This window comes from Nelumbo nucifera, chromosome 1 (genome assembly GCF_055504915.1).
Source record: "Nelumbo nucifera cultivar China Antique chromosome 1, China Antique-T2T, whole genome shotgun sequence".
Lineage (NCBI taxonomy): Eukaryota > Viridiplantae > Streptophyta > Magnoliopsida > Proteales > Nelumbonaceae > Nelumbo > Nelumbo nucifera.
In genome coordinates, this window is record NC_142649.1 from 124,041,198 (window position 1) to 124,102,145 (window position 60,948).

The 60,948-nt window shown below is 38.1% G+C and overlaps 2 non-coding genes across 2 annotated transcripts; both read right to left on the bottom strand.

The window, feature by feature from the left end:
- Positions 1-38,308: 38,308 nt before the first annotated feature.
- On the bottom strand, positions 38,309-38,380 carry TRNAP-UGG (transfer RNA proline (anticodon UGG)). The gene has a single exon. It is a non-coding gene; the product is annotated as a tRNA-Pro (tRNA).
- A 491-nt stretch (positions 38,381-38,871) lies between these two features.
- Positions 38,872-38,943, bottom strand: TRNAP-AGG (transfer RNA proline (anticodon AGG)). Its single transcript has one exon. It is a non-coding gene; the product is annotated as a tRNA-Pro (tRNA).
- Positions 38,944-60,948: the final 22,005 nt, after the last annotated feature.

Consider the following 60,948-nt stretch of genomic DNA (forward strand, 5'->3'; position numbering starts at 1 on the left):
AGGTAGTATCGTCTCAAGTTAATGACGTTCCACTCTCGGGGTACTTGTTTGCCCTCTAAGGTTTTGAGCTTGTATACTCCCCCGAGCGCTCTCTTTACTCGGTAGGGCCCTTCCCAATTTGGTCCAAGTTTGCCCACACCGGGCTCGGGTGCCATGATCTTACAGAGAACCAGGTCACCGATGCAGAAGTTCCATTTTTTTACTCTGGCATTGTAGTACCGAGCTACTCTTTGCTGGTAAGCTGCGGTCCGGATGTATGCGAGGTCTCTTACCTCGTCGAGTAGATCGAGGTTGGTACCTAGCTCATTTCCGTTTGTTTGATCGTCATATGCTTCTAGTCGTAGTGTAGGTACTTCGATCTCTGCCGGGATTACCGCTTCAGTGCCGTAGGTGAGGTTAAAGGGGGTCTCTCCCGTGGCAGTTTTTTTCGTAGTTCAGTGAGCCCATAGAACACTTGGTAGCTCATCCGCCCACAACACTTTAGCTCAGTCTAGTCGCGCTTTCAGCCCAAGGAGGATAGCTCTGTTCATAACTTCTGCTTGACCGTTTGCCTACGGGTGCGCAACCGATGTGATGTTCTGCTGAATCCCCATACCTTGGCACCATTCCCGAAATTTGATGTCCTCGAACTGCTTGCTATTGTCAGAGATCAATACCCGAGGTAACCCGAAGTTGAAGGGGATGAGAGATCCATCCTATGGACGCCCAAAGATTGCGGAATAAGGGGCGAATTTCAAAAATTTTATCTCTCCCTTCAACTGGGAATCATATTCCCTATTTAGAAAATCATATTTTCAAGGATCAATATTGAACCATAAACTGAACCAGATCTGAACCAAAAGGAGTGAGAGAGGATTATACCTGATACGGAGAAATACTATCTCCCAATGGAGGTGTTCACGCCCAAGGAAGGATCCAAAATCTGCTCCCACTGAAGATGGCGCAGTGAAGGATGGAGAAGAATCAACAATGTTCTTCAAAAGAACTTGACCCTTCGCAAGAATCAACTGGACGGCTTGTGAGTATAGCTCCAACCAATCTTTTCTCAAAAGATTGAGATCAAGATTAAATCTTGATTGCTCCCAAGAACTGGAGGTCGAACTGAAGGAATGGCAATGGTAGGAAGGTGGCGGCAGGAGAGAATTCGCAGTATGCAGGAAATCTCTCAATCTCTCTTTCTTTAAGAGAAGAATGCTGTTGATTATGTAAAAGGTTGCCGCTCCCTTCCCCTTTTATAATCTCAAAGGGATCAACTCCTAATCAGATTAGGAGTTGCTAATCCAAATCATATTTGGGTTAGAAGTCCCTTAGTGATAAGGGATAATCCTTATCTTATCTACAGATCAGATCAGCTATCTCCTAATCTAATTAGGAGGTTTCTAGATCTAAATCTCATTTAGATCTTGGACTCTTTGAGTGGATAGGGTCTAAGCCCAATCCATTTAGATGACCCACTTCAGAATTCGCCCCTTTTAAATGACTGATCAAATCAGCCCAGTTCGAAATGGGCTTAAGGCCCATTTAAGGTTATGTACTCAAAAAGCCTTCCAAACTGCTGCCCAGTTGGGCTTCCTTGTATGGCGTGGGACCCAAGCATTGATCTACACATCAGCCACATGGGTTCAGCCCAGCCTTTGTTACAAGGCCTGGCCGAATGCACTGCTGAAGACAATGTACCCCCTAAAAACCCATCAAATGGGCTCTATGGGCCCAACACTTACACTAAGTGGTCCCTGGGCCAAGCCACCTTGTAACACCCAGGGACTGTGGGCAGATGCAAGATTAGCCCATCAGGTGTTATCCTCAATGGTCTTACACTTAACCTTTCAGCCCATAATGATCATACACTGCCCGACAAGAGAGGACCTCTCCCTCGACTGCAAGGAACAGTGTTGCACTCTCCACTCATATGGATCCCGGGAATTAAAATCTTCTTGCAAACATTTTAGAAACCATATATATACTTTTATATCATATATAAAATATATTTTGCAAAACAAATCTCAACGGTTGAAATCGGCTGCCGGCAGTCTTGGTTTCCATCAGTGAGAGTGCATCCCCGATCATTACCTTTGTCCGACAAAGGGGCTGATCCTGTCACTATGATCACCCACTCAGATGAATTCTCGGACTGTCCCAACATACCCAGGTTTTGACCCTCGCTAAGGATTTCACTGATTGGTACATCAAAGATACCCCAATCTGACACCTAGTGCAGTATCATAATCGAGTCTAGAGGTCGGGTGCAACTTTCCAGTTTTGCCCATCAATCTCCAAGGTCCAGGGCAATACTGGAAATCTGGTCCAATTCAAAGATTCAATTAATCCTACACTGTATGTGCCTAGGGTCTCACCCTGGCAGCTGAGACGGGCCACCCCAACCGACTTGGTGTCACCACAGTGTCAGCCTTGTCAGGATAGGTCTCCCCAGACCGACCCACTGGCTGTGAACATTCTAAACTAATACGAGTCTCATTAAGTGTCCAGTTTAAAGGTATTACACAGAAACATACCAAGGGAACATGAGTCAAATACGTATCTTTATTCATTTACAATAAACTCATAAAGTACATCATTCTGATTGAAGCTAAGGGCATACAAAACTATCTAACAGAAGTGGCATACTATGTTCTTCCAAAAGAAGTTCTGTATGCTTCGAGCTGTGACTGTTGCGAGAGGTTCAGCTTCTACCCACTTTGTGAAGTAATCTACCGCCACCACTAGGAACTTCCTCCCACCTGTTGCTGGCGGGAATGGCCCCAGGAGGTTGATGCCCCATTGCGCAAAGGGCCATGGATTAGTGAGATACTTGAGGTCGGCGGCGGGCTGATGGTCGATATTGGCATGCTTCTGACCCTTGTCACATTTTCTGACGAGCTCGATGGCCTCTACCTTCATCGTTGGCCAGTAGTACCCTTGTCGAAGTGTCTTCTGAGCGAGGGCCCTACCCCTCAAGTGTCCGTCGCACAAACCTTCATGAGTGTCGCGGAGTACGAGCTCGGCTTCGACAGGTCACAAGCAACGCAGGTAGGGGAGCATGTGGGATCGTCGGTACAGCCATTTGTCTATTATGACATATTTGGCTACCTGGCGCTGCACCCTTCTGGCTACATTGCTATCTACAGGGAGGGTCCCGCCTAGCAAGAAGCTCGTGAGTGGGTCGATCCAGCTCCGCTCTCCTTCAAGGTTTTATGCTAGGCCGAGGTAAGTCCTCTATGTACATGGTTCTCATGGCGTTGTGACTAGTGCTGGCTAACCGGGACAGGGCGTCGGCCTCAGTGTTCTCTGACCTCGGGATTTGCTTGATGAAGTGTGACTGGAAGTTGAGCAGAGCCTCCTTTACCTTTGCCAAGTAGGCGATCATGGTTGACTCGCGAGCTTCATATTCGCCGGTGACCTAGTTGACAACGAGCTGAGAATCACTGTAGACGACTATGTGCTTCGCTCTTACTTCTTGTGCTAGGGCTAGCCCGGCTATCAATGCTTCGTATTTCGTCTCATTGTTGGATGCCGCGAACTCAAAGCGTAGTGCGTACTCCTGTTTCATGCCACTCGGGCCGCGAAGAACTACACCGGCTCCGCTGCCTTGCTGATTTGAAGAGCCATCTACGTGAAGGATCCAGGGCTCCTCATCCCAGTTCGCGCTTGGCCTAACCAGGAGAGATACCGACCTAGGTGCGACCTCACGGTGCTCAGACTCAACCTGCTTGGGAGCACTGAGCTCAGCCGAACTGGGAGCCTCGTGCTTGACCGGGCTAGGGACCTCGGAGCTGAATGTGCATTCTGCAACAAAGTCTGCCAAGGCTTGCACTTTGATGGCAGTTCGGGGCTTGTACTGGAGGTCGTATTCACTGAGTTCGATGGCCCACTTCGTCAACCGACTGGAGAACTCAGGCTTGAGTAAGACTTGCCTCAGAGGTTTGTCGGTCAAGACGATGACAGTGTGAGTCTGGAAATATGGGCGGAGTTTCCGAGCTGCAATTATCAGTGCGTATGTCAACTTTTCTATCTGCGGGTATCTCGTCTCTACTCCCTACAAAATTTTACTAACATAATAGATGGGTTGTTGGACCCGATCTACTTCTTTTATTAGTACCGAACTGACCACCTCGTCGTTTGCTGAGAGGTACAGTTCTAAGACATCGCCCTTCTCGGGCCTGGTTAAGACCGGCACACTAGCGAAATATTTCTTGAGTTCGTCGAACGTGAGCTGGCAGTCTGAGGTCCATTCGAACCCTTTGCCTTTAATTGCCTTAAAGAAAGGCAGGCAGCGGTTTGCCGACTTGGACATAAAGCGGCCCAGGGCGGCTATGCGGCCATTTAACCTTTGGACCTCCAACTTCCGGGGCGGTCTCATGTCTATGATTGCCTTAATCTTGTCCGGGTTGGCCTCAATGCCGCGCCGGTTAACGATGTGCCCTAGGAACTTGCCCGAGGTGACACCGAAGATACATTTGTTCGGATTTAGTCTCATGTTGAATTGTCTTAGGATTTGAAACACAGAACACAAATCGTGTATTAATTTGTGCGAGAACTGTGTCTTGACGACCATGTCGTCTACATAGCACTCTATCTTTGTGCCAATTAAGGGTTGAAATAGCTTATTCACAAGCCTTTGAAAGGTTGCCCTAACATTTTTTAATCTGAATGGCATAACCTTGTAACGGTATAGGCCGAACTCTGTGATGAATGAGGTCTTTTCCTCGTCGGCCGAATCCGTTCTGATTTGGTTGTACCTCGAATAGGCATCTAAGAAGCTCAGCAACTCGTGCCCCGAGGTCGCATCTACCAAGCGGTCGATTCTTGGCAGTGGGAAGCAGTCTTTTGGGCAGGCCCAGTTCAGGTCGGTGAAGTCAACGCACATGCCCCACTTGCCATTGGCCATCTTTACCAGAACGGGGTTGGCTACCCAGCTCGGGTAATGGACTTCTCTCGCGAAGTCGGCTGCGAGAAGCTTCGCGACCTCCTCGTCGACTGCTTTCCATCACTTTGGGGCTAGGTTGCGTTTCTTTTGTCTAACGGACCTAACTTCAGGATCGGTATTACGTTTGTGAGTTATAAGGCTGGGGTCAATACCGGGCATATCAGCTGCGGACCATGTAAAAATATCTAAATTTTGAAGTAAGAAATTTACCAGTTCGGATCATAGAGGTTCCTGGATGGAAGCACCGATTTGTAGCGTCTGAGCTGGGTCCGTAGACCACAGCTGAAGTTGGGATCGCGACCGTTTCTTCTGTGGGCACAGCTCGAGCCGGTCGCCCAACAACTTCGCCTTGCTCCGTAGGCCGCTCCAGTTCGAGGTCGTCGGCCACCTTGGTTTTTCCCTTTAGGGCGGGAACATAGCACTTGCGGGACTTGAGCCGGTCGCCCCGCGCTACTCCCACACCGAAGTTTGTAGGAAACTTCATTGCCAAGTAGTAGGTTGAGACCACTGCCCGTAGGACATGAGTGATCGGCCGCCCTATTACGGCATTGTATGGGGAGGGGGTCGCGGCCACCAGGAAATCATGGTTGAGTCTGACCGCACAGGGCCATGTGCCGACTTCCATAGGTACTGTCACTTTCCCGAGGGGCTTGACTTCCTCTCTGCTGAAGCCCACCAGAGGAGTGTTTGCGGGCTTCAACTCGCTTCCTCGCAACTGAAGCTGGTCAAATGCCGACTTGAAGAGAATGTCTGCCGAGCTGCCTGAATCAACAACCATGCGCTTGACTTTGAAGTCGTTGATCCTTAGTTTTATGACAAGCGCATCATCGTGGGGGTAGTGGACCCCTCGCACATCATCTTTCGTGAAGAAGATCGGTTCCTCTGTCTTCGGCCTCTTCGGAGGGTTCTGCTCTTCTCGGGCAGCTTTGTGAACTGACGCCCGGGCTGCTGCTGAAGTACAACCCGCTACTAGCGAACCTCCCACTATCACGTGGATGATTCCCCGAACTGGCCTCTCCTCCGGACGCTGTCTTTGCGACTATTCGACCAGCCTGTTGCTGGACTCGGAAGCATCCTTACCATGCTCCCCTTGCTGACCTGTCTTACTATTATTATTATTATTATTATTATTATTATTATTATTATTATTATTATTATTATTATTATTATGCTGTACAAACTTTCTTAAGTACCCACGACGGATGAGTTCCTCTATCTCGTCACGGAGATTATTACAATGTTCGGTACTATGACCGTGATCTCTATGGAAACTGTAGTACAAGTTTTTGTTCCTCTCATTTGGGTTCCCTTTTAGGCGAGGTGGCCACTTCACGTATGGGGCATCTTTGATTGTCATCAAGATCTCAGCCTGCTTCGTGTTCAAGGGCGTGTAGTCTGTCCGACCTGCCATGGGAGCTCGGAACGGTTGGCTTGGTTTCGGCGCTCGAGCTGGATTCTTCTGGCTGTCTCCTTGATTGGGGAGTTCTTCACTCTTTCTTTTTTCAAACCCGCCCCCAGTTCTTTGGTTGATCTCCTCCTCCATTCGCATGAACTTGTCCGCGAGCTTAAGGAACTCAGCAATGGTCGTAGGCTGGTTGGCCACTATGTGCCACTTGAACTCCTTGTGTGTCACCCCCATCTTGGCCGCCGCGAGCTGAACTGCGGGGTCTAGGCGTGGGATGTAGGCATGCATCGTTAAACCGCTTGATGTAGCTGCAGATGGACTCCCCTTCCTTCTGGATCATGCCGAGGAGGCTCTCCTCGGTTCGGGGGCACCGCTTGCTGGTGACGAAGTGCGCGGTGAAGACCTGCACGAACTAGGCCCAGCTCCTTATTGACCCAGGGGCCAGGTTTCTGTACCAGGTGCGAACCACTCCTCTGAAGGTGGTAGTGAAGGCTACGCACATACAGGACTCGCTGGCCCTAGCCAGGTGCATCTGGGACTAGAAGGCATCAACATGGTCGTTGGGGTCAAAGGACCCATCATACTTGTCGAGTGGGGGGAGCTTGAAGTCTCTGGGCATAGGAACTGCAAGGAGTTCTGATGACAGGGGGGAATGGACTGAGAGGATAAGGGCAGCCTTTACCTCCTCCGAGCTCGCTTCTTTTTTACCTCGGAGCTCGAGCAGGACGCAGGTTACAGTTCGGCGGCTTCACCGATGGCGCCTCTACTGCTTGGAAGGCCCGGCGTTGGCACCGCTTGCCTCGGTGTTCCCGAGCTCGATGGGCTTGGACTGCTGGAGATAGTCTGCGACTAAGGTGCTGAACCGGTTTTCGGTGTGCAGAGGCCCGTCCTGAGAGCGCCAAGGTGACGCTGACTTGACGGATCGGGTTCCTGGTCCGCCAGCGCGTGGTGAGGCGGGGGTAGCCGCTCTCTCTCTCTTGCCGGGGGATGAAGCCTAGCTTCTAGGGGGGCTCCGAGCTTGGGAAGCCTCTTGGTGGGGGCGCCCACCTTGAGAGGAGGGTTGTCCCCTCGACCGAAAGGGGGATGGCGAACTGTCTGATGCACACCACGGGAACTTGAAGTTGTTCCCCAGTGGCGTTCATCTCCATGCTACGTCCGGCATTGCTGGAAGAAGCCATGGGTGTTGGGGTTTCTTCAAAAAAAGGTGCTATGAATGTTTTAGAGGGAGGCTTTTAGAAGTGTTCCCACAGACGACGCCAATTGATGGAGTGCAATCCGGCCGGTCCTAGCTGTCAACGATCTTGCCTCTGACTGGAGCAAAAGGTGCCTGAAACGGGAAAGAAAGTGAGTAGCCTCCGGGGAGGGACCCGGTGAGAGTGCTTCGAAGCTCAAGTTAGTATTTTCTCAAAGGCAAGATAAAAAACCAGATGCACAAAGTTATCACGTACCTCCCTTCTTGGTGGGAAGAGGACCTTTTATAACCACTTCGGTCGCACTCACTCCCAAGCTCCTGTCAGGTCAAGTATCATTACCTCTGCACTTCTGCCAATTTGGGTGTCATCACCTCTGCACTTTTGCCAGTTCAGGTGTCATCACCTCTGCTAGGGCAGACAACCGCCACTGCTCTCTTTGTCGGAGCCATCTCTGTAACTGAAGGTGGCGGTGGTAGGTGGCCGTTGAAGTGTGGCTGTCAAGCGTCAGATCCTAAGTCAGTCAGGTGCACCGCCTCAGGATATAGATTCCTTTGGTGTCAGGTACGGTTGTTCAGTTTGGCAGCCTGGAGGCGAAGTGCCGGAGTGGTGTGCGAGGTGAAGTCTTGAGTTCGGATAGAAGTGTAGCCCGAACTGCCCTGGAGTGGGCTAGTTCGGGTGGCTGCCCTTTGCGTTCCTCGTAAGGCTCGGGGTCAAAGGGAGAGTTCGGGCTCTTTTTGGAGAGCTCAGACCGTGGGTTCCTCTTCTCGAAGCTCATGCCTTGAGTGCACAACCGTGCCGAGCTGTTGCTCCTGCCAGGCCACCCTCGATTGCTTCCACGTGTTGGGTGGCCAAGAGATCAGGCCAAATCTTCCTCCATCAAGTATATCCCCTGAAACTTGGGGGTGGGGTAAAGTTAGTACTCGGACTTTTTCAAAATTATCAATTTGGTACCTCTTGTTAATACTCCTTATGCTTGTGAGATCATATCTCCGCCCCACAACGTTCCACAACATATTTCCATCATGTATTGGGAATATTTCTAGGTGATGGTACTAAAATTGATGATGTCATCATCGGAAGATGTTTCTAATACATGATAGGGATGTGTTGTGAGACGTTGTGGGGCGGCCTCTTGTGGGTGGAGATGTGAACTCCATGATGGAGAGTATCACCTCCCCTCCACCACACTGTTGGGAACACACCAAAAATATTCTGACAACAGATAATGCTAAGATGACACCAAAAATAAATAGGCAAGGGAACAGACAATTTTTAACGTGAAAAACCTCCTCAATGTGAGGAGTAAAAACCACGAGACCCATTCCAGTAAAATCTCCACTATAAAGATATAATAAGTACAGCAAAGTGTTTCCAAACAAAGGATTCACCACAAGCCCCTACTCACAATGAACTAGTGGAAATCACCAAAAACAGTCCAAATAACCCACAATAGGGTACAAACAGCCCAACCAAAAGAGACGAAGAAACAAAAATCTGATCGTACATATTAAAGCCCACGATGTCAAGAACAATATACTGAAAAATCATCAAAAATGGAGCACAAATGATTACCCGTTTTGGTGAAGACTGAGCAGAAATCTTCTCTCGTTGAAGGTTGAAGACGCGGCTGGCGTTGTTGGCTACTGCCTGTGGCGGCCGGCGGTGACTGTTACTGGAGCGGTGGAGATGGAGGCAGCAATCAGTAGTGGCTGAAGTTTGAAGTTCGAACAATGGAGAAGCCGAGAGGTTCCCTGTTCCGTTCTCTTAAAATTATCATAGCTTTTAAAAACATCCAGCCCCCGATCATTGAGTTTTATTGTCTTAAACTTACCTTCGTTAAGATTTCCGTTAGATGAACTGTTAGTGACCATTAATAAAAGTTGTCCATGTAAGCATTTACCTATTTTAATGACTAAGCTACCCCTAAAATGGTCAATCAACCTTATTAAATTTTTTATGACAAAATAACCCCTGAAATAGCCAGTCAACCTTATTAAATACATCAAGCCTAGGCCAGGCTTGAAGTATGAGGCCCAAGCTTGATTCTAAAATTTTTGGACCTAGGCCCAAGTGTAGGGTAATTTTGTCATTTTCTTGATAAATCCAAAAGAGGATACATTAGAGAGGGGGTAGCACATCCCCACATATCACAAAAACAAATAAAGGACAGAGACCAAGGTAGGTCAACAAGATTATAGAATACAAACCCGTTCAAAGATGTCGAAGCTTCATGGGCCAGCCAGTCAACAACTTGATTTGCCTCCCAAAATACATGCTTATACTTCAAACCCCTCTCTAATTGCTCCTTCTTCTCCCAACAGTCTTGGATGATGTTCCTTAGCTTCCATGGCACATGGCGGGTCAAGGGTTGTGTTACAGACAAGATAACACCAGCTTTAATCGCCCTTGATAATAATGGGATGGTCCTTAAAGTTTAGAGCCAAGTTGTGGGTTTCCCAAGCAGCCAAAGCTTAAACCAAATTGATGGTTGTATAACCTAGATAATAAGCTTTGAGGTCCAAAACTTCTCCAAGATGAATTCTTGCAATTTAAGCCACTGATCAAAACATTCTCTCAGTACACGAGGCATCAAAATTTATCTTTATCGATCCATATTCAGGAGGATTCCATGCAATAAGATTCTAGGACTTTGATGTGTTGGCTAACCCCTTTTTAAAACCAATTGAGGGGGATTTGAATCGTTGTTGAAGGTCTTCCTGTTTCTATTCTTCCATATATGCCATAGAATAAAAACACGTTTTTTCCTTTAAGTTTTCCTCTCTCAGGTTAACATTACTACAAAATTTGGACCACCGCTCTGTCAAAGCGGTATCCATATCATTTGATCCATAATAGACGGACTCATAATCTACCATATTTGTCAAGCTATAAAACATTTCTTGAAAATATGATCTAAATCTTCAATCCTCACAACACAAGGTAGATGACCATCGATATCAAAATTCAAACCCTCTATTTCCAAGCAAGTTTTTCGAAGGGAGTCTATTACTTTGGTATTCCAATTAAAACCATTCCACACAAACCTTCAACTACGTTTTAAGTTACAAGCAAATTTAATTGTAAATTTGCCCTTGTGGTTAAATCTTCAAATTAATTTATCTTATTTGTTATAAAAATATTTAATAAGTTTGAATGGCCATTCAAGGGTTGTTTGGTCATATAAAACAGTTAAATATTTAAATGGACAACTTTTATTAATGGTCACTGATGAAGGGTGATTTGGCCCGATCTCATAAACAGGCGACACGTGTACGTGACTCGACATGAATGACAACTCGACATGAGAAGATTGGCATGTGGACGTGACTCAACGCAGATGACAGCTTGGCAAGTATTAGTTCGCCACAGAATGAGCTCGAGTACAACAATGTCCCGAGCTGAAGGTACTTCGGGTTGGGTCCACCGTAGTTTGTGAACTAAAATGACCAAGTACACGGTAGCCTAGACTCAAGCGAATGAGCCACCTCGGATACGACTTACCTCGGGTAGAATCACCTCGGCATGCCACCAACAACTCGACACAAGTAGCTCGCCACAAGGTGGCTCGCTACAGGGTTCGTTATCAAATAGCCCTGAGTCCCGCAAGAAGCTTCCTATCTGACAACCGTACTCGTCAACCTTGAAAGTTGCACCCACATCCTCTTTCTGGCGGTGCAGTGCCTGCCAATTCTGAGGACTGCACTCATTGTTTCTCACCTGGCAGCGCCGTGCCTGCCAGCCACGGAGGTTGTCTCTTGCCTAGCGGGACTGTACCCTACAACGGCCACATGAGCCCACCTACTCCCAGTTCTGACGAGGATAACTAATCATTCCGAGTTGTTATCTGACAACAGATCGCCACGGCAAAGATTTGGGAGCATCCCCTCCGAATCGACCAGAACGTTAGTATATAAAGACTTTAACCCCCCCCCCCCAGGGGCCAAGGTATTGCATATTCACCACTCTCTAGCTTTCTCATCTTCTTGCAAAACTTATTTCCTTCCAGCTCGCCGTTGAGTACTAACTTAAGCATCGAAGTGTTCCCGTCGAGTGAGCAACCCCAAGTTCCTTCATCTCTCTTCACGCAGGCATCCCTTTCCCGACGCTAGCTAGAAGCTCAGTCACTTTCAACTAGGAATGGCCGGATTGTGCATCATCAATTGGTGCCGTCTGTGGGAATTCGTCTCAAAAAGCTTTCTCTACCAAACCTTCACCAACATTAATGGCGTCTTCTAGCAACGCGGGTAGAACAACGGAACTTACACTTCTGGGGGGAATCTTCAAACCCCCGCCATGCGTATCGGCCAGTTTATTGTACCCCTCAGCATCTTCGGAGTCCCCACGCTGGACCTACCCTAGGTAACCGAGGCGGTGAACACCCCGTTCCCTCCTGTGGTGAACACCACCTTCACTGAACCCTCCACAGTTCCTCCCGCCGTGGGGCAAAACCAGTTGGTTGACCTAGTGTAGTGCGTGCGGGCCATCCAGGCCCAAATGCAGCAAGTCCAGCAGCTTCAACACTATCAAGAGCAAGTCCTATGACGTTTCTATCAGCAGTAGTTCCCAACGCTACAGCAAAGCCGACAAGCAGCCCAACCGCGGTGTCCAATAACGCCGCAGAACCAATAGTTGCTCAACCGCCGCCAAAACAACCGTCCTCACCAAAGAAAAACCTCCCAACCCTCATCCCGTAGTAGGAGGGAGCCAGTAGCTCTCACCACCTCGCGGCTACAAGGTGGATTAGGAAGTTCTCGCCCCACCAAGGTCGGTTCCGTCACAGCGCGTGCAACCGGAAGCCTCATTAGCAGGTAACTGATTCGAAGTCCTGGCCGCGAACTCTGAACAAGACCCTTCAGTCCACAGAAGTCAGTACCAGCCTGATTCGCACCAGGCTAAGACCCGGCCAGATAGCGCCAAAGCAAGCAGCACCAATGCAAATTCCACCAGGAAGCAGCGAAGGCAGTGTCCCAAGGCTCGCCGCATGATAATCCTTGAACAGCTCGTGGAGCCTAGTCGACCCGAGCAACCCAAAGGTAAGGCGGGAGCGAGCCTGGGAGTCACGAGGACCACCTCTCTTCTCTCGGTGTCATCTCCCCTCTCTCTTGATCTCCTGGCAGCACCCATGTCAAAAGACTTCAAGGTACCCCCTCTAGACAAGTACGACGGGTCGTTTGACCCGAGTGACCATGTGGACTCCTTCTAGTCTCAGATGCACCTCACCGGGGCCAGTGAAGCCTGCATGTGCATTGCCTTCTCCACGACCTTTAGAGGAGTGGTGCACACGTGGTATATAAACCTCCCATCCGGGGTGATCCAAAGCTGGGCGTAGTTCGTACGAGCATTCACCTCGCACTTTGTTACTAGCAAAAAGTGCCCAAGGTCGTAGGAAAGCCTTATCGGCATAGTCCAGAAAGAGGGAGAGTCCATGTGGAACTACATCAAGCGCTTCAATGACACATGCCTTTTGATCCCAAACTTGGACCCCACAGTAAGACTCGCCGCAGCAAAGAGAGGAGTCGTTCACCGGGAATTCAAGTGCCACATAGCGATGAACAAGCCCAAGGACATCACCACTTTCCTCAAGCTCGCTGACCAATTCATCGAGACTAAGGAGGAAATGAACCAAAGGGTCGGGGCCCCGACAGAAAAGAGGAGGAGAGATGATGACAAGACGCACCACGGAAGCGGTAAGAGGAAGAAGAGAAAGTCCCTGAGCAGGGGAGATAGCAGGTCGGGGTGGCACCCCCGAGCTCCTCCAAATGAAAGGATGAGCTACACCCCCCTCAATGCGAGGCGGGGGGAGATTTTGATGACGATTAAAGACGCTCTGTTTGCAAGGTGGCCACCCCGGATGAAGGGGGACCCCGCCACTAGGAATAAGAATTTGTATTATCATTTTCATAAAGATCACGGTCATAGTATCGAGAGCTGCAAAAGCCTTCGCGACGAGATTGAGGAGCTTATCCGTCACGGATATTTAAAAAACTTTGTACAAAAAAGTAATAAAAGCCTCCTGAGTCCAGTAACGGGCAGAATGAGCAGAGACCACCACCTGAAGAGAAGCCTGTCTGCGGAGTAATTAACACGATCACCGGCGGATCCATTGTCGCAGGCTGCACCTCGGCAGCTGGTAAGACCTCGGTCCGCGAATTGGAGCATGAAGAGCAGAATCCACCAAAGCGCCCACGACCCGCGGACCCCATATCTTTCACCGATGATGATGCACGACGAGTTCAATATCCCCATGATGACGTGCTGGTCATTAGGATGAAGAACAACAACTTTGAAGTCAGACGCGTCTTGGTGGATTTAGGAAGCTCAGTCGACATTCTGTTCAGGAAAACCTTCAACAAGGTACAACTCAGGGAAAGCGACCTCCAGCCCACTAGTACCCCCCTAGTGGGCTTCATTGGAGAAGAAGTAAGGCCCCTCGGCCAGATCTCATTACCTGTGGAAATCAGAACGTGGCTCAGCATTGCGAGGTTTGAGCATGCCTTCCTAGTGGTTGTGATGCCTTCCCCATACAATGCCATCATAGGACGACCCATCACCCACGCACTTCACGCGGTGATATCAACCTACTACCTGACGATGAAGTTCCCCACGGACTTCAGAATCGGGGTAGCCCAGGGCGACCAGCTCGAGTCTCGGAAGTGTTACGTCATAGCCCTCAAGGGGAAGGCCAAGCTAGCGGAAAGCGTTGAGCTCGAACGGCCTGTAGAGTATCCTGAAGAGCGAGCTTCACCGACCGAGGAAACGACTCTCATCCTGACTTCAGGAGATGACCCAACTAGGACGCTTCAGATCAGAGGAGCAGTCAGAGAACCTCTTTGAACTCAACTGGTAAGTTTCCTACTCAAAAATTTAGACGTATTTGCATGGTCCACGGCAGAAATGCCCGGCATAGACTCAAGAATAATAACTCACAAGTAAAACACTGATCCCCTAGTCAGGCCCATTAAACAAAAGAAACGCAACCTCGCCCCAGAATGCTGGAAGATAGTCGACGAGGAGGTCGGGAAACTTCTTGCGGTTGACTTCATCAGGGAGGTCAATTACTCGAGTTGGGTGCCTAACCCCATTTTGGTAAAGAGGCCAATGGTAAATGGCGCATGTGCATCGATTATACTGACCTGAATCGGGCCTACCCAAAGGACTATTTTCCGCTCCCCAAGATTGACCGTCTAGTGGACGCGACCTCAGGGCATGAGTTGCTGAGTTTCCTGGATGCATACTCGGGCTACAACCAAATCAGGATGGACCCCGCCGATGAAGAAAAAACAACTTTCATTACCGAACTAGGCCTGTATTGCTATAAGGTCATGCCCTTCGGATTTTTGAGCCATTGATCGGCTCAAAGTTGAATGTTATGTAGACGACATGGTCATCAAAACCCAATTTTCAGATTGTTTAATAAGTGACTTGCAGTGTGTATTTGAAATCCTACGCAAGTATAATATGAAACTAAATCCTAACAAATGTGTCTTTGGTGTCACCTCGGGAAAATTCTTGGGTTACATAGTTAGCCGATGTGGCATCGAAGTTAACCCTAAAAAGATAAAGGCTATCTTGGACATGAAGCCCCCTCGCAAGTTGAAAGAAATTCAGAGGTTTAATGGCCATATGGCGGCCTTGAGCTGCTTCATGTCCAAGTCAGCAGATCATTGCCTACCCTTTTTCAAGGCAATTAAGAAAAGAAAATACTTTGAATGGACCGAAGAATGCCAATTCGCCTTCGACGAACTGAAGAAGTACCTGACCAGCATTCCGGTTTTAACCCGATCCGAAGAGGGTGATGTTTTAAAGTTGTACCTCTCCGCGAGCGACGGGGTGGTCAGTTCGGTACTAATAAAGGAAGTAGATCGAATCCAACGACCCATCTACTACATGAGCAAAGTTTTGTAGGGACCCGAAACTAGGTACCAGAAATCGAGAAGTTGGCATATGTGTTGATCACGGCATCTCAAAAGCTTCGGCCATACTTTTAAACCCACACAGTCATCGTTCTTACCAACCAACCCCTGAGGCAGGTCTTGCTCAAGCCTGAGGTATTCAAAAGGTTGACGATGTGGGCTATAGAACTCAGCAAGTACGGCATCAGGTACAAGCCCTGAACAGCAATCAAGGCCCAAGCCTTCGTCGACTTCGTGGCGGAATGCACCTTCAGCACTACAACCTCTAAATCGATGATCGAGTATGTGGGACGAAGAGCCATGGATCCTTTACATAGATGGTTCGTCGAACCAACAAGGAAGCGGAGTCGGAGTAATCCTATACGGGTCGGGCAAAGAAAAGCTAGAGTACACACTCTGGTTCAAGTTTGCAACATCCAATAACGAGGCGGAGTATGAAGCACTAATAGCTGGGCTCATGCTAGCAAGTGAAGTACAAGTGAAGCACCTCGTCATCTACAGTGACTCGCAGCTCATGGTTAACCAGGTAACCGACGATTACGAAGCTCGCGACCCCACCATGGCCGCCTATCTAGCCAAGGCTAAGGAAGCTCTACGCGGCTTCCAATCATACTTCATCAAACAGATTCCCAAGATCTGAGAATGTTGAGGCTGGCACATTATCCTGGTTAGCCAGCACAAGCAGAAACTCCATGAGGACCATGTTTATAGAGAACCTGCCTCAGCCTAGCATTCTTGGGGGGCAGAGGAGGTAGCTCCTGTCGCGCAAGCAGACCCGAGCTGGATTGACCCGCTCGCGAGCTACCTACTGCACGGGACCCTCCCTATAGATTGCAATGCAGCTAGAAGGGTAGAGCAACAGGCAGCCAAGTATGTCATAATAGACGGACGACTATACCAAAAATCCTACACACTCCCCTATTTGCACTACTTGCGACCCTCAGAGGCCGAGCTCGTTCTCCAAAACACTCATGAAGGGCTATGGGGCGGACACTTGGGGAGCAGGGCCCTCGCCCAGAAAGCATTACAGCAAGGATATTACTGGCCCACAATGAAAGCAGATGCACTCGAGCTTGTCAAGAAATGTGGTAAATGGCAGAGGCACACCAACATCCATCATCAACCCGCTGCCGACCTATAGTACCTCACCCGCCCATGGCCCTTCGCACAATGGGGAACAGACATTCTTGGACCATTCCCACCAGCGACAGGACAGAGGAGGTTTCTAGTAGTAGCAGTGGATTACTTTACCAAATGGGTAGAGGTAGAACCCCTAGTGACAATCACAACTAGAACGGTGCAAAATTTTTTCTAGAAGAACGTAGTATGCTGCTTCGGACTACTCCGAGTTCTCATCTCCGACAATGGCAAGCAGTTCGAAGATATCAAGTTTCAAGAATGGTGCGCCGAGATGGGGATACAACAAAACTTTACTTCAGTGGCACACCCCCAAGCAAACATGCAAGCGGAAGTCACAAACAGAGCCATACTCTGCGGACTGAAAGGCCGCTTGGCCCGAGCTAAAGGACTATGTGTAGACGAGCTGCCTAGCGTACTATGGGCCTATCGAACTACCATCAAAACCGCCACAAGTGAAACCCCCTTTAACCTTACCTATGGCATAGAGGCAGCGATCCCAGCCAAAATCGAGGTACCTACGCTGTGCTTGGAAACATATGACAAAGAAGCGAACGACGGTGAGTTTCGTACCAACCTCAACCTGATAGAAGAGGTACGGGACCTCGCGTACATCCGGACCGCAGCTTACCATCAAAGAGTAGCTTGGTAGTATAACAACCGGCTCAGGAAGCGACACTTCCGTATTTGTAACCTAGTCCTTCGGAAAATAATAGTGCTTGAGCCCGGCGTAGGTAAGTTTGGATCAAACTAGGAAGGTCCCTACCGAGTAAAACGAGTGCTCTGGGAAGGTACACACAAGCTCGAAATGTCAAAAGGGCAGCAAGTACCTCGGGCTTGGAATATCAGTAATCTAAGGCAATACTACCTATGCTCGACGGATTGAGAGTCACTCCCATAAAGCCTAGGAGTGGATGAGCTGCTCCCAAAGTCCAAGGATTGACGAACTTGTCACCATACAAGTCCCAGTCGCCTCTTCGGCATGGGCACCCAAGTCCTAGTCGCCTCTACGGCATGGGCACCTAAGTCCCAGTCGCCTCTTCGGCATGGGCACCTAAGTCCTTGTCACCTTTTCGGCATGAGCACCTAAGCCCCAGTCGCCTCTACAGCATGGGCAAAACTTAGGAATGGACCCCAAGTCACTCACAGAAGCCTAAGGGCCAAGGTGCCAAACTAATAAAGACCTCGGCACCATATAAACCCCAGTCGCCCCTACCGCACGGCCAAAGATGAGTTGACTCCGAGTCGCTCCCCGAGCCAAGGGCTACAACACTGAACTAATGGAGACCCCAATACATAAGACCTTGCTTCCTCGCTACTAGAATCGAAAGTGTAGACAGCTCGGGCATGAACCCTACGATATCTACACCACCTCGACAACGATCGTAGTCCGGATCCGTTGAGGGACCAGCGCTCAAATAAATGGCTTGTATGCGGATAGTTCGAGGTAAGAAACTTGAAGAAATTTCGCTAAGGTTACCCTTACTCGTTACCAAACTCGGTAGCCTAATAATTCAGGGTAACCCGCGCGATTTGGGACAGCGATCCCCACTCCGGTTACCCTTACTTGTTGCCAGCTCGGTAGCTTGACAGCTCGGGTAACCTATACTTGTGCCAGATAAAAAAAACAATCACTCTGAGCAAAAACAACTTTTCATTAAAAGATCTTCTTTTACCAGAAAACCGGGCTCAACAGCCCGGGACAATATATACATAGTTCAGAAAGAGAAAGAAACCAAGGAGCCATCATTTAGAAGGGTCCACCGCCTCGACCTCTGTATCGCCATCCTCCCCCGAAGAGTCAGGCTCTACATTTGCAGCCTTGGCCACCTTGGGGTCCAAGCCCGTCATCGTGATCCCACCAAGGTCAAGGTCAGGGAACTTCTGACGAACCAAGTAATGACACAGCTTGAACCCTGCGCGGTAGGAGTCCGATCCGTATTCAACCTGTAGGGCCTCGAATTCCGCAGACCCCTTGAAACTCTCAATGGCCTTGGCCCTCTCCTACAGGATAGATGCCTCGAGGTCCACGAACTCCCGCTCGAGATGCACCTTCTCCTCGTTCAATGAGGAAATCTGCCCCTCCTGGGTCAGGATGAGCTCCTTCTGGGCCTCAACCCTCTTCTTAGCCTTGAGCGCCTCGCCCCGAGCCTGATTCTGGTCATGATGGAGCTTCTACACCTACGTCCTGGCGTCGATGGCTTCCTTTGTATGGATCGCCGCTTGGCAAGTCAATGCACGACCAACAGAGTTAGCCTACCAACAAGAAAGCCGAGATCATCAAAAGAAAAAAAGAAAGAGAGGCAGAAGGCTCACCACCATACAATGGGTGGCGACTAGTCCCAAAAGAGTGCCCAGCTCGGCCCACTTTGAGACTTCATCTTCAAAGACAGCGTCCCAACTCTTGCGCATAGCTTTGTTATGATCCATAATGCTATCCTTCACAGTTGGAAGATAGTCTTCCGGTCCATCCACAGGTATGGACGAACTCCCTCACACTGGACCTCAGCTGAAGTTGTCTCAGGAGCAGCAGGATGGGCCTCCTCCCGAGGTGTAGATGAAGACGACTCCACAATTAAAGACCTCGGGTGAATGATCGACCTCCGAATGTGGTCTCTTCGCGGCCTTCTTTCTCTCCTTCTGGAAGGTCCTCAAAAGATTGTCAGCATTGACTGGAATGATGGCTGCAAAAATAAAAGGTAAGATTAGTCACGAACTAACAAAGATCCTAAGAAAGTAAAAGCCCAAGACGACCTACCAGGACTTAAGCCGGCCTACGTGAGCTTATCTTCAGTAAGGTAGTCTGAGCAGAGGAAGTCGAGCTCCGCCCAAGACTTAAGCGTTTCTCTCGTCTTCAGACCCAGCCTAACACCGGGAACTTGGACTGCCGGCCTCCATTGGGTCGGGAAGGGCCACCCCTCGGGGTTACAAACTATGAAGTAACCTCGTTTCCAGGCCAGGATCTTGTTAGAGAGTGCGTGCAATAGCTCGTACCTCGGGCGAGGGGACAGGTAGTAGGTTCTCCTATGCTCGGGGAGGACGCAAGAGGAGTTTTTCTTGATGGACAGAATAGTGGAAAAGGTATCGAGGTCAAGGGGAAGACAATACTCGTAAAAGAGCAATATGGTCTCTACCACATTACGAATAGAGTTCGGGTGTAACTGATCTATGGTAATGTTAAAAGACTTTAGGACCTCGGTAATCAAAGGGTGCAACGGAAGGTGAAGACCAGCCACGAGCTGCTCTTCAAAAATCACGATCTCGTTGTGATCATGTTCCCAGTGGAAGTCACCGAAAGGAAGGCTGTAGGAGAACTCTCGGAAGATAGTACTGGTGAACTTGGGCCTGAAGTCGGTCCAAGGTCATGGTCGAAGGACCGAAGTTGTCTGGCACCCGACCTTGGTGGGAAGTGGATGCCTGACCACCCGAGGCCTCTCGGCCCTCCCAAATTGTCTGTGCTTCGAAGGGCCACGAGCTGCCTCCGAACCCACAGTAGCCCCATCCCGGCTACCAACCCGGGCCGAGGCACCCACCTCGGCTTCATCAAGAAGGCCATCAAAACTAGAAGACAACATGGAGACAAAACTAAAAAAAGAAGCGAAGGAAGACTCACCGAGATTAGACGACCTGATTAGGATGAAATGACGAACTGAAAAAAATCGAGCTGAAGAAGCAAGTGCGACCTCAAGACGAGAACTGATAAACTTGTGGCAAAGGAAAATGGGTTCTGGATGCCACTATTTATAGCCACTATGCCAAGAAAGTAACAGTCAAGATTGAAGTGATCCGATGGCTCCTAAGAAAACTGGATGCACGACCCTCGAGACCAAAATCAATTTAGCACGTTTTTTTGCGTCTACGGGGTCTATAAGATTGCCTGACGTCCGCGCGTGAATCACACGCGACCCATCCCACGTCAGCCTGAACTCCGAGCCAAATCCACTTGTCGCATCAGGAACTCCCCGCACCAGGTCAGGACCCCTAGCTCGGGGAGTAGGGGCAATTGATGAAGGGTGATTTGGACCGACCTCATAAACGGGTGACACGTGTATGTGACTCGACATGAATGACACCTCGACATGAGCAGATCGGCATGTGGACGTGACTCAATGCAGATGACAGCATAGCATGTATCAGTTCGCCTCAGAATGAGCTCGGGTACAACAATGTCCTAAGTTGATGGTACTTCGGGTTGGGTTCATTGCAATTCATGAACTAAAACGACCAAGTACACGGTAGCCTAGACTCAAGCGAATGAGCCACCTCAGATACGACTTACCTCGGGCAGAATCACCTTGGCATGCCACCAGCAGCTTGACACAAGTAGCTCGCCACAAGGTGGCTCCCTACAGGGTTCGTTATCAAGTAGCCCTGAGTCCTGCGAGAAGCTTCCTATCTAACAACCGTACTTGTCAACCCTGAAAGTTGCACCCACGTCCTCTGTCTGGCGGCGCAATGCCTGCCAATTCTGAGGATTGCACTCATTGTCTCTCACCTGGCGGCGTCGTGCCTACCAGCCCCGGAGGTTGACTCCTACCTGGCGGGACCGTACCCTACAACGGTCACATGAGCCCACCTATTCCCCAGTTCTGACGAGGATAGCCAATCATTTCGAGCCATTATCTGACAGCAGATCGCCACGGCAGAGATTTGGGAGCAGCCCCTCCGAACCTACCAGAACGTTAGTATATAAAGACTTTAACTCCCCCCCCCCCCCCCCAGGGGCCAAGGTATTGCATATTCACCACTCTCTAGCTTTCTCATCTTCTTGCAAAACTTATTTCCTTCCAACTCGCCGTTGAGTACTAACTTAAGCATCGGAGTGTTCCCGCCGGGTGAGCAACCCCGGGTTCCTTCATCTCTCTTCACGCAGGTATCCCTTGCCCGACGCCATCTAGAAGCTCAGTCACTTCCAGATAGGAGTGGCCGGATTGTGCATCATCAATCACTAATGATCGTCTAACGAATATCTTAGCAAGGTGAATTTTAGACAATAAAACTCAATGAATGGGTGCTGTGCAGATATTTTGAAAAGTGATGATGAATTTTAGATAATATCCATTAATAAAACAGTGATATTCTTTTCCATAAGTCTCAAAATTAAGTCAAAATAGAAGCAATAACTTAAAAAACAACAATTATAAATAGCAAGTTGGACGTAACACCATCCTATACTGTTCTATCCTGATTATCTCCCCTGTCCTGTACTGTTTTTGTTAAAAACTCGAAAGTTCTATCTGATCAGACAACGCCATTGACGCTGTTCCTGAAAATTTTCAGTGAAAATGAGAAGTTGTCAGCAGAAGTTACGGTTCCAAATCACCATCCCATACCATATAAAGGTTTCATTTATGGTTGGTATGGGGCGTTATTGTTGGTTTCACAGAATCCGCCCTGACTGAATTAATGGCTGTGGCCTGTGCGTGCGACCAATAATAACAACCCACGCTATTCATAAATGTGAAGTGAGAGTTTGAGTTGTTCTAGGCGGCTTATGACTGGCATGGCATGGGCCATGGGGCGTATCGAATTCTCAGCCAACCCACCCTCCTTTTCTTGCAGTTATGCTCGAGTTATCTACTTCTCTCTTCTCTGGATGGGTCTTACTTATTAGATGTTGATGGTGTTGCTTTCAGCTACGCTTTGATCGTGTCCATTGATACCAATGATGTTACCTGTAGTTTATCTTAAGGTTCTTTTCTTTTCTTTAATTTGTTTTAGATATGCAATCCTCACAGGTCACAGCTTATATAATATCAAAGAAAAAGCTTACGTAAATAAACTTAGGGTTTGTTTGTTTTGCTAAGAAATGAATGAAAATTTTGAAATGTTCCAATATTATTCTTTTTTGTTGTGCTACAATTGTTCCAATATTATTTTCCGTTTTTTGTTTCTCTTTATAAGATGTAGAATAACCATTAAGCCCACTTTGTTGGACGTACAATTTTCATTTGTATTGCTGTAAGATGTATGGAAATTCAAATAGGCAATGCAATTTTGGTTTATTTTTGCTTCATATTTCATTATTTTATTTATTTTTTAAAGTCAAATAAAAAGAAAAATAAAACTTAAAATAAGGAAGGAAATTGATGTAATCCCAGTAAGGTCAACGATGCAATCCAGATTGCCATGGCTCGCTTTGAACACAGATTCGTAACAAGGGAAACTTAAAATACGACAATCCAATATCTGCCATTAACTAGCTGTTAATCAGTCATTAAGTGACATTTTAGAAAGACACAAATGCCCTTCGAGTGTCATCTAATTTTCTTTATCAATCATCTAAACATTGACAAAAAATTGATAGTCTCAAATGCTTGTTTCTTCTATTCAAAAAAGTTGGGGTCATCAGAATGCCCATTCAAACATAACCCCAACTTTCTTGAATGAAAGAAACAAGGATTTGGGGCTGTTAATTTTTTGTCAATATTTAGATGGTTGATAAAGAAAATTAAACGACACTTGAAGAGCATTTATGTTCTTTTCAAATGTCACTTAATGACAAGTTAACTTTTGATTAATGACAAGTACCAGATTGTCACGTTTTGAAAATTTGGATACTAAATTGTCATATTTTAAAGTTCGGGGGCTAAAGTAACACTAGGCACAAAGTACATGGCACTAATCGAGAATTTTCCCTATTGATTATCCACACCAATCCACTTGAGACGCCGAGAAGAACTCTCTTTTCGACCCCTTTTCTTCAAGTCTCTCCAATTGTAGAACTGAAAGTTTTGGTGATTTCGGGGATGATGATTACTCAGAATATTCAAGAAAGCAGAAAGGAATATGCAGCTTTGGCGGTGATTTAATTTGAATGAAAAAGAAACAGGTCCCTCTTTCGTATGAGAGATAGAGAATCACCACCGTTGGTTCAGTGGTGACAAAGGGACACAGGTCCTAGAATATTCGAGAAAGCATAATGGAATATGCAGCTGCGGTGGTGATTTAGTTTGAACGAGAAAAAACAGGTCCCGCTCCCGAATGAGAGAATCACCACCGTTGGAGTGGTGGCAGAGGGACACATGTCCCGCTGCCAGTTCTGCTTCCAATCTCTGTGCCTAAGTAATCTATGAAAAAGGTACTTTAGAGATTTTTGATAAAGTATCAATCACTTGATGTCACATGTGAACGTTTATGATAAAGAATTAATGTACGAAAGGTTTTAGACAATTATCAAAAACAATAGGACACTTTAAGACTATGTAAACAGTAAACAGTAAGAGTGAGCTAGTCAGTTAGTTAAACCATTAGGTTAATTTAAGAAATTTGCCCTAATCTATTACCAATCTAGCTTTCTGGCTGACCAAGTGATTTATACCCTTTTTTCCCAAAAGAATTTCTTTTAAGTCAAATTAAAAGAAAACCAAATTAGATATAAGGTTCAAATAGCAACCATTTTCTTCCATGCTTATGAGCTATTGTAGAAAAGCTTGTGATTGTGGTTGAGGTAGACGGTAGACCAAGAATGGGATGCAGAAAATGGAGGGAGAGAATATGCAGAAAACCTCCCCTATAGTTACATTTTAACAAATACCTCCCCTGAACTTTTCAAAAACCTCCCTTTCGTCACTGTTCCAAACAAAAAACGTTAGATTGATGCACCAGTTTTTTCCAAATACCCATTCTACTCTTTTATAAATTATTTTACATACAAAATTACTGAAATAATCCCATTTTAACTCAACAAAAAAAACATATTTCAGTAATTTTGTATGTAAAATTATTGAAATGATCGTTAAAAGAGGTTTTTGTTGAGTGAAAATGGGGTTATTTCATTATTTTTGTTTGTAGAATAATTTATAAAAGGGTAGAATGGGTATTTAGGAAAAATTGGTGCATCAATCTAATGTTTTCCATCTGGAACAATGACGGAAGGGAGGTTTTTGTCGAGTTTCCGAAAAATTCAGGGGAGGTATTTGTTAAAATGAAACTATAGGGGAAGTTTTATGATTGTCAGAAACTTTAGGGGAGGTTTTCGTATTTTACCCTTTTTTTTTTGGTATTTAGTTAATACAAGTCAGGGCCCATGCATCGCGCAGGTTTTGTTAAAAAGAAGCTGAAATAAAAGTAGCCATATAAAATTCTCAATTGGGTCAAAGTTGTCCAAGTCTCGGAATGTCAATGGGTTGGGTTTGAGATAGGGAGTAGGGACTATACACCCCATCCTTAAACCTAGTTTCTAAGAATCTGTTTGGCATCGTTGTCGTTTCCTGGAGCAACGGCGCCACATCAGCGCCATGCAGGAAAAAACGGTGCTCCAAGAAACAACCATTTGTTTGGAACTGTTTTTCCATAGAAAATGGTGCTCCAAACCACACCTTGGAAATCAGGAAGGCATGGCTTGGAGCAATGCCAAATTTGGCGTTTCTTGGAGTTGTAGCTTATTGTTGCCAACAGGGCAGTAATGTGGCACCGATGCATGAAACGCCAAATTATCGATGAATCATTTCCCCCAACGGTTGACTGATGTGTATCCTATGTGGTGCTTACCTGTCAGCACATACATGAAAAACGGTGATGAAAATCACCTTACCAAACAACATAGTGTTGCTCACTGCCTACATGGCAGAAGCATTTTTTTGTTAAAAACGGGTCTTGAAAGCATGGACATTTTTTCTTGAAAATCGGTCCCAAAAAACGCCCACACTTCCAAACACCATGTTAATATGTTACAATCAAGGTCGGGTCAGGTCAGTGATTTCACTCCCCATCCCTATCCTTATCTTTGATAGGGTATATGAATTAATCCCCGTCCCCACAAAGCAGTCCCCATACCCGACCCAATCAAGTTGAGGAGATCGAATATCCAATAATGTGGATGGGGAAAATTTCCACCCCTATCCAAGTCCAAGCATTATTTTGTAGGTTAAGTCTGTCTGTCTGATCCATTTTTTATTCATTTATGTAGTATTTTAAGTTAATTAAAATCAATTGAAGTTAACTATAATTAATTAATATTACATTACTTATTAATATGATTTAATAATCTATTTAGTTAAGAATAGATTATTACGTTATGATTAAATTCATGGACATTTCTATTATTTTATGATATTTTTTTGTAATTATTAGTAATTTATGATAATTTGGAGTAATTTATGATATTTTTGGTAATTTATTGTACTACCACTATTAACATAAACATAATGGTAATTTTGTGGTAATAGAGGCAAATGTCCAGAAATCATAAACATATTTTCTAGTAATTTTGTGCAAATAGTGGTAATTTCCGGACATTTCTACTATTTTATGTTTTTTGGCAATTACTGGTCATTTATGTTAATCTGTGCTAAATGATGTAACTTATTTTGGTTATATTCATTGATAAATTCAGGTATTTCCTACTAATTTATTTTAATTTATTGGTATTTATTGGTGATTTTGTGCTAATTTCTAGTAATTTTTGGGCATCTCTAATATTTTATGTTAACTTGTGGTAATTTATCACGACTTTTGTTTATTTATTATATGGAAATTACTGATAATTTTATGCTAATATCTACTAATTTATGATAATCTATTAACTCCACTAATAAATTCTTTAATTTATTTTTATGGAAATATTGGTAAATATTTTTTTTATTATTTTGTTTGGTAGTTTTTAGTAAATTATACTAATTTATGATATTTTCTAGTAACTATGTGATAATTTGTAGTAATTTATCATGATTTTTTGCTAATTTATTAGTTTCACTAATTACTGATAATTATGTGCTAATTTCTACTAATTATTGGTAATTTATGGTAAATTGTGGTAATTTACGATGATTTTTGGTAATTTACCATGTTTTATGTTATTACCACTATTAACATAAACATAGTGGTAAAATTTGGTAATTTTGTTCTTATAGTGGTAAGTGTATATTTTTCTAGAACTTTTTTGCTAATAGTGGTAATTTATGGACATTTCTACTATTTTATGTTTTTCCCGGTGATTATTGGTAATTTATGTTAATTTGTGCTAAATGATTGTAATTTATTTTGGTTATATTCTTTGATAGATTCAGGTAATTTCTACTAATTTATTGGTAATTTTGTGCTAATTTGTGGTAAGTTTTGGACATTTCTAATATTTTGTGATAATTTTTGGTAATTTATCATGATTTCTGATTATTTATTGTATGGAAATTATTGATAATTTTATGCTAATTTCCACTAATTTATGGTATTATATTAACTTCACTAATAGATTCTTTAATTTATACAGATTATTATTATTTTTATTGTTGTTGTTGTTGTTGGTAAATAATATTTATTATTTTCTTCTATAGATTTTAGTAAATTATACCAATTTATGATAATTTTGTGATAATTTGGGGTTAGACCTGTTCATGGGTCGGGCCAGGCTTTGTTTTTGTATTAACAGAATATACTGAGGCCCGAGCCCAAGCCCAGCCTGACCATCCAGCATAGGTCTTGAGCCTGAGCCCGACCCTTGTATAAACCTAAAGCCTAGGCCTAAGCCCAAGCCCGACTAGAAATCTAGAAAAATATTCTTTTATTATTCAATAAAAACTATTTTATTTATATTAAAAGGCCTCAAAACCTAAACACTAGTGAAAGATTTCATTATTACTTGAAAAGAAGAAAAGAATAATAAAGAAAAAATATTATATATATTATATAAAATATATTTTTATTATATAATACATTGTCAAGTCTGGCTTGGACTCGAGCTAGGCTTTTTTGAAAACGCCCAAGCCTGGCCTGAAAAAAGGTTGGGTCCAATGTTTTAGGCCTGAGCCTAAAACCGTGAGCCTAAAATCCTAACCAAGCCTAACTTACATCGGGTTGGGTTGGGCTAGCCTATCGGGCTACCTGGCCCATGAATAAGTCTATTTGTGGTAATTTATCATGATTTTTGGGATGTGTTTTATGATGAGTTTTGGTAATTTATAGTATTTTGTGGAAATAATGATATTTTATGATAATTTTGGTAGTTACTAGTAATTTTAACAAAGTAATAAACAGTAATATATAGATAAATTAACAATAATAATAATTATTATTTTCTGATGATTTTGAGAAATTATTACCAATTATTACAGTTAATTAATAATATTACTTAATAATTATTTAGATAATTATTAATAAACTAACAGAAATATTCATATAAATTAATAATATGATTTAATAATTATTTAACAATTAATTATAAATAATTAATTTAATGGTAATAACAATAATTTGTAAGAGTAATAACAATAATTTCTTAATAGTAATATTTTTAGTAATTAATAATTATTATAGCATTCCAATTTTTACTATAATGTTCAAATTATCCAAATAAATTATTAATTACTTAAACAATAATATTCAAATAAATTATTAAATAATTATTAATTAATAGTAATTATTAATCATTTAATGAATTTAATAGTTATTATTATTTGGCACTAATTATTCATTTTTAATTTTGTAACAATAACAACATTATTTTGTTAACATTTTATTAATTATAATTATTATAACAATTAATAATTATTAATAACTGTAACTATTAACAATTTAATAATTGTTATAAAAATTATTGAAGTAAATTAAATATTAAACCGGCTGGTGTAACCGAATGGCCTGAATCGGTTCGTGTAATAGCAGTTGGTCTAACCACGCTTAAAAGTAAAAGGTTTTGAGGGTCGGACCTGGATCGGATATCTATAATCTGATCCATTAACCCCATCTTCTTAACCCGACACACGCTACAGTGTCATTTGACGGAATGACCCAACAACGAGTCTAGGGTGAGGAACTTAGGCATTTTTTTATCCCAATCCATGTCGAAGACTTCGCTTGCGATTATAAGACTCTCCTCTGTTGTATATTTAGGTATGTGATTCAAAAGTTTAAAGGGTTAGTCTTATCATTTTCACTTATTGTCTTTTGTTTTTATTTGCACACATCCACAAGTGTCACATGCTCACATAAGTCTTTTGATTTTTGCCAAATTTCAAATTTTTGTTACCCTCTACTCTTGAGCCTAACTTTTTATCTCTTAGTTTGGTTGAATTCCACATTGAAAAATTATAAGGAAAGTATTGAACTTATTACTAGGAGATGGCATTTCCCTTATGGGGACCCAAATGGGGTGCATATACATATGGTCTCTCATGGTTTGGTGGGTGGTTAAAGATTTCCTTTCACATGTGCATGCCGAGCCGGGCTGGCCCTAAGAGTGCATGTGGGTGTGGGTTACCCGTCTACTTTTTTATCATTGTAATTTTTGAATTTGAACAATTGTGATTTTTCATTTTAAATTTGTTTTATTTTCAAATTCAAACAAGTGACTGTTATTGAGCCTTAAGGCTATTAAATCCTGGAGGAGAACACCGGACACAAAGTTTACTCTCTGTTAGACATTCATGGCATTGCCTATGTACTTGATGACTCTTCATTAGAGGACCTATATGAACCTACAAAATCTGTATTAATTTAAACCTGGACCTTCATTGATAAGATTTGTTGGCATGCACTACTGAATGCTATGACAAACCAACTGTTTGATGTTTATCGACTGTACCCCACTTGCTAAAATTTTGAATGCTCTTAAAACTAAATATATTATTGAGGATGTTGGGGACAAAAAATGTCATTAACAATTTCCTATCCTTTACCATGACTAAGGAGAGAAGTCTATCTCATAAAAAATTCATGACTACCATATGATTATAAGTGACCTTCAAAATGAAGGAATCACACTCAAAGAACAATTAATTACTAGGACTCTCATTGAGAAGCTCCTTGTATCTTGAAAGCACTACAAAAATAATCTAAAATAGAAGCAGAAGGAAATGACACTACAAGAGTTGGTAGTTCACATCAAAATTGAAGAAAAGAGCAGAGAAAAGGAATAGGTTGATGCACTTAGTGAGATGTCCTTGAAGGTAAACTTGATTGAAGACAAAGCAAGTAAAAAGCATGAAATGACTGAAGGGAAAAATGGAAGATAGCATCACCAAAACAAAAAATTCAAGAAAATCTTCAACCCCAACTTCAAGAAGAAAGGTGCTTGTGACAAATGCAGAAAACAGGGACATTGGAATTTAATAAGAAAAACTCAAGCAATAGCAACAACAAAAAAAATTCAGTCAATTTGACCAAATCAAATGTCATTGTTGTAGTTGTTGTTTTTGAGGCTAATATGGTAGAGGATTCTAAAGAATGGATCTTGGATACTTGAGCCATAAGACACATTTGCAGCAATAGAAGCTATTTCCAATCCTATACTTACATTAGGGAAGGTGAGCAAGTGTTCTTGGGTGATTCTATGCCCGCTCCCATTATTGGCAAATGAAAGGTTCTCTTAAAACTAACTTCTGGGAGAATTCTATCCCTTTCTAATGTCATTCATGTTCCCAACTTCTATAAAAATCTGATTTCAGCCTCCTTACTCAACAAAGTAGGGATAAAACTCTCATTTGAGTCCGATAAACTTATACTCAATAGAAATTGGGGGTTTGTCAGGAAGGGTTATTGCAGTAATGGTTTATTTGTTCTGAATATACTTGAAATTATGAATGAAAATGATTTTACTTTTGTTTATATTGTTGACTCTATTGACATTTGGCATGGAAGGATTATTGCAGTATTTGCAGTAATTTTACTTTTGTTGACTCTGTTGACATTGGCAAATGTTATATATGTATAGAATCAACATTCACTAAGAAAAGTCACAAACTAGCACAAAGAGAAAATGAGTTAATTGGATTGATACATAGTGATTTAGGAGATATGAAAAGTGTTTGGCTTAGGGATGAGCTGGCCCCAGGTGCCACATGGTGCCTCTACAGCCATCCTATCTCTTCGGCTACGTTGGCACCACGTAAGATGGATAAACGCGACCAAGAAGAAGAGCCCCGCATGGATAAGGAGGACAACTTCATCGGGGATTAAGACTTATCTCGAAGGCCTCGACGAACAACCTCATCCCAACAACCTTGAAAGCCTCATCCGAATAGGACACGAATCTTCAATTATAAATAGGTAACCCTTCCTCAAGGTAAGGGACTTTTGACCCTTCAACCTTCATACTGTTACTCCGCCTCTACTCGGACCAGCACATTTCCCTTAACTGCTCAGTCCAGTCACCCATCTTCCATAATGGACTTGAGCGTCAGAGTGCCTACCCAGGGAACAACTCCTCAGACCTCTGATCACTTTATTGTTTCAGATCTTGTTGTGTGGGTTTTCCCTTCCACCTTGGCTTCACGAGTTGGTAGGATTATCTAACTGCGATCTTGGTTTGAGACGCCTCAGATCGGACAACATCAAAAAGCACTATGTCTAAAGGATGGAAATCATATTACATAATCTTTATTGATGATTTTTCTAGATTTACCAAAATAAATCTTCTTGGAAATAAAGATGAAGTAGAAGAAATATTCTACAAGTACAAAAATGAAGTTGAATTGAAATTAGGAAAGAAATTAAAAGAATCAGAACTGAATGGGAAGGAGAATATGATTCTTTATCCCTCAAGAAATTTTGTGAAAATACAGGAATAATATATCAAAACACCACTCCCTATTTCTCTTGAATCAAATGGAGTTGCAGAAAGAAAAAACAAAACTTTTAATGAAATGACCACTACTAATAAGTTATGGTCTACCTCAAAATATGTGGGGGAAAGCCATAATAACTCTGCAAAGCAGAATTCCACATAAGAAAATAGGAAAAACACCCTTTGAACTTTGGAAGGGTTATAAACCAAATTTGAAATTCCTAAAAGTGTGGGGGTGCCTAGCAAATGTTGGAATCCATGAACCTAAAAAGAGGAAAATTGGACCAAGAATAGTAAATTGTGTTTTTATTGGATATGCACAAAATAGTGCTAAAGCAATATTATAGAGCTTGATACTATCTTAGAGTCTTAAGATGCAAAATTCTTTGAAACCATCTTTCCCCGTAAAAAGGATGAAACCCAATGAGGGATAATTTGGTCCTCCAAATAACATCAGAACACGTAGCATTTCTAAACAGTTGGATGACATCTCAGCACCGAGTAAGCAGATCACCTTGGCAGAGCGATTAGCAGCACCTCGTCTAGGGCTGACTTGTAGTACCTCGGCCTTACCGGTTTAAGGGACCTCAATGTGAGGACCAACTTGCAAGACATGCTCACTAACCTATTCCTTAACCCGGTTATTGAGACCGACTTCTCCTGGGTAACAACGCTCAACCATTAAGCTCACCTACCCGCATTGTCTACATTAGAGTTGATCGAACGAACCTTATCCCTCTATGTGGATCGCGTAACTGATTGAGAGATCCTCTCTAAACTTAGCGGGAACGGTTCCTCAAGAATCTCGAACCTGTTACTAGAAGCCTTTGGTTCCTTACACCTATATAAAGGCATTGCTTCCCTGTGAAAAGGTACACGCGATTAAGCTCTCGCATACTCTGGTTATCTAGAATTCTAGTTCTCTAAAACCTCCAGTTTGCTTACTTAAGCATCAGAGTGCCCACCCCAGGTAAAGCAACCCGAGAACTCTAACACTATCTCTCTATAGATTGCCCCGTTGAACTATCTAGTTTAGCATCCAAGTCACCTTACAGCAAAGGATTATCTAGTCCGACATCCAATTCACCTACTAGAAGGGAGCTGCCAAATCGCACTCCATCAAAACCAATACAAAAAATAGAATTGGCAGACTAACTGAAAATCCTAACACCCATAACACCCAAGTACCTGATAATAATTCTGAATCAATACTTGATCTTAGAAGAAGCAAAAGAGCAAGAAAAGAAACTAAATTGGGTGATGATATGTTCGCACACTTGGTTGATGAAGATCCTAAAACCTATAAGGAAGCTTTAACTTCTTCTAATGCAGCATTTTGGAAAGAGGCAATTAATAGCGAATTAGAATCTATATTATCTAATCATACTTGGGAATTAGTGGATCTACCAAAAATGAGCTAAACCAATTGGATGCAAATGCATCTTCAAGAAAAAGCTTAAGACTAATGGAACCATTGGTAAAATCAAAGAGAGGTTGGTTGCTAAAGGATACAAACAAAGAGAAGGTGAAGACTATTTTGATACTTTTTCGCCTATAACAAGAATTTCCACTATTAGAATACTTCTAACCATAGCTTCTTGTCAACACCCAATTTTTGCCCGGTCCTTTCACCATACCTCTTTGTACCCTACTCTTAGCTGTCAACGATCTTGCCTCTGAACTGAGTGGCAGGGACCTGAAACGGAAGGAGAAGAGAAGCTCCGGGGAGAACCCGGCGTAAGGGCTCCGAAGCTCAAGTTAGAGTCTTTCAAAGGCAAGATAGACCAGATAGCGCAAAAGTTAGCATACCTCGTTCCTGGGGGGTAGGAGCCTTTTATAACCACCTCACGCACTCACTTCCAGGCTTCCGTCAGATCGGGCATGATTACTTCTGAACTCTTGTTAGTTCGGATGTCATTTCCTCTGGCTGGACAGAACCGCCACTGCTCCTTTTGTCGGAGCCGTCTCTGCGGCTAGTAATGACGGTGGCAGGTGGCGGTAGCAGGAGGCCGTTTGAAGTGCGGCTGTCAGGCGTCAGATCCCAAATCAGTCAGGTGCGTCACCCTTGGATACGGACATCCTTGGCGTCAGGTACGTTTGGTCAGCCTGGTGTTTCGGAAGCGAAGTGTTGGAGTGAGCGAGATGTCTTGAGTTCGGTTTTGGGAGTGTTCCGAGCTGCCATGGGCCAGCTCGGGTCACAGCTTCGCGAGGCTTTGGGGCCCAATATAGTTCGTGCTCCTTGCAGGGAGCTCGGGTTCTCAATAGGGAGCTCGGACTCTTAATAGGGAGCTCGGACTCCCAGTAGGGAGCTCGGGTTCTTAATAGGGAGCTCGGACTCTTAATAGGGAGCTTGGACTCTTAATAGGGAGCTCAGACTCTTAATAGGGAGCTCGGACTCCCAGTAGGGAGCTCGGACTCCTAGTAGGGAGCTCGGACTCCTAGTAGGGAGCTCAGACTCTTGGTAGGGAGCTCGGGCTCTTGGTAGGGAGCTTGGGCTCCTAGTAGAGTGGTCTGGAGTTCGGGCTCAGTAGTGAGCTTGGACTTGCTTTCGGTGTTCGCTTCGGACGCTCTACTATCCCGAGTTGCTTGTTTTTGCCACGTGTCGGGTGATTGAGAGGTCGGGCCAAATTCCCCTTCATCAATTGCCCCCCACTCCCTGTGACAAGGGTCCTGTCTTGGCGCGGGGAGTTCGTAAGGTAGCAGAAGGGTTTTGGTTCGTGCTGAGGGCGCTCGCTTTAATTTGATTTTCAAAAAAGGGCGCGCGTTTGGGAGACGTGACGACAGTCGTTCGAGAGTTGAGCTGCAGATGCTTTTACTGCGAGGAGACGTGCGCCGACTCCCCGTCAGTTTCGAGAAGGTGCGTACTGACACCCGTCCTCTGACAGGACGTGCGCAACGCCTCGACAGTTTCGGAAAGACGTGCGCTGATTGGCCGGAAGACGTGCGGTTTAGCGCGGCTGTGGGCCATTGGATTGGCTTCGATCTGGGCCGTCGCTTTTCCCGCCGCTGTGGATATAAATAGCGCGCGGGGGGGGGGCGTCCTTGCTACTGTTGTACCTCTTGAGCTCGCGCCTAAGTTTCAGTTCGCGTCCAGGCTCTTCAGCTCGCGTTCCAGGTTCCTTGCTTGTTCGAGCTTTGGTGGTCTACTTCAGTCTTCTTCCCGGGTGAGTGCTTTTGGAATCCCGTTCCATTCTCTGATGTCTAGTTCGGAGGGTTCAGATTGTTCAAGCGGGTCTGATGTAGGTTCTATGAACCAATTTGCATCCCCCGGTAGTTCAAGTGAGCCCGATGTAGGTCCCGAGGAAGGGGTTGAGCCTACAGCCCGAGGTGCTTCGGGTAGGTCGGCGTCCACCTCCCGTCGTGGCCGGGTTGTAGATCAGTTCGGCCCTTATAGTCGCCTGAGGGACTTCAATCCCTCATAGACTACTACGAATTGCCCGGGGAGCATGCCTACTTCATCCCTACGGGTAGCTTCCCTTGGGAACACGGTCCTGATGAGATCGTGATTTTCCGGGAACAGCTTGCTGCGGGGCTGCGACTGCCCTTGCATCCTCTTCTCGTCGAGGTTCTAAACCACTTCGGTGTGACGGTCGACCAGCTTCACCCGAACTCCATTAGGAATTTAGTGGGGACGATCTCCTTATTTTGTGACAAGAACTTTCCTTTGGATCTGGAGATTTTCTCCTCTATTTTAATGCTGAAAAAGCAAGCGGGTCCCCTTCCTAGGCGTAGGCGGGCATACTACCTGTCTCCTCGCCCAGGCTTCAAGCTCTTACACGGACTCCCTAATAAGGTCCCGGCGTGGAAGCGCGACTATTTCGGGGTGCGAAGTGCGCTGGGGTGGCCGTTTCAGACCGGTTGGGGGATGGCCACTCCCGACTCCGGCGTTTCACTCGATAAGGAGACGGCGAAGGGCCTCCGGCAATGGGCGCGGCTTGGGGACGATCTCCTTATTTTGTGACAAGAACTTTCCTTTGGATCTGGAGATTTTCTCCTCTATTTTAATGCTGAAAAAGCAAGCGGGTCCCCTTCCTAGGCGTAGGCGGGCATACTACCTGTCTCCTCGCCCAGGCTTCAAGCTCTTACACGGACTCCCTAATAAGGTCCCGGCGTGGAAGCGCGACTATTTCGGGGTGCGAAGTGCGCTGGGGTGGCCGTTTCAGACCGGTTGGGGGATGGCCACTCCCGACTCCGGCGTTTCACTCGATAAGGAGACGGCGAAGGGCCTCCGGCAATGGGCGCGGCTTGGGCTGGAGTGTCAACGGTATCTGACGGAGGCCAAGCTTATTGCTGCGGGCCTGAGTTCGGGTAGGTTCTTTCCCTAGCGATCCTGTCTTGCTCTTCTTTTACGTGTCTTACTGATGTCGAACTCCTTTTCGCAGGTACGATGGACTCTCGAGGGACCCGAGGTGGGCACTTGTTCCAGGGCATGAAGAGGAGAAAATGGGTGGCTAAGCGAGCTCGCGCCGAACCATCTCAGGGTGCGGAGCCCGAGGTGCCGGACTATCCGGCGAAGGAGCCCGAGATGGTTCCTCCTATGCAGGAGCCAGCGGGGGCTCCTTATGCTGAAACCACACACACAGGGGCTCCCGCTTACTCTGAGTTTGCCCATACGCGAGCTAGGCCGTCGGGCTCGGAGGCCCCGGGGGGCTTCAGGAGCGTGCTGTCGCCTGTTCATGCTCTTTAACGGAGTAAGGAGGCGATGTTTCCCGAGGAAGTTGCGGCGATGTTTGGGATAATGATTCATATGAATAGAAAATTTGAAAAATAAAAATTCTTATCAAATGTAATTGTATGGATATTTTAGACATTTTCATGTCTCCTTTCAAAAGATTCTACGAGAGGGGGTCTACAGTCAACTATGCAGGGAAGTTTTAGCAACAACTAAAAACTTAAGAAGAGGTTTCAGCAATTTAACCTAAAATAATATAATTACATCTATACTATCTAATGATATCTTAAGGGGGCATTCTCGCACCCTAAGCGAGAATCATACCACTAGACCAAATGCCCATGTACGCCTTTAGAAAAAGGTGTTGTTATTATACATTTGAAGTTATAAAGCAGAATGTGAAGTGAGAATTGAGTTGTTGTGAATTTATGGCTGGCGTGGGGCATAACTAGTCCCATAGGTAAGTAAACAGCCATCAAATTCAACCAATCTGCCCTCCTTACAGTTATGGCCAGGCTCTCTGTTCGGTGAGCCCTATTTATTGATCGTGCCTATTGAGACCAATGATGTTCGATGTAGTCTATCGTAAATAACACAAGGAATTTTCACAGCTTCTTTTCCTCTTTTCTTCAATCTTCAGTTCATCGCAGCTTATATAATATCAAAGAAAAAGCTTACGTTAAATCCATTAAACCCCATGCAGCATTGGTTCTTTTGTCCTAGAATGTAGATGGTATCTATTTTTAGAATTCGATTCGGTTAATGGTGACACCAATTTGATCCATTTATAGTTGGATCTAATATTATGAAAAAGAGGTTACTAAGGAGTAAGGAAAAAGCAAATCCATTGTTGAAAAAATCAAGATGATTTGATCTTTACTTTATATGAGAGAAGAAAAGAAAATTGAGGAAGAAGGAAGGTGGTCAACTGGTGCAAATTTTGCATCAGTTTATGAGATGCAAACTTTGCATTTTTAATGAGTGTAAATGAGACATAAAGTTGATAGAAGTGCAAACCATAATTATAAACAAATAGATGCAAAATTTGCATTCGATTCAGATTTACACTACAAACAAATAAACCCTTATTTTTTTTAATTAATGAATGCCAACCAGATTTGCACTGTATTATTGAATTCTCTCTCTCTCTCATCATCATCATACAGAGTCTAGTCTGGATCTGCTCTTCATAGAACACTCCTTATACTAACCTCACAACGTGTTCTAGTCGCACATCAAGAACATATCCCGTATTTTGTATGTTATTATTCATAAGAGATATACCTCGAACTGGCCTTAAACTGCCCCTACCTTCCAAATTCTTGAAACCAACCTTAGTGGAACCTACTTTGGAACCGAAATTGCCTTCAAATAAACCCCAACATACTTTTGGGGATGTGAAGATTTGAACCCAAGCACTCATGGTTACAAAGGTCATGGTCTCACTTAACCATTGAGTTACTTAAGTTATTTAATCATTTAATTTGTTTTCATTTTAATATTTGAATGTGTACATATTTTAATTATGTTTTGAAACATGTAATGACAATCTACATATTAAGTTACTCAATTTAATCAATAAAGATAGTATAAGTTTTAAACTATATATTATATTTATTAAAAATAAAGTTTTTAAAGAATGTGCTTCTTTTTTTTAAAAAAAAAAAAAGGGGAGGGGGGACTAAAGAAAGAACGGATTCCACGGTTAAACCCTGGAATCGATCCCAAAACCACCCAGGCCAAAAGGCCCAGAATCAACCCTAGTCCCTAGAGCCGACCTTCACAAGGTAGGTTATGGTTCCAAAAACCTGGAGCCTACTTCCATCACCCAAGCTTTATCCCAACTATATGGGGTCAACAACATGTCATCATTCTATTTAACCATATATTGTTAAATCATGAGCAATGCCTATCTTTACTACACAGAATGACCTCCCAAAACATTTCGAAACTGATCTCATTTAAATACAAAACAATAACAATCCATCGCCAATTTAGCTTTCTTGTTGAACAACTGATTTTCACCCTCTTCCCAAAATAATTTCTTTTAAACCAAAAGAAAACCAAATTAGATATGAGATTCAAATACCAACCATTTTCTTATATGCTCATGAACTATTGGAGAAAAGCATGTGATTGTGGTTGAGGACCTTGAGGTAGACCAAGAAATTAAGAAGAGATGAGAATGGGAGTGGAAGAACATGTTTGAAATTTCAGGACTTAAAAATAAAAGATGAGAAAGGTTTTGGGGAGCGAGAGAGGGTAAGGGGGGTGGGGGAGGGAACGTTAGTTGTGTTATGCTTTTTTTATTAATTTTATTCTAATTAATATGACATTTGAGTTCACACAACTACACAAGAGAATTGTGAAGTGTGTGAGAAGAGAAGTTTCCATCCCGCTCCCCTTAGGCCCTAGTCAAGTCAAAAGTTAGTGACAATGACAATAAATGGTCCACAACTCCACGTGTGCCATTTTTATGACAAAATTAACTTTGACCAACTAATTAGTTTATTTTCATAACTTCTACCAGAAGCATGATTATTTTATCGAAACGTTTTGAATGTGGGGCATTCCGAGAATCGAACTCGGAACCTCTCGCCCCCAAAGCGAGAATCATACCACTAGACCAAATGCCCAAGAATTGGTATATTTGTCTTACCTTTAATCAAATATAATTGGATTTTTTTGTGCAATTAAATCCTAGAAAGAGTCATGCTGCTTAGGTTACGTATTTGTTTTTTATAAGTTCTTTCATATTAATGTGAATATTTGGCACTTTGGCTTCATATTACAATTTGAAGTGAATAGGAAGCAATCAAAACAAGGAAAAGGATTAATAAAAAGTTGAACCTACTTGGGGATATTAATCTATAAGATGTTCGGTTCTCTTCTCAAACAAGTAAGAGGAATAGTATAGATTGACTTTGTTGGTTGGTAAGTTGATTTTGGACTGGATGTTCTATTCAATTAATAGGATAGAAACTACATGAAAGTGGCTTCATACAGGTGTAGTCTGTTGCTCGGTCTTATAGTCAACTCTTTTGTTTCAGTAAAGCCAATTTAAATGGCAAGGAATCTTGTGAAAAAAGAAATTTTATACTTGTAATTTTGAATTACGGCAATAATGGGGGCATTCCGAGAATTGAACTCGGGACCTCTCGCACCCTAAGCGAGAATCATACCACTAGACCAAATGCCCATATACCACATATTATATTTTATGGTTTTATATGTTGAAATAATCAAGTACTTGATTTAGCATCTATGCCTACCTATATCTATTTATATTTTATTATAAAACGATTGAGTCCATGTAAGCACCCCTCTCTTCTCTCTTCTCTCTTCTCTCTTCTCTCTTCTCTCTCTCTCTTCTCTCTCTCATGTTTTTAATTACTTAACAAATTCCTCCTCTCTTCTCTCTCTCTCTCTACCCTCTCCTCTTTACTCTCTCTCATGTTTTTAATTACTTAACAAATTCTTCCTAAAATTTCTTCCATACCATCTCTTCCACCTAAAATTCCTCGTAACTCCTAACTAGACTTTGGATCTCCTGCCCAACGTTATAAATATCGATATAGGCCAATACGCAGGTATCGTTGTTTTTTTTTATGTTTTATTTATTTACTTTTTCAAAACTGGTTTAGAGGGGTCGGTTTAAGTCTCGGCTACCCTTTGAACCATGGTCTAACCCAATATATCCCCTGTAGGGGCATATCGGAAAGGTCCCGATACGATACGTTCGACCGATACGGGTCGATATGTAACGATATTTTGAACTTTGCTCCTACCCACAAGAACTCTACCCACAACACACTACCCCTGTGCATTGGGAACATCTCCTATGCATAATACTATATAGGAGGATGAGATGTTCTCCATGTGTGGCTACTAGGGGTGGCAACTAGCCGAGCTTTTCACGAGTTGCTCGAGCTCGGCTTGGCTCGATTTCAACCGAGCTCGAGCTTGAGCCCAATTCACTGGCTTGATTATTAAACGAACTAAGCTCAAGCCTACTAGAGCTCGGCTCATGAGGCTCGCGAGCCAAATCAAATATATATATATATATATATATATATATATAATAAAATTATACACAATAATATACATAATAAAAATATTATAATTCTTAATTTTTTAAATACCAAAAAAAAATTATTTTATTTTTATAAAATATTTTTCTAAAAATCAAGGAGATCTGGACTCCTTAGTCTATCCTACATACCCAATAGACTTGTTCATGGGCCAGGTAGCCCGACGGGCCGGCCTGGCCCGTCTCGATATTTTTCGGGCTTGGACAAAATTTTAGGCCCATGGGCTCGAGTTCGGGCTTTAAATACTAGGACCGACTATTTTTTTGGGTTAGGTTTGAGCTTTCTCAAATAAGTATTTATTTATAAATTTATTATCAAATATTAATTTACTATTTAGGAAATATGAATTAATTTATAATTTATCAATTTATTACCAAATTAATATAATATTAGTTTATTATATTACACCACAAATAGGACATTTTATGTGCAGATCGAGCTTTGGGCCTTATATAAGGGCCGGGATCGGGCTCAAGATCTAGGCCCAAAGGTCAGATCAGGCCAAGCTCAGGCTCGGGCTTGGACATTTTCTATTGATGAAGAGGCAAAGCCCGGCCCAACCTGTGAACAGGTCTAATACCTAATCTAGTCATGTGGCACCACTATCCCCTATTTTCTCCTAAATTATCTCTAATTCCTATTTATCCTCTCCCTCACATTTCATCTACGTATATTTGAAGAAAGTTTGAATTAAAATTTTAAATAATTATTTAGATATTATAATAAAATAATGTAATAACTTTAAAATATTTACTAAAAACAAAAAATAATTATAATAGATTTAATAACGTTTATATTATTAACAATATAAATTATAATTTCATGGATTAAAAATTTTTGTAGCAAAATCGTTCAAATTTTATTTAAATAATAAAAATTTAAATTATTTAAAATATTATTTAAATATTTAAATAACAAAATATTAAGATTAGAAAATTAATTATATAACAAAATATGTAATATTATGTAAAAACTAAATAATATTTTAAATAATTTAGTAACAAAATTATTTAAATTTCTTTTAAATAATAACATTTTACAAATTAAAATATTTTTTAAATATTTCAATAACTAAATATTTTAAATAAAAATTTAAAAAAATTCTAAATAATTATATAACAAAATATTTAATATTATGTAATAACTTTCAAATAAATAAAATCTAAATAATGAAAAATTTTAACTATTTTATTGTATTTTTATCTATTATATTTCTATTATAAATTTATTTTCAAAAACTATGTATTTTCACTATAAATTATCAATAGTTATTGTGAGATTAAGGTATTGTTATTTTTTAGAGATTTAACTATAAATTTAGTTGAAATTATGAATGTTCACGGGTCAGTTCAGTTGTAAATTGTTTGGCCAACCAAATTGACTTGGTCGGGTTGGGGAGTTAGTCACCTAAAACCAACTAACCATTAGTGAAAACTCGCCAATTTGGGTCGATTTTCGATTTGATTGGTTGGTTCGAAATATTTAAACTTAAAAATTTAAATTTAAAAAACTACAATAGTACTATAGAAAAAATAAATTAAAAATTTTAAATTTATAATATAAAATATTTTAGACTCAAAAATATGGGAATTTCCCACTTTCCCATATTATAAAAAATTATACTTAAAATATAAAATATTAATATATATTTGTGATTGGGTCTGTTTGACTTTAATCAATCTACAAATGGTCAAACCAAAATTGACCAAACCTAATCAAGTTGGAAAATTTCTGAACCAAAGTCGATTGGAAATATTAGAAAACTGACCAACTCAGGTTGAGTTGGGTTGGTTTGGTCGGTTTCATCAGTTTGATGAACAACCCTAGATGAAATTAATTATTATTATTATTCCAAAAAAATATTAAAATTACTATGTAAAATATAAATAATTATTAATTATTTTAAAAAACTACAATATAAAACAATTATCTACTCTTATGTGTTAATATTGTTTAATTTTTGCTTAACAAAGCCCATGCATCACATGAGTCCCCGCTAATACTATATTATAAAGCGATTAGGTCTCATGTCAGCAACCCTCGCCTCCCATTCTCCCTTCTCTCCTTTCTCCTCCCACTCCAATTAAGCCATGCCACCATTCCCAACCCAACTACCTAAAAATATTCCTATAATCTCTCTCCTAAGGTATACTCTAAGCCATCAGGAGCTTATCATGTTACCCCACTCCCCAATCAATTCCTAAAATCTCTCCCCCCAATCTATGTCCATTATCTCTCATTTAAAATATTCATATTAATTAATAAATAGTAATACAATTAATATTAAATTAGCCCATATTCAACGAGTGCTAAATAATGTTATTACCAAAAGTTAATAAACACAGTTAGTAAATTATCAAAAATTAATAAATGTTATTATTAACTAACTCATTATGTCTTTTTAAAGTATTTTGGGTAAATATTGTTATATTCGTCTTAATTAACAACATTTTATAGAAATTGAAAACTCTTTAACTAATTTCTATTAAATTGAGAATTATATTTAACAATTATCAAAAAGTATAAAATTTTAGTTATTGCTATTATAATAGTTGAAAACTGAATGCAGATGGGGAATAAAATATTATAATGTTGGAAAATGAAATTATTATTTAATTTATATTGGAAAATAAAAAATAAATTAGTGTAATTTTGTTAGTAAACTACCTAATAAAAATAAATATTTAGTAACAATTTAAAATAATTTTCAATAAATCTCCATAATGACACAAATGTATTGAATTTTTCAAAAATTTTAATAAAACTGTATTTTTGTAAAATAACATTTTGGAAATTAAAAGATATAAAATTTTTAAAGTTTATTTAAAATGTATTAAATAATTATTGAAAATTATTGGAATATTTTGGAAATTTTAGAAAAATTTATTATATTTGATAGATTTTGTAAAACTATTAAAAAGTTATGTAATTTTCATTGTAGATTATTGAAAACTATTAAGATAAATGAGTATGGGAAAGGGAAAACTGTAATTTGAACCAATAATTACAAAAAATATTAAGATAAATTAATATAATAATGGAAAAAGGAAATTATTGATTAGTTTATATTAGTAAGTATTAGATAAATTAGTGTAATTTTGTAAGTAAATCATTTAAAAAGAAAATAAATTATTTAATAACAATTTAAAAAAAATTGAATAAATTTTCAAAGTTACACAAATGTAATTAATTTTCCAAAATTTTCATAAAATTACATTTTTGAAAAATAAAGACAATTTAGTGTAGTTTTAGAAATTTGCCATGTGGTTGATACTCAATATATCATTTTGATCATTTTTTCATGAAATTGAATATTAGATTGACGGGAGTGGGTGCCTTGCCCTGAACCCGCCTGACACTAGGGACAGGGTGGGGAAAATTTGAGGATTCCCCATCCTTGATGAGGAGTGGATGCCTTGCCCTGAACTCGACCGACACTAAGGATGAGGCGGGACTCGCTTGCCATGAACTCGCTTACAGTGAGTGTGTGCCTTGCCATGAACTCGCTTGACACTGGGGACAAGGTGGGGATGGGGTAAAGTGTCTTAACTACGGGGCAGGGACAAGAATGGGGTGCCCCGCCCCATTACCATTCCTATATAGTTGTTAATTATTAGTGAAATTAATAAAATTGTTAGCTTTTGCAATAAATGTTCTAAAAACCAGACTGAACCGTCTGGTGGAACTGTGACCTGACCCCTTGCCAGTTTGGATATACCTCCAAAACCAGTATGTAAAAAACCACAAATAATCAATCACCCGACCGGTTCAACCGGCAAACCGTAGAACCGGTCCCAGTTTTGTATAACCGGCCTTTTTTTCATTTTCACATTTGGTGCAAAAAGACAAAAAAAATGTCAAATTGAGCCAAACAAGCCTTTAAGTCCAATCGAATCCCAAGTCCCAACTAGACCTGTTCATGGGCCGGGTCGGGCCGGGCTCGGGTCGGGATTTGATTCTTTATTAACAGAAAAATGTTAGGCTCAAGCCCGAGCCCGGCCCGACCAACGGGCCTACAACTTGGGCCCGAGCCTGGCCCTGATAAAAAGCCCGAAGCCCGAAGCCCGACCTAATAAAAGAAATTCGAAATCTTCCCTATTCAAATGGACATTTTCTATTTTAATTTAGATGTTTTTTCCCCTATTTAAATGAACAACGGGCCTACAAGTGAATCAACAACATTCTCAAATCAAAATATTTATTCAAATGGACATCACATAGGGATTTTACTTAGGTTTAACTATAGGTCGGGCTGGGTTTACTTAGGTTTAACTATAGGTCGGGCCGGGCTATTTTGGCAAAGCCCGAGCCCGGCTCGAATTTTATGCGGGCCGGGCTTTTTGGCCTGAGGTTAAGCCAGCGGGCCAAAAAGCCTGTTCAAGCCCGTCTGGGGGTCGGGCCAGCCCATCGGGCCACCCGGCCCATGAATAGGTTTATTCCCAACCCTGCCAAAGAAAACCATTTATCTCTCCTCTTCCCCTCTATTCGTGATTCGCTCAAACCTAACCTAACACCACCATCAACACCTCCAGCTCTGCCGCCAATCAATATTGCTGACGCCATTATTGCCACTGCCTATAGGTACTCTCTCTCCTCTTCTTTCTTCTTCTTCTTCCCACCAGTGGACTCTTTTCACCGCGTGCATCCCTCTCCCTCTAAATCTGCTGGCTGGTTTCCTCCTCCTTCTCTTCTTCTTCTTCTTCTTTTTCTTCTTCTTCTTCTTCTTCTTCTTCTTCTTCTTCCCGCCAGTGGACTCTTTTCACTGCGTGCATCCCTCTCCCTCTAAATCCGCCAGCTGATTTCCTCCTCCTCCTCCTCCTCCTCCTCCTCCTCTTCTTCTTCTTCTTCTTCTTCTTCTTCTTCTTCTTCTTCTTCCCGCCAATGGACTCTGTTCACCATGTGTATCCCTTTCCTTCTAAATCCATCGTCCAGTTTCCTCTCCTCTTCTTCCCATCAATGGACTCTATTCACTGCAACCCTCTCCCTCCAACTTCTTCAGCCAGTTCCTCTCCTCCTCCTCCTCCCACTGATTTTTTTTTTTAATTTTATTATATATATATATATTTATTACATCAACATGGTTTGACCTCTAGTACAACCTCGGTCAGACCTTTGACCTGTGAACCTCAACCTTTACCGGATCAATGCCCGGTCCGATTCTCTAAACATTGTTTGTACTTATTTTTATTTATTTAAAGTCAATCAAGATTTCATTTAAAAATAATAACAGTTATTAAAATTAATACAAATGATTAATAAAATTAAATTTATTAAAAAATTGTTCATATATAAATTAACAGTAATGATTTTTTTGTAAATCAACATTAAATGAAAAACACAATTATTAAAATTTTAAATATTAACAATAACTTTCAATACTTTTAGTTAATTAACAACAAATTTTGATTATTAATTTATCAATTAATTAATAGTAAATAAAATTATTCAATCATTCAGATTTCCCTATTCATTGCATGGGTCCCTGCTAGCTATATTATAAAGTGATTAGGTCCCATGTCAGCATCCCTCTCCTTCTCCCATTCCCCCTTCCTTGCTTTCTCCTTTAACCATTCCCAGCCCTCATTAATCCTCATGTTTCTTTCGAAAACTCTCTCTCTCTCTCTCTCTACAATCAAATTATTCCACTTAGGAGAGAAAGAGGATAAAAAAGGGAAATTTTCTAAAACTCACCATGACTTTTCAGCATTTCTCTTAAACTCACCACAACTTTTCAAAATGTCTAAAACTCATCATGTCAGTGAGTTTTTATTTTCCAAAACTCACATTCTGTTAGTGCATTGTTAATGTTTCTTAATAGAGGTGTCCATGTCAGCATAAATAACAACTTTTATGACCAAATCACACTTGAATGGCAAGTTAGAGGAAAAGGGTCTTTTTCACTTTTCAATTTTCTTTTTTTTTTACATTTTTAGTGTTTTGTTATAATTTCTAATGTTTTTTATAATTTCTGTTTTTTTTACATATTTCTATTTTCTACTTTCTATAAAATTTCCTGAATTTGTTTGTTATTTATTTGCAATTTCTGTGTTTTTCTATAATATTTGGTGTTTTTTCTACGATTTTTATTTTCTGATTTTGTTTTTCAATTTCTATAGTTTCTATAATTTGAAAATAATTTTTTATTTTGTGTGCAATTTCTATATTTTTTATATTTTTTGTAATTTCTGTGTTTTTATATGTATTTTATATTTGAAAATATTTTTTTGAACATTTTCCTTTTTTCATGTCTAAATATTAAAATATATGTATATATTTTATATTTTTCTATGACGGTTAAAATGATAATATATTAACAACTGTTAGTCTCTTTAACGTCAAGTTAGTGGCATGGTGAGTTTTAGACATTTTGAAAAGCTGTGGTGAGTTTAAGAGAAATGTTGAAAAATCATTGTGAGCTTTTGACAATTTCCAATAAAAAAATGATAGGTCACATTGATTAGCCATGAAAAGAAATTGGTTGGGGTTAATTTCAAATTATTGGAGTCCAAGTATGATACCCAAAACAAATTGCTATAGAACTTAATATCAATCAATCGATACCATATAATTATAAAAAAAAAATAATCAATTGGTATTATACAAGTGATATTTAGATTGATAAAAAATCTTTTCTCATGCATATCTTACCTTTTTGGCATCAAGTTTACATATCATACGGCCAGGTGGGGTGGGGAAAGGACAAGGTCCTGCCTATGTATAATATCTAAGGTCCATTAACTTGCCAAGTACCATATCAGCATGAAAGATAAAAATGATATAAAAGTAGGCTTATTTCTGAAATAAAAATCCAAGTGATAGAGCTGTCAATTGCTCTGGTTAAAAAAAGTAGGCTTATTTTTGAATTCTTTGCTTTTTTATTCCATATCATTTTTGAAATAACTAATGAGATGCACTTTCCCAATAACCTAAATAATTTCTTCTCCTAAAATTTATCATAAACTACCTCCCCCACTTTCTCCAGAATTATCTCTAATTCCTGTTTATCTTCTAAATGATCTCTAATTCCTATTTATCTCCACAATTATATCTAATTTAGTAGATGTTTCTCTCCTAAATTATTTATAATTCCTATTTATCCTCACCCCTAATTTTTATCTATATCTATCTAAAGAAAGTTTGGAACTATTTAAATATTCTAACAAAATTATATAATAATTTTAAAATATTTATTAAAAGCACAAAAAATAATTTTAGATTTTTACGAAATATATCACAAAATTATGTACTAACAGTTTAAATTATGTTTTCCGGATTATCAATTTAAATGCTTTTCAAATAATTAATAATGTGTAATAGCTTTAAATAAATAAAATTCAAATAACAAAAAAATAAATACTTAATAAATTATTTAATATTTAAATAACTAAATACTTATCATAATTATATTTTAAATAGTTAAAATAACTAAATTATCTAATAAATAATTTTATATTTTACAAAATATATCATGAAATTATGTACTAACAATTTAAATTATGTTTTCTTGGATCATCAATTTAAATGTTTTTCAAACATTTAATAATATGTAATAGCTATATATAAAAAAAATTCAAATAACAAAAAATCTTAAATATTTTATAGATTATTTAAATATTTAAATAACTAGATATTTATCATAACTAGATTTTAAATAGTTAAAATAACGAAATTATGTAATAAATTTAAAAAAAAATTCTTTAAAGCAAAAAATTAATTATAACATAATACTAAAATTAATAATAATTTAATATATTACAAAATTAATAATGAAATTATATAATAATAGTATAAATAATGATTTTATGGTTAATTAAATTCCATAACTAATATTCTAAAATTTAAACATTTTACATATTACTTAAGTATTTAAATAAATGGGTATTTTAAATAACAAAATATTTAACATAGCTGGATTTTAAATAGTTAAAATAAATAAATTATGTAATAAATTTTAAAATATATATATATATATAAAGTAGAAAAATAATTATAATATAATGTTGAAATTAATAATAATTTAATATTTTTACATAATATTATAAATAAATAATTTCACTTATATCAAGTAATATTTCGAGAAAATAACTTTCAAAAAAATTAATATTTATTAATAATAATTTTAAATTCTTAATCTGTATTTATTATATAATTATATATACTAAAATTAATTTTTATTATATTTCAGTAATTATTTATTGTTTTTTTCATAATTGTATTTTCAATGATTATGTATAAATTTATTTTTTTTTGTTATTTAATAGAAAACTTTCTATAATTATTGGAGATTAAACTACTATTAGTAAAATTTTTAAAACTACTATTTTTGTTATAACTTATTGATTATTATTTATTAGAGATTAAACTATTACTTGAGATTATACCATTTATAGACTAAGTTAATATAGTTTTAGTACTTATTGTATTTTTGTAATTGTTGTATTTTTTTAATTATCAATATATTTTCAATAATTATTGGAGATTAAACTATTGTTAAATATTAGAGATGAGGCTATTAATTTAACTAAATTTATGAGTGTTCATGAGTTGTTTCGGTTCATTGGTAGGCTATTAGGCCAACCAAATTGACTTGGTTAGGTTGGGGAGTTGGTCAGCTGAAACCGACTAACCTTTTGTGAAAATCGACCCACTCAAGTTGTATCGGTTTGGATCGATTTTTTTGGTTTGGTTAGTCATTTCAAAAGATTTAAACTTAAAAATTTAATTTAATTTTAAAAATTATAGTGTAATTATTAAAAATAAATTTAAAATTTAGATTTATGATATAAAACATTTTAGACTAAGAAATATGGGAAATTTCCTGCATTTCCATATTAAAAATTATATTTAAAATATAAAATATTAATATATATCCATAGTTAGGTCGTTCGATTTTGGTTGGTTTACAAATGGCCAAAGTGGAAATAATCCAATTTGGTCGAATTGGGAAATTTTTTAACCAATGCAGACCTAAAATACTAGAAAACCGACCAACTCAGGTTGAGCTGATCGGGTTGGTCGGTTTCATCAGTTTGATGAATTAACCTAACTGAAATGAATTATTGCTATTTTTGTATTATAAAAAATTTATTAAAAGTAGTATATAAAATATGAATAATTATTAATTATTTAAAAAGTTGAAAATATAAAACAATTGTATACTCTTATGTGATTCTTTTATGGTCATTTACTAGAACACATCTTATAATTTTACATATTTACTTAAACTTGTCTTATAGTTTTCATTTTATTAAAATATCCCATATATTTTACAACTTATTTACTTAATCAACCTTTCATTAAGGAGTGTTTGTTTTGCATTAGGCCATGATTTTTTATTCCAAAAATACCCTTAACATTTTTTTGTACAGAAAACAAAATTAACCAAATATAGCCAATAAAGTGGTTGTCTGTGTCTTATAAAGGGCAAAAGTGGTATTTTTATTTTTATTTTCTTTTGATTAAATTTATTTAAATGAACATTAGGGTTAACACTGTCATTTGCCACTGTCATCTAATGGAAGATTGATTAAATCCATTACAAATTATAAGTGGTGTTTTAGTAAAATTTTAACTATAGGGTAGATATTTGTAAATCCATAAAATTATAAAGGATATTTTAGTAAATGGCCCTTTCTATTCTTTAGCTTTCGTTTTAATAAATCTCGTGCGTGGCACAGGTCCCCGCTAGTCTATATATATAAATATTAAAGCAAAAGGGGTGCTTTCCCCTTTCGTAAAATGGAATCTTCATGTAGCATTATAAATGCAAATTTGGTCAAAATGTACAAATGTAAACTTGGTTTGGTTTTGCATTGATAAATTTAGTTGTGAGGATGCTAATAAAAATTAAGACTCAAATCTACCTATTTTATATTGACCAACTTTGAATGTCCCATGATTGCAACTTTGAATGTCCCATTTAAATGCAATCATGTCAAAATTAAAAAAAAAAAGAACAAATTTATTTTCATTTTTAGTGGAAGGTATGTTCTTACCAAACACATACAAAACTGAAACAGGAGTACAAATTCACCTTAATGCTGCATTTACATTCTTGTCATATAATTGCTTTTATTTTCTTTGCCTATTGGAATTCCCTTTTACTTGAAACACCATCACACTTCAGTCCCAAACATTGGGGCTAAACTTCACTTAAAAAGGACAAATAAAAAAAAAAATCCACAATTAGCACCTACAAATACTGTAGGAAGGTTCCAGCCAACTCTTCAAGGTTGCTGATTGCAGTGGAGACTAAATCAAATCCCAGCTTCATTAGGGTTAGGGGTTATGGGTAGCCCTGATGTCTACCTCCATGGAATAAAAATAAATAAAAAAAAAACTATATATTATAGGGATAGTATCCCCCTCCAATTAGGAAGGAGATATGGAATCAAGGAACTTGGATCTCTTGCCCACAAGGATCTTACTCACACCCGCCCAAGGACACTGTGCTCTATTTGGGAACATCTTCCTTATTTACATGTTACTATTTATGGCGAGATGTTCTTAATGTACAACTGTAGTGTCATGTGGGTAGGTGTGGGTAGGAGATCCGGATTGGAAATTAAGCCCATGGATAGGAATGAGCATTATTCGGTTAAAACTGAAAAACTGAATTGAATTTTTCTATTTTGTTTTCAGTTTCCAAATTTGGAAATTCAGTAATCCGAAATATCAAATTGACCAAACTTCATTATACAGATAATAATATGATATTAGTGAAATTTGATTTTAACCGAAAATTGACCTGAAATTTTCGGTTTCATTTCTTTCTTTTGTTATTTTGATTTTCAAGAATTTAATTTATTCAACTTGGTTTTTAATCGAATAAATTGAATTCTCACCTCTATGTGCAAAATTGTAGGCTATCCATAGTATCATCGTCAAATCTTCACTAAATTCATTTATTCGATCATTGAGAGTAAATTCAAATGCAAAATAAATCTTAATGGGGTCTTAGAAGATTAATCAACTAAAATTATGATGGCATTCTCTTTGCCGCTCCCATGGATTTCTCAGCTGTTTATATCGAAGGTGATGCGTTCTCTATACTTACCCTCTTGTAGGTGGTGAATTCTGTTCCACCATGGCGACTACATCATGTCAGGGGTGCAATTTGGGCGGACCTAACTCAGTCCAAACTGATTCAGGGGTGCAATCTGTTCGTGTCACCATACCTCTCCTTGTTTCAAATCCCCTTCCTAATTTTCTATTTGTTTTTTTAATTTTTTTAGTTTTTTAATTCAACATAATTACCCATTAAACCAATAAGAAAATCACATATGCTTAACTATTTCTAAAAACCATAAAGAAAGAGGGATTTTCTTTTCTAATGTCTAGCCAAGTGGCACCACTTTCCCCCACTTCCTCCTAAATTGTCTCTAATTCCTATTTATCTCCTAAATCATCTCTAATTCCTATTTATCTCTTAACATATCTATAATTTAGTAGAGAGATTATCTCCTAAACTATCTCTAATTCCTACTTATCCTCTCCCCTACCTTTTATCTATATCTATCTAAAGAAAGCTTCAATTAAAAAAATTCACAACTATTTAAATGTTATAAAGAAATTATATACTAAATTTAAAATATTTACTCAAAACACAAAAAAATTAATAGATTTAATAATATTCATATTATTAATAATTCAATATTTTACAAAATTCATCATCAAATTATGTAGTAACAATATAAATTATAATTTTATGAATTATTCAATTTAAATGTTATTCAAATAATAAAAATTTAACAATAAAAATAAAATATTTCAATAACTAAAAATCTTAAATAAAAATATAAAATATAGCTTAATAATATAACAAAATATTTAATATTACGTAATAACAGTAAAATAAATAAAAATTAAATAATGAAAAATTTTAAATATTTTACATATTATTTAAATATTTAAATAACAAAATATTTAACATGACAAAATTTTGAACAGTTAAAATAACCAAATTATGCAATAAATTAAAAAAAAACTTAAAAGTAGAAAAATAATTATAATAGAATTCATAATATTCATATTAATAATAATTTAATATTTTACAAAATTAATAACGAATTATGTAATAATAGTACTATTATAATTTTATGGATTACTAAATTCAATAAATAATTAATATTTTAAGAATTTAAATAATAATATTATTTCAATAACTAAATAATATTGTAAATAACTAATTTCACTTATATCAATTAATAATTATAGAAAATAACTATCAAAAAAATTATATTTGCTAGTAATAATTTTACAATAATAGTGTATATTCATTATATATTTATATATACCATAATTAATATTTATTTTATTTTCAGTAGTTATTTATGGTTTTTTTATAAATATGCTTTCAATAATTATTTATAAATGTGTTTTTATTTTTGTTATTTAATAGAAAATTATCAATAATTATTGGAGATTAAAAAACTATTATTTAACTATTAAAATTTAATTTATCATATTTATTGTATTTTTGTTATAAATTTATTTTTTGTAATTATATATTTTTTATAATTTATAGATTAATACTAATTAGAGATTAAGCTATTATTTAAGATGACACTATTTATTGACTAATTTAGTATATTTTCAGTATTTATTATATTTTTGTAATTATTGTATTTTCATTATATATCTATTATATTTTCATTATAAACTTATTTTCAATGACTATGTACGTTTGCTATAAATTTTCAATAATTGTTAGAGATTAAACTATTGTTATTTATTAGAGATTAGACTATAAATTTAGTTGAAATTAGGAGTGCCCAATGATTGGTTCAGTTCAGTTGGAGGTTGTTTTGCTAACCAAATCAATCTGGTCAAATCCATAATTTGTCGCTCGAAACCGATTGACCATTAGCGAAAATCCACCAACTTGGGTTGTACCGATTTGGGTCTATTTTCGGTTTAGTTTGTTTGTTCAAAAGATCTAAACTTAAAAATTAACTTTAAATTTCATAAGTTATAATGATATTATTAAAAAAATAAATTAAAAAAAAAAATCTATGATATAAAATATTTTAGTCTAACAAATATGGGAATTTTTCTACTTTCTCATATTAAAAAGTTAAATTTAAAATATAAAAATATTAATATATATTTTTAAACCAAAGCCGATCTGAAATACTAGAAAACCGACCAACTTGGGTTGAATTTGATTGGATTGTTTATTAAAAAGTTAAAATATAAAACAATTATATAATCTTATGTATTTCTATTGTTTAACTTTAACAAAGCACGGTCACCATGCCTCACCTTGCTCCATTATCCCCACCCTGCATTCACTTTGACTTTCTCTCCTAAGGTATCTCATTTAAACCAATAAGAAAGTATCATGTTGCCCCACTCCCTAATCAATTCTTAAAATGCATCCCCCCTTCCTCTGAATCTACATCCACTCTCCCTCATTTAAAATATTCATAATAATTAATAAATAGTTAAATATGGTTAATATTTAGTCCCATCCATATTCAATGAGTATTAAATAGTGTTATTACCAAAAGTTAATAAATACGGTTAGTAAATTACCAAAAATTAAATATTTTTATTAGTACGATTAATAAATTACCAAAAATTAATAAATATTATTATTAATTAACTCATTCACAACATTTTATAGAAATTGAAAGCACTTTAACTAATTTCTATAAATTTGAGAATTATATTTAACAATTATAAAAAAGTAGAAAATTTTAGTTATTGTTATTATTATAATTAATAACCAAATACAAATATGGGAACAAAATATAATAATGTTAGAAAATGAAATTATAAATTAATTTATATTGAAAAATAAAAGATAAATTAGTGTAATTTTGTTAGTAAACTACCAAATAAAAAAATATATTTAATAACAATTTTAAAAAAAATCAATAAATCCCTATAGTTACATAAATGTAATAAAATTTTTATAAAACAACATTTACGTAAAATGACAATTTTGAAATTAAAAGATATAAAGTATTTGAAAGTTTATTTAAAATGCACTAAATAATTATTGAAAATTACTAGAATATTTTGGAAATATTAGGAAAATTTATTACATTTGATAGATTTTGGAAAACCATTGAAAAATTATGTAATTTTCATTGCAAATTATTAAAGACAAATGACTATGGGAAATGGAAAACTATAATTTGAACAAATAATTACATAAATTATTAAGATAAATTAGTGTAATATTGGAAAAAGGAAATTATTGGTTAGTTTATATTAGAAATTATAAGATAAATTAGTATAATTCTGTAAGTAAACCATTTAAAAAGGAAATAAATTATTTAATAAAAAATTAAATAAATTTGAATAAATTTTCAAAATTACACAAGTACAATAAATTTTCCAAAATTTTCACAAAATTACATTTTTGAATATTAAAGACAATTTAGTGTACTTTTAGAAATTTACCATGTGGTTGATACTCAATATATCATTTTGATCATTTCTATCATCAAATTGAATATGGTTAACGGGGACAGTGTTTTCAAAACTAGATCGAACCAGATGGTTAAACCGGAAAAACTGGGAATCGGATACCGTTTCACCTCAAAATTGCTTTTGGTCCAAAAACCATTTATTTGGTTAGCAAACCGCTGACCTAGGTGGTCGAACCGTCACCCCAAAGAAGAGTCTTTGGCATTTTTTTGTTTTTCTAATTTTTTTTTTATTTTTTTATTAGAGCAGGTCATTCGTTCGGACTGAACAACCAGACCATTCGATCCCCATAACACTTCCCTATGTGGTCCAATTTTAAAAACCTTGGACGGGGAGTGGGTACCTTGCCTTGAGCTTGGCTTGGTGTGCGGCATGGCTTGGCCCAAGGCCTGGAACGCCTTGGGAGGCACGGCCCGAGACGCCTCATGGGCTAGCACGGCACGACTCGCACTTTGAGCGGGCCACATGCGAGTCGTGTCGTGCTGACCCAGCACGACCCAATTTACACCTCCACTTGAACCCGCCCAATACTGGGGACGGGGCAAGGAAATTTGAGGATTCTCCATCCTTGATGAGGACTGGGGTGCCTTGCCCCTAAACTCGCCCGACATTGAAGAGTGGTTACCTTGCCCTGAACCCCGCGTGACACTGGGGACGGGGCGGGGATGGGGTAGAGTGTCTTGACTATGGGGCAGGGAAAGGGATGGGGTGCCCTGCCCTGAACCCACCCCGTTGTCATTCCTATATAATTGTTAATTATTAGTGGAATTAATAAAAATGTTAGCTTTTATAATTATTTTTTATTTAAAATTAATCAAAATTTAATTTAGAAATAATAAAAATTATCAAAATTACTACAAATTATTAATAAAACTAAGTTTATTAAAAAATATCTGTTCATATTTAATTAACAATAATTAGTTTTTATAAATCAACATTAAATGAAAAATAAAATTATTAATTCATTAAGATTTTCCCATGCATTGCATGGGACCCAACTAGTATCTATCTATCTATCTATCTATCTATTTATCTATCTATCTATCTATTTATTTATCTATCTATCTATCTATCTATATATATATATATATATATATATATATATATATATGTAAACATCCAATGAGATGCACTTTCCCAATAACCTAAATAAAAATTATCTCTAATTCCAATTTATCTTCTAAATTATCTCTAATTCCTATTTATCTCCAAAATTATCTCTAATTTAGGAATTATTTAAATATTCTAACATATATAATAACTTTAAAATATTTATTAAAAACACAAAAAATAATTTTATATTTTTATAAAATATATCACAAAATTATGTACTACAATTTAAAATATACCTTTTTGGATTATCAATTTAAATAATTTAAATGTTTTCCGGATTATCAATTTAAATAACTAAATATCTATCATAACTAGATTTTAAATAGTAAAAATAACAAAATTATGTAATAAATTTAAAAAATTTCTTCAAAGTAGAAAAATAATTATAACATAATATTGAAATTAATAATAATTTAATATTTTTACATAATATTGTAAATAATTAATTTCTCTTATTTCAAGTAATCATTCGAGAAAATAAATTTCAAAAAAATTAATATTTATTTAATAATAATTTTATACTCTTAATCTGTATTTATTATATAATTATATATACTAAAATTAATATTTATTGTCTTTTGTGATAAATGTATTTTCAATGATTATGTATAAATTTATTTTGTTTTGTTATTTAACAGAAAACTTTTAATAATTAGTGGAGATTAAATTACTATTATTGAAATTTCTAAATTTAATTTATTATACTTATTGTATTTATTGTATTTTTGTTATAAGTTATTGATTAATATTTATTAGAGGTTAAACTATTATTTGAGATTATACTATTTATTGACTAAGCTAATATATTTTAGTACTTATTGTATTTTTGTAATTATTATATTTTTAATTATCAATATATTTTCAATAATTGTGTATTTTTGCTATAGATTTTCAATAACTATTGGAGATTAAACTATTGTTATTTATCAGAGACAAAACTATTAATTTAGCTAAAATTATGAGTGTTCATGAGTTGGTTCGGTTCAGTCATAAGCTATTTGGCCAACCATATAGACCTGGTCAGTAGGGAGTTGGTTAGCTAAAACCAACTAACCTTTTGTGAAAACCGACCCACTCAAGTTGTATCAGTTTGGGTCGATTTTTTGGTTTGGTCAGTCTGTTCAAAAGATTTAAACTTAAAATTTTAATTTAATTTTAAAAATTATAGTGCAATTATTAAAAATTAAATTTAAAAATTAGATTTATGATATAAAACATTTTAAACTGACCAACTTGGGTCGAGTTAATCGGGTTAGTCGATTTCATCAGTTTGATAAATAAACCTAATTGAAATTAATTATTGTTATTTTTGTATTATAAAAAATTTATTAAAAGTAGTATATAAAATATGAATATTTATTGATTATTTAAAAAGTTGAAAATATAAAACAATTGTATAGTCCTATGTGTTTTTATCAGGGTCGTTTATTAGAACACACTTTTAGGGATGCAATTTTCCCCATCCCCGATGGGACTCGACTTCCCCGACCTGATGAGTTTGGGGATGGGGATTGTTTTGGCGGGGCGGGGGTGGGGACGGGGATTAATAGGAATCCCTGGTCGAGGTTGGGGTCAGGGTCGGGGTCGGGGATGGGGATTGAGGTCCTCGCCCCGCCCCAACCTCGATTATATATATATATATATCAAAACATATTTAAAACATTATTTATAATTTATAATTTTATTTATTTTAAATAAATTTATTTAAAAAAAATACTATTATCTAAAAAAATTTTGGGGATTTGGGTCCCCATGTGGAACCCATCTCCATCAGGGATCAAGGATGGGGTTAATTTTAGAATCGGGGTCGGGGAAGGGGAATATGATCCCCACCCCATTGCCATTCCTACACACCTTATAGTTTTACATATTTACTTAAACCTAACTTATAGTTTTCATTTTACTAAAACATCACATATATTTTAGAACTTATTTTCTTAATCAACCTTTCATTAAGAAGTGTTTGTTTTGCCATTAGGCCCATGATTTTTTATTCCAAAAATACCCTTAACACTTTTTTTGTATAAAAACAAAATTGGCCAAATATAGCCAATAGAGTGGTTGCTCGTGTCTTATTAAGGGTAAAAATGGTATTTTTTTATTTTTATTTTGTTTTGATTTAAATGAACATTAGGGTCAACACTGTCATTTTGCACTATCATCTAATGGAAGATTGATTAAATCCATTGCAAATTATAAGTGGTGTTTTGGTAAAATGCTAACTATATAGTAGATTTTAGTAAGTCCATGAAACTATAAGGGGTATTTTATTATATGACCCTTTATATTATTTAACTTTCTCTTAATAAATCCCGTGCATCACACGGGCCCCGTTAGTAGACCTGTTCATGGGCCGGGTGGCCCGACGGGCCGGCTCGGCCCCCGGACAGGCTTGAGCAGGTATATGGGCCCGCGGGTTTAACCTCGGGCCAAAAAGCCCGGCCCGTAATAAATTCAAGCCGGGCTCGGGATTTGCCAAAATAGCCTGACCCAGCCCAACCTATAATTAAACCTAAGTAAAAACCCTAGTCAATCCGAGTACCCCTCTTTTTTTCACTTCTTTGTCTCTTTCCCTTCTTTTTTCCAGCTGAACCTTTCTTCTCCAATCTCCACACTCCACAGTTCTCATCCTCACACTCTCAGGCAGCCACAACCGGTGAGGCGACGAATGTTCACCGGCGCAACAACTCCGGCGGCAACGGTGAGCTCTCTCTCTCTCTATCTATCTCTCTCTCTCTCTCTCTCTCTCTCTCTCTCTCTCTTTCTTTCTTAGACACGAACTGATCATTGTCAAAATTGCAGGTTAGGTTCGCAGCTCATAGACCACAGTCACCGACTCATCGCGAACTCTCCGACAAATACAATCATCGGTGGCGACGATGAGTTCTCTTTACCACTTTATTCTATTACAATGTTTAGTCGGTGGCAGCAAAAAATCCGACGGTAAACATGTTTGTCTTCTTCCTCTTCTTCTTCTTCCACTTGTTAAACGAGAAAGACAAAGAAACAACACTAATCAGTTATCAGAAAAGCAAGCCAATATGTTCTATTGAAGCAAGAAACATGTAAAACCGCAGGTCAGGCTTTTATTAGGTCGGGCTTCGGGCTTTTTATCAGGGCCGGGCTCGGGCCCAAGTAGTAGGCCCGTTGGTTGGGCCGGGCTCGGGCTCGGGCCTAACATTTTTCCGTTAATGAAGAGTAAAAACCCGGCCCGGCCCATGAACAGGTCTACCTGTTAGTATATATTAAAACAAAGCGGTCAAGAAATTTTCTCCTTTTTTGAATTTTTTATTTTTTTTATTCCATGTCATGTTTTAAAGAACCAATGAGATGCTCTCCTTCCCCAACAATCTCTTCTCCTAAAATTTATCCTAAATTACCACCCCCACTTTCTCCAATTCTTATTTATCTCCTAACTTATCTCTAATTTACTAGAGAATTTCTCTCTAAATTATCTCTAATTCCTATTTATCCTCTTTCCTGCTTTTTATCTACAGCTACCAAAAGAAAGTTTAAATTAAAATTTTAAAAATTATTTAAATATTTTAAAAAATTATATAATAACTTTAAAATATTTATTAAAAACACAAAAATAATTATAGTAGATTTAATAATATTCATATTATTAATATTTTTATATTTCTACAAAATTCATCATAAAATTATGTACTAACAATATAAATTATGATTTTCCAGATTATTCAAATTAAATATTATTCAAATAATAGAAATTTAACATTAAAAAAATAAAATATTATTTCAATATTTCAATAACTAAATATCTTAAATTCAAATAAGGAGTATTTTTAAATATTTTTATTTATTATTTAAATATTTAAATAACTATATATTTTAAATAACGAAATATTTAACATCACTATATTTTAAATAGTTAAAATAACGAAATTATGCAATCAAATAAAAATCATAACATCATATTCAAATTAATAATAATTTAATATTTTTACAAAATTAATAATGAAATTATGTAATAATAGTATAAACTTTAAAATAATTATTAAAAACACAAAAAATAATTATAAAAGATTTAATAATATTCATATTACTAATAGTTTTGTATTTTTACAAAATTCATCAAAAAATTATGTACTAGCAATATAAATTATGATTTTCCAGATTATTCAAATTAAATTTTATTCAAACAATCGAAATTTTACATTAAAAATTATTATTTCAATATTTCATTAACTAAGTATCTTAAATAATAAAAAACTAAAAATAGATAAATAATTTCATAGAAAATTTTTAATTATTTAAATATTTCAATAACTAAATATCTTAAATTCAATTAATGAGTATTTTTAAATATTTTATATATTATTTAAATATTTAAATAAATACGTATTTTAAATAAAAAAATATTTAACATAACTATATTTTATATACCTAAAATAACGAAATTATGCAATAAAATAAAAAATAAAAAAAAATTATAACATAATATTAATATTAATAATAATTTAAAATTTTTACAAAATTAATAATGAAATTATGTAATAATAGAATAAATTATAATTTTATAGATTATGAAATTCAATTAATAATTCTAGAAAAATAACTTTCACAAAAATAATATTTATTAATAATGATTTTAAAATCTTAATCTATATTTATTATATATTTAATATACTAAAATTAATACTTATTGTATTTTCAGCAATTATTTATAGTTTTTTTATAAATATATTTTTAATAATTATGTATAAATCTATAATTATTTTGTTATTTAACAGAAAATTTTTAATAATTATTGGATATTAAACTATTGTTATTTAACTTTTGAAATTTAATTTCTTATACTTATTGTATATTTGATATTCAATATTTACTGACTCACTTAATATATTTTTTTTTTGTATTTTACTATTTTGTAATTATTATAATTATTTTACTCTTTATTATTTATTTATTTTATTTTCATTATCAATATATTTTCAATTATTGTGCATTTTCGCTTTAAATGTTTAATAATTATTGGAGATTAAACTATTTTTATTTATTAGATATTAGAATATTAATTTAGATGAAATTAAGAGTGTTGATCACGACCTAGTTTAATTCTGCTGTAGGCTATTTGGCCAATCAAATCGACATGGTCAGGTTGGGGAGTTAGTTACCCGAAATCTACTGTCCATTAGTGAAAACCAACTAAATCGGGTTGTATTGGTTTGGGTTGATTTTTTATTTGCTCAATTGGTTTACAAGATTACATTTTAAACTTAATTTTAAATTTAAAAAATTACATTAACATTATTAAAAAATAAATTTATAATATAAAATTTTTGAGACTAAGAAATATGGGAATTTCACCACTTTCCCATATTAAAAATTATATTTAAAATATAAAAATATTAATATATATTTGTGATTGGGTCATTAGATTTTGGTCAATTTACAAATGGCCTCAACGAAACTGATCCCAATTTCAACCAGAAATATTAGAAACTGAGCAATTCAAGTCGAGTTGGTTGGTTTCATCAGTTCGATGAACAAGCTTAACTGAAATAAATTATTATTATTTTTGTATTGTAAAAAGTTAT